This window comes from Salvelinus namaycush, chromosome 24, assembly GCF_016432855.1.
Source record: "Salvelinus namaycush isolate Seneca chromosome 24, SaNama_1.0, whole genome shotgun sequence".
NCBI lineage: Eukaryota > Metazoa > Chordata > Actinopteri > Salmoniformes > Salmonidae > Salvelinus > Salvelinus namaycush.
In genome coordinates this window covers 10845876-10917964 of record NC_052330.1, presented here as the reverse complement: position 1 = coordinate 10917964, position 72089 = coordinate 10845876, and the positions used below count along the sequence as shown (strand labels likewise).

The following is a 72089-nucleotide window of genomic DNA, read 5'->3' as shown; positions in this document are numbered from 1 at the left end:
ATATTCGCAAGTTGACTGCTCCACTGCTCCCGTTCTTTGGATGGCATCTTCCCAGGTCCCGGTAGTGTAAGGTAAACTCTGAGTTGTGTGTATTGTCAGTCTGCCACCAACAGTCTGTGACCTGTGGGTCAGTGTGAAATTCACCCTCCAAGGCTGTGTGACAGCTTTCCCCTACTTATCCCTTTTATCAGAGGATATCGGTCTTCCTTGTCTTGTGCTGACTTAGCCCACCAGCTAATGTGTGTGTGTGTGTGTTGGCCACACACTCCGGTGCTGACCTTGTCAAAATATCAATCAATGAAATGTATTTATAAAGCCCTTTTTACATCAGCAGATGTCACAAAGTGCTATACAGAAACCCAGCCTAAAACTCAAAACAGCAAGCATTGCAGATGTAGAAGCGCGTGGCTAGGAAAAACTCCCTAGAAAGGCAGGAACCTAGGAAGAAACCTAGAGAGGAACCAGGCTCTGAGGGGTGGCCAGTCCTCTTCTGGCTGTGCCGGGTGGAGACTATAAGAGTACATGGCCATTTAAGGCCAGATTGTTCATCAGGATGTCCAAATGTTCATATATGACCAGCAGGGTCAAATAATAATAAGTGACAACGACAACTGGCTCATCTGCACACCTTCTCGCGAGTGTGCGGCCGAGGGCACAGCACTGACACTGAACCACGTCACCACACTGTGTCTTACTGTGAACAACGAAAAAAGCAACACCACGCCAGAAGGTGACCTTTATTGGCATGGCTCTGAACTCCCACACTATGAGGGCATGTATAACACCTCAGCGCGTGGACAGCCTTCTTCTTCTTCTGCAAAAATTCCAGTTGAATGCGTTGAAGGTACGAATGTTCCAACAACTGATGGACATGCTCGCGGCGGCCTCTGCGCTGACACCGTTAGGCCTGCTCTCTTTAAGGCCACTACAAGTGTGGTTCAACAACCTCTGCTTGGACCCCAAGCGGGACAGAAACGCCAAAATACGGGTGACAAGAGAATGCTACTCTACTCTGCGGCCGTGGAGGAAGTGCCTACCTGACTACAGGTGTCCCTCTCGGATCAATTCTGGCAAGGCGAGAAGTAGCGACGACCGACACTTCACTAACAGGCTGGGGAGCAGTGTGGCAACACAGATCTGTAAGGGGAGAGTGGTGCCCCCGCTGGAGGAAAGAGCACATCAATGTGCTCGAACTTCAGACAGTTTACCTAGCCCTGAATCACTTTCTGTCGGTTCTCAAACACAAACATGTCCTGATATGATCAGACAATACATCGACAGTGTTCCACATCAACATCAAGTGGTAACAAGTTCTGTACGGTCCCTAGAAGTGGCCCAACAACTGCTGACATGGGCCCTCGGCCGCACATCTGGCCTCCCTACGAGCCATTCATCTCCCAGGCAAGGTAAACGAGGTGGTGGTCTTCTTATCATGCCAGAAGCCTCTCCTGGGGGAATGGAGACTTCATCCGCAAGTAGTGAAGATGATATAGCAGCAGTTTGGACCAGCACACCTCAGAGCAAACATCCCACTGCTCCCGCTGGTTCTCTCTGTCAGAGTCCAAAAGCCCCCTGGGCATGGACGCCTTAGCCCACACATGGCCAGAGGGCCTACTGTATGCTTTCCATCTGACCCCCCTGATCTTAGCAATGCTGCACAGGGTCTCTCAAGCTCAGCACAGGCTGCTGCTTGTAGCCCCCAGATTTCCAGCGAGACCCTGGTTTCCAACCCTCAGTCTTCCCGAGGAAGAACCTTGGCAGCTCCCTCACAGACAGGACCTGCTCTCACAGTTGGATGTCAGGATATGGCATCCCAGACCAACTACAGCTATGGGTGTGGCTTCTGAAGAGCCCAACCCTCTACAGATTGGCTGCAATCCTGCTATTATCGAGACGTTACAGAACGCCAGAGTCCCATCAACCAGGATGATGTATGCTGGTCGCTGGAAGCTCTTTACCGAATGGTGCTCTAATAGGGCGGAGGAACCGGTGTCCTGCTCTGTACCTGTTATACTGAGCTTCCTTCAGAAACTATTGGTCTCAGGTCGCTCTGCCTCTACCTTGAAGATGTATGCCTCAGCCATATCGGCTAACCATTTATGCATCGATTGAAAATTGGCAGGGGCCCACTACATCATCTGCCAATTCTTACAAGGTGTCCACCGGCTGCATCCTTCCATGGCCGTCCGCGGAGCATCCTGGGATCTGCCACTAGTATTGGAGGATTTGACACAACCTCCCTTTGAGCATACGGAGGAGATGGACATACAATTGTTATCTCTGAAAATGGCTTTCCTCTTAGCTATTTCATCAGCGAAACGTGTGAGTGAGTTCCACACGCTCTCTGTGAGTCCTGTCTGCCTACGATGGAAGGCAGACGACCTAGGCGTGACCTTATGGCCCAATACAGCCTTTTTACCTACGGTTTTATCATCCCTTCACATCAATCAAGCCATCGAACTGGCGGCCTACTGGCGGCCGAACTGGCGGCCTACACATCAATCAAGCCATCGAACTGGCGGCCTTTCCTTTCCAGAATGCGGAGGAGGATCGAGCAAATGTCCTGTGTTGAGTCCCTTCCCTCAAACACTATATGCAAGCCTCGGAGCACTACAGGAAGTCAGACCAGCTGTTTCTGTGGTTCGGTGGGAAGTCAAAAGGCCTTCCATTGTCCAAGTAGAGGCTTTCACACTGGGTTGTGGATATCATCGCTCAGGCCTACAAGGGTGTAGAGCTCCCTGTCCCAGAACGTGTGATATGTCGCCACATCCTGGGCTGCGCTGAGAGGCGTCCCCCTGAATGAGATATGCGCAGCTGCTACCTGATCGTCGCCCCCTGCATGTTTTCAAAACTTTACAAGGTTAACGTCACATCCTGCCACACCATGGGCTCTGCCATTCTTCGAGTGGCACTGGCGCATTAATCAGAGGTTAGTAGGGCTATTCCTCGCAACCTTGATGGTATGAGTCATCCATACTTTCAACCGTACTGGCGGTCTGAAAGGTATGAAGTAGAACGGAAGTTACGAATGTAACTATGGTTCTATGAATACCTGGAAGACCGTCAGTACATTCCTGTCACTCTGAATCTTTTGGCGAAAAGATTCTCTGTACTCTCATACATTTTCTTTTTGAGACCCAAAAGTACTCGTTACATTTTGAATGCTTAGCAGGACAGGGAAATTGTCAAATTCACACCCTTATCAAGAGATCGTTCCTGGTTATCCCTATTGCCTCTGATCTGGTGGACTCACTAAACACAAATCTTTAGTTTGTAAAGATGTCTGAGTGTTGGAGTGTGCCCCTGGCTATCCGTAAAAAAAATAAAACGGTGCCGTCTGGTTTGCTTAATATAAGGAATTTGAAATTATTTATACTTTTGATACTTACGTAAATTTAGAACCAAATACTTTTAGACTTTTACTCAAGTAGTATTTTACTGGGCGACTTTCACTTTTACTTGAGTCATTTTCTATTAAGGTATTTTTACTTTCACTCAAGTTTGACAATTGGGTACTTTTTCCACCACTGTATATAGCCTGCCTAAATATCTGCATGTAGTCAAACTCCCCTCCTGAAAAATGTACATGAAATCGCTAGACTACCTGTTCTCGTGCTTATGTTTTCTTTGATTACTGTTACAACTGAAAAAGTACTAAGTTTGTTTGAACAAGCGGTAGCAGAGTCATGGAGTGAGTAGCAGCTGGAAGGCTGGAAAGTGTAAAGTACTTAAGGGAAATTCTTTAAAGTACTCCTTAAGTAGTTTTTGGGGGTATCTTTACTTATTTATATTTTTGAAAACAAAGAGTCTATGTATTTACTCACAGTAATTTACTGGGTAAACCACCAACGTTTCAGCATCACTGTGCCTTCTCTTTGTTTTATAGCTTACAGTTTATTCACCATTAGTCAGCACATCTACACTAAATCATTTTCTCCAGCTCATGCTTTTTATTAGACTATTTATATTTTTGACAACTTGTACTTTTACTCCGCTACGTTCCTAAAGAAAATATGTACTCGTTACATTTTGAATGCTCAGGCAGGACAACAATGTGGTCCAATTCACGCACCTATCAATATAACACATTTTTATCTCTACTGCTTTTGATCTGGTGGACTCACTAAACACATTAGGGGTTTGTAAATTATGTCTGAGTGTTGGACTGTGCCCACCAGTCATAAGGGGAAAAAAAAAAGTGCAGTCTGGTTTGCTTAATATGACTTTTACTTGAGTCATTTTTCATCTTTACTTTTACTCAAGTATGACAAGTGGGTACTTTTTACACCACTGCTTAGGGTCATGTAAAAAAGTCCTGGGTAGGCCATTATTTTGGGCTATTATTTTGGCTACCATGGCTATGCCCTCATAGCAGTGGCGACCTGTCATTCAGGGTTTTGAGCCCCACACTTTTAGGTGGGGCTTGCCTGTGTTGTTTGTTATTTGGCATTAATACGTGTCACATATCAGTTTGCAAACAATGTAAAAAACAACAACATGTAACTGAGTTAATAAAGCCACATACCAACATGGTCTCTTTTTTGCTTTCTTGATTAAGGCAGCTCCAAAATGCAGGTGTTTCAGCCTACCTCAGTACTTTCTGTGGTGGTGGGGCTAGCCAGCAGAAAATACAGAGCGTTGCGCCTGATTGGCTGTTTTTTGTCATGATTGGCTCAGTTTTCTGTTACTCATGGGACAGTACGTCATCCCCAATTCTAAGGTTAGAGCTCAAAAATGTTAGCCCCTTGGGTTCTGTCAAAGAGTTATATTAGAAGTGCCCATCCAAGAAGGCTCAATGTCATTGGCCACAGATAGAATGATATCAAATCACGTTATATCTACGGTAGCTTTGATTGGACTGATCATGTCAACATCATAGTTTCAAAATCTAGCAAGCTAGCAGTTGTCACAAATTATATAGGATGCCAGCGAGATATGTATACTGTAGCTAAAGTAATACTAAGTGTATGTTGTGTAGTAAGCTGTTAGTAGCCCATGTGCCTCACCCCAATAATTTGGGTCTATTTTCACCAACGTGGTATTGTAAACACATCGTTCGTGGCCAGTGTGTGCTTGTTTGCCTATAACCTGTTTTAAAGAAATGTAATCACTGAATATTGTAAGAACTTTCATTGTCTGTTTATATGTAAGAACGGCCCATGTTCTGAATTCTGTTGCTGTACATTTCAAAAGTGCTGAACAAATAATTATATTGACTACGTCCGTCGTCTCTCGCTCGTTAATGTCTTAATCGAAATTACGGATTGCCTCTTATCCGCTTGTCGTCCCCGTATGTCATAGTTTATACATCTCAATTGTCAGTAGAAACCACACTTGTTTAAGCAAGTCAGCCATATCAGCTATGTTTTTTTTAACACAGTAAATGAGGCTGAATGAACTGTAGCAGTGGTAAGGTGTTGGGACTGCTGTTGGGACTCTGCTTTTGGGACAGCTTTATGTAGGCCCAAACAGTTTGTGGTGTCACACCTGCTCCCGCTCTCCCTCCCTGGCACTCGAGGGCGTCAGGCTGCCCAGTATTACGCACTCCTGCCACCATCATTACGCACACCTGCTTCCCTCATCACGCGCATCAACGATTCATTGCCCTCACCTGGACTCAATCACCTGTGTTATTACCTCTACTACATTGTTACGTTCCCCAGTTTCTGTGTTGTGGTTTTGTTTGTATGTGTGTGTTTCATGATGGCTTCCTGAAATAACCCCAGCAGCTGATTGGTCGGCCCCCATTGATGATTGGAGCTGACCCCGCCCCCTGGTCCGAAACAGCTGTCTTCAATTACAGACTCCTTCTGAAGCAATATAAGCCAGTGTTCGGTTGCTCAGAAAAGAGATGATTGCTGAGAGAATAGAGCTGAGGGTTATATCATATGTTGGTTGTTGCTAAGAGATTTGGTATGTACTATGTTAGTTGTTGCTGAGAGAGCTGATTGTTATGTTCTGTGTTTGTTTGTTGCTCAGAGAGAGAGCTTCTTTAATGTCCTTAGTTTTTTTCTCAGTTTTTGTTGTGAAATAGTTTGTATTCTGTTTCAGTTGTTCCCAGGGGGAAGGGGAAGACACCTAGGGAGTGTTTAGGCAAGAGGCCTGCGGGCATACATAACCCGTAGTATTTACTGTCTATGCACATGTAATGCCCGGGGTGTAGTGGATGAAGGAGTCAAACGCAGGAGACAGAGAGTTCAGAGTAGCGTTCCAATTTAATTCCCCACACGGGTGAAAACACGACGCTACTCTAAAAGTAATGCTCCACCACAATAAAGTGAGAAACACGAAAATCACAAGAACCAACGTACACGAACCGTGACACACAAGAATGTACATAACAGTACACACAACAATCCCGCACACCCAGCAGGCCGGGCTGCTGGGTAATAAAGCCCCACAAATCACCCTAACCACAAACAGGTGTAACCACTAAACAAAAAGGGAGGGGGAGGAAAAGTCAGTAGCAGCTAGTAGGCCGGTGACGACGACCGCCGAGCGCCACCCGAACAGGAAGGGGAGCCACCTTCGGTGGGAGTCGTTACAGTACCCCCCCCCCCCCCCCCCCCCCCTGACGCGCGGCTCCCGCAGCGCACCGACACCGGCCTCGAGGACGACCCGGAGGGCGAGGCGCAGGGCGATCCGGATGGAGGCGATGGAAATCCCTCAACATCGATGGATCCAAAATGTCCCCCACCGGTACCCAGCACCTCTCCTCTGGACCGTACCCCTCCCAGTCCACGAGGTACTGCAGGCCCCTCACCCGGCGTCTTGAGTCCAGAATGGCCCGTATCCTATACGCCGGGGACCCCTCGATGCCTAGACGGGGAGGAGGGACCTCCGGTACCTCATCGTCCTGCAGGGGACCAGCTACCACTGGCCTGAGGAGAGACACATGAAACGAGGGGTTAATACGATAATAGGAAGGGAGTTGTAATCGATAACACACCTCGTTTATTCTCCTCAGGACTTTGAAGGGCCCTACACACTGCGGACCCAGCTTCCGGCAGGGCAAGCGGAGGGGCAGGTTTCGGGTCGAGAGCCAGACCCTGTCCCCCGGTACAAACACGGGGGCCTCACTGCGGTGGCGGTCAGCACTCCTCTACTGCCGTCCACTAGCTTGTTGAAGTGATTCCTGGACGGCCCTCCATGTCTCCTTGGAGCGCTGCACCCATTCCTCCACCGTAGGAGCCTCTGTCTGGCTCGGATGCCATGGTGCCAGGACCGGCTGGTACCCCAATACACACTGAAAGGGGGACATGTTAGTAGAGGAGTGGCGTAGTGAGTTCTGGGCCATTTCGGCCCAGGGGATGTATCTCGCCCACTCCCCTGGCCGGTCCTGGCAATACGACCGCAGAAACCTACCCACCTCCTGGTTCACTCTCTCCACCTGCCCATTACTCTCAGGGTGATAACCGGAGGTAAGGCTGACCGAGACCCCCAAACGCTCCATAAACGCCCTCCATACTTTGAACGTGAACTGGGGGCCCCGATCAGAAACGATGTCCTCCGGCACCCCGTAGTGCCGGAAGACGTGGGTGAATAATGCCTCCGCAGTCTGCAGGGCTGTAGGGATACCGGGCAACGGGAGGAGACGGCAGGACTTAGAGAACCGATCCACAATCACCAGCACCGTAGTATTCCCTTGAGACGGGGGAAGGTCGGTCAGGAAATCTACGGATAGATGTGACCAAGGCCGTTGTGGAACAGGGGGGGGTTGTAACTTCCCTCTAGGAAGGTGCCTAGGAGCCTTACTCTGAGCGCATACCGAACAGGAGGAGACATAAAACCCAACGTCCTTAGCCAAAGTAGGCCACCAATACCTCCCCCGAAGGCTCCCCACTGTCCTCCTCTCCCCATGGTGACGCGAGGAGGGTAGGACGTGAGCCCACCGAATCAATTTGTCCCGAACACCAAGCGGCACGTACTTCCGCCCCGCCGGACACTGAGGAGGAGCGGGTTCCGCCCGTAACGCCCGCTCGATGTCCGAGTCCACATCCCACACCACTGGTGCTATCAGCCTTGAGGCGGGAAGGATGTGGTTCGGTGGGCCGATCCTCCGTGTCGAAACAACGGGACAGTGCATCCGCCTTTATGTTTTGGGAGCCCGGTCTATACGATAGAGTAAACTGGAATCGGGTGAAGAACATGGCCCACCTTGCCTGACGTGGGTTCAGTCTCCTAGCTGCCCGAATATACTCCAGATTCTGGTGGTCGGTCCAGATGAGAAAAGGGTGCTTAGCCCCCTCAAGCCAGTGTCTCCACACCTTCAGAGCACTGACCACCGCTAACAACTCCCGGTCCCCCACATCATAGTTACGCTCCGCTGGGCTGAGCTTCTTAGAGAAAAAAGCGCAGGGGTGGAGTTTTGGTGGCGTACCCGAGCGCTGTGATAGCACGGCACCTACCTCAGCCTCGGACGCGTCCACCTCCACTATGAATGCTAGAGAGGGGTCCGGATGCGCCAACACGGGCGCATCCGTGAACAGAGCCTTCAACCTGTTGAAAGCTCCGTCCGCTTTTGCTGACCACTGCAAACGCACCGGACCCCCCTTCAGCAGTGAGGTAATGGGAGCTGCTACCTGGCCAAAACCCGGATAAACCTCCGGTAGTAGTTGGCAAAACCCCAAAACCGCTGCACCTCTTTTACCGTGGTCGGAGTCGGCCAATTACGCACGGCCTTAATGCGTTCACCCTCCATCACCACCCCCGAGGTGGAAATGCGATAACCCAGAAAGGAGATGGCTCGTTTGGAGAACACACACTTCTCAGCCTTGACATATAGGTCATGCTCCAGCAGTCTACCAAGCACTTTCCGTACCAGAGACACATGCGCGGCGTGAGTGGCTGAGTAGATCAGAATGTCATCGATATAAACAACCACTCCCTGCCCGTGCAGGTCCCTGAGAATATCGTCTACAAAGGATTGGAAAACGGCTGGAGCATTCTTTAACCCATATGGCATGACGCAGTACTCATAATGGCCCGATGTGGTACTAAATGCGGTTTTCCACTCGTCTCCCTTCCGAATACGTACCAGACTGTACGCGCTCCTGAGATCCAGTTTTGTGAAGAACTGCACTCCGTGAAATGATTCCATTGCCGTAGCAATGAGAGGTAGTGGGTAACTAAACCCCACTGTGACGGCATTTAGACCTCTATAATCAATACACGGACGCAAACCTCCCTCCTTTTTCTTCACAAAAATGAAACTCGAGGAGACGGGTGAGATGGAGGACCGAATGTACCCCTGTCCCAGAGACTCAGTGACATATGTCTCCATAGCCACCGTTTCCTCTTGGGACAAAGGGTACACGTGACTCTTGGGAAGCGCAGCGTTTTCCTGGAGATCTATCGCACAATCCCTACCCGGTCGATAAGGTGGTAATTTAGTCACTTTCTTTTTACTAGAAGCGATTGCCAAATCGGCATACTCGGGGGGAATGCGAACCGTGGACACCTGGTCTGGACTCTCCACCGACGTGGCACCGATGGAAACTCCCAGACACCTTCCAGAACACTCCTCTGACCACCCCTGGAGAACCCCCTGTTTCCACGAAATAGTAGGATTGTGACTAGCCAGCCAGGGAATCCCCAGTACCACTGGAAACGCAGGCGAATCGATAATGTAAAAACTTATACGTTCCCTATGATTTCCCTGCGTCACCATGTCCAGTGGAACCGTGGCCTCCCGGACCAAACCTGACCCTAATGGCCGGCTATCTAGGGAGTGCACGGGAAAGGGAGAATCTATCGGCACAAGCGGAACACCTAGCTTGATGGCGAGTCCGCGATCCATAAAGTTCCCAGCTGCACCTGAATCGACTAGTGCCTTATGCTGGGAAGAGGGAAAAAACTTAAGGAAAAAAATCAAGACAAACATGTGACTAACAGGGGGTTCTGGGTGAGTCTGGTGCTTACTCACCTGAGGTGACCGAGAAATGTTCCGCCTGCCATCTCTACCCCCAGATGGACCCCCCCAGCACCGATCGGCCGTGTGTCCTCTCCGACCACAGCTGGTGCAGGGGGAGCCTCCTCCTCCGGTACCCCTCGGCACGGCCCCTCTCAACTCCATGGGAATGGGAGCAGGGGTGCTGGGTGGTGGAACGCACAGGACCCTCTCCGAACGGCCGCGGGAAGCCAGCAGATTGTCCAGCCGGATGGACATATCAATAAGCTCATCCAGGGAGAGAGCTTCGTCCCGGCACGCTAGCTCCCTGCGGACATCCTCCCGGAGACTACATCTGTAGTGATCTATAAGGGCCCTGTCGTTCCACCCAGACCCCGCGGCCAAGGTCCGAAACTCCAACGCGTAATCCTGGGCGCTCCTCTTCTCCTTCCTGAGATGAAACAGTCGCTCTCCCGGGGTAATTCGGGGTAGTGCTCCTGAATCTGGGCCATTCCAGACAGCGTTCGCCCACTCCAGAGCACGACCCGTTAGGCAGGAGATGAGGACACTCACCCTCTCCGCTCCCGAGGGAGTGGGTCTCACGGTTGCCAGGTACAGTTCTAGTTGTAATAAGAAACCCTGACATCCCGCTGCCGCTCCTTCATAATCCCTCGGGAGCGCAAGACGGAGAGTGCTGGAGCCGGAGGATGGTGAGAGAGGAGAGGATGAATCCTGAGCTGGAGAAACTGCAGGTGGAGAGAGGAGACCACTCCTCTCCCATCGGTCCATTCTCTCCATCATTTGGTCCATGGCGGAACCGATGCGATGGAGGACGGTAGTGTGATGTAGAACCCGTTCCTCCATAGATGGGAGTGGGTTTGCCGCTGTTCCTGCTGACTCCATTCTTGAATGCTGGTGCGGGATTCTGTAATGCCCGGGGTGTAGTGGATGAAGGAGTCAAACGCAGGAGACAGAGAGTTCAGAGTAGTGTTCCAATTTAATTCCCCACACGGGTGAAAACACGACGCTACTCTAAAAGTAATGCTCCACCACAATAAAGTGAGAAACACGAAAATCACAAGAACCAACGTACACGAACCGTGACACACAAGAATGTACATAACAGTACACACAACAATCCCGCACACCCAGCAGGCCGGGCTGCTGGGTAATAAAGCCCCACAAATCACCCTAACCACAAACAGGTGTAACCACTAAACAAAAAGGGAGGGGGAGGAAAAGTCAGTAGCAGCTAGTAGGCCGGTGACGACGACCGCCGAGCGCCACCCGAACAGGAAGGGGAGCCACCTTCAGTGGGAGTTGTTACAGCACACTAGGTAAGACCTGGGCGGACCACCCCCTGTATTTTGGCTAGCGCACCAGGTGGTGCTAAGATAGGTGGGTAGGCAGGTAAGGTAGGAGAGGGGGCTTTGACATTTACTTTCTTTGGTTCCGTCCCAAATTACCGTGTGATGGAATAAATTCCCTGTAAATGGTACCAATCTCTGCCTTTGTCATCCTTACTCGCACCTACAGTCCCATACGTCTTTCACTCCACGGGGAGTTGAGTTGTAGCAGGGTGTTGCGTTCCCTCTTCCTAGAGGCGTATGTAACATACATCTGTTCCTGGCTTCTGCATTAAGTGTCGTATGTCATTGTGTTACCCGGTTCTGATGCTGTTCCTGTCCATGCAAAATTAAATGTAGCTGTCTATTTACCACCACCAACTCATGTTGGCACTCGACAAGATCTATAAGGTCGTAAGTAAACGCTCATCCAAAGGTGGCACTCCTAGTGGCCAGGGATTTTAATGCAGGGAAACTTAAATATGTTTATACCTCAATTCTACCAACATGAATGTGCAACCAGAGGGGGAAAAAATCTAGTCCACACACAGAGATGTGTACAAAGCTCTCCCTCCATTTGGTAAATCTGACCATAACTCTTTTCTCTTGATTCCTGCTTACAAGTAAAAACTAAAGCAGGAAGTACCAGTGACTCGCTCAATAAGGAAGTGGTCAGATGGTGCAGATGCTAAGCTACAGGAATATTTTGCTAGCACAGACTGGAATATGTTCCGGGATTCTTCCAATGGCATTGAGGAATACACATCAGTCACTGGATTCATCAATAAGTGCATCTGACGTCGTCCACACAGTGACCGTATGTACATACCCCAACCAGAAGCCATGGATTACAGGCAACATCTGCACTGAGCTAAAGGCTAGAGTTGCCGCTTTCAAGGAGCGGGACTCTAACCCGGACGCTTATAAGAAATCCTGCTATTCCCTCCGACAAATCATTAAACAGGCAAGCATCAATACTAGACTAAAATTGAATCGTGCTACCCTGGCTCCAACACTAGTCGGATGTGGCAGGGCTTGCAAACTATTACGGACGACAAAGGGAAGCACAGCTGCGAGCTGCCCAGTGACACAAACCTACCAGACGAGCTAAATAACTTCTACGCTCGCTTCGAGGCACACAACACTGAAGCATGCATGAGAGCATCAGCTGCTCCGGACAACTGTGTGATCACATTCTCCATAGCCGATGTAAGACCTTTAAACGGGTCAACATTCACAAGGCCGCAGGACCAGACGGATTACCAGGACGTGTACTCTGAACATGCACTGACCAACTGGCAAGTGTCTTCACTGACATATTCACCTGTCCCTGACCGAGTCTGTAGTACCAACATGTTTAAAGCAGACCACCATAGTACCTGTCCCAAGAACACCAAGGTAACCTACCTAAATGACTACCGACCTGACTACAGGAAAAGGAGGACGAGCACGTCCCCATTCTCATCGACGGGGCTGTAATGGAGCAGGTTGAGAGCTTCAAGTTCCTTGGTGTCCACATCACCAACAAACTATCATGGTCCAAACACACCAAGACATTTGTGAAGAGGCCATGATAACCCATATTCCCGCTCAGGAGACTGAAAATATTTGTCATGGGTCCTCAGATCTTCAAAAGGTTCTACAGCTGCACCATCGAGGGCATCCTGACTGGTTGCATCATCACCTAGTATGGCAACTGCTCGGCCTCCAACCGCAAGGCACTACTGAGGGTAGTGCGTATGGCCCAGTACATCACTGGGGCCAAGCTTCCTGCCATCCAGGACCTCTATACCATTGCCAAAGACTCCAGCCACCCTAGTCATAGACTGTTCTCTCTGCTACTGCACGGCAAGCGGTACCGGAGCACCAAGTCTAGGTCCAAGAGGCTTCTTAATAACTTCTACCCCCAAGCCATAAGACTCCTGAATAGCTAATCAAATGGCTCCCTGAACTATTTGCACCCCCCCCCTCCCCCCCCATTTTTACACTGCTGCTACTGTTTATTATCCATGCATAGTCACTGTACCTCTACCTACATGTACATATTACCTCAATTTCCTCAACTAACCTTTACCCCCGCACGTTGACTCTGTACTGGTACCCCCTGTATATAGCCTCGCTACTCTTATTTTATTGTTGCTCCTTAATTATTTGTTTTTATTTTATAAAAAATGTTCTTCTGTTTATTTTAGTAAATACTTTCTTAACACTTTTTTTAAAACTGCATTTTAAGGTCTACACGTTGTATTTGGCGGATGTGACAAATACAATTTGATTTGATTTACCTGTACAATAGGGCTTCACCTTTGAATCCGTGGCTCATGAAAAGTTAATGCTATCTTTATGCACTGAAAGATGCCATTTACCAGATGATCAGACCAGTGGAGGCTGCTGAGGGGAGGACGGCTCATAACAATGGCTGGAACGACACAAATGGAATGGCATCAGCGTTTTATGTATTTGATACCATTCTACCTATTTCGGTCCAGCCATTACCACGAGCCCATTCTCCCCAATGAAGGTGCCACCAACCTCCTGTGGATCACACAGTAAGTTTATTTTATAGCAGAAATATACAATTAAAGGGCCTCCCGAGTGGTGCAGCGGTCTAAGGCACCCGATCCCAGGCTGTGTCGCAGCTGGCTATGACCGGGAGACCCATGAGACAGCACACAATTGGCCCAGCGTCGTCCGGGGTTAAGGGAGGGTTTCGCCAGCTGGGATGACCTTGTCCCATCGCCCTCTAGTGACTCCTTGTTGAGGGCCGGGCGCATGCACGCTGACCATTTTTCGGTGTTTCCTCCAACACATTGGTGCGGCTGGCTTCCAGGTTAATGAGCAGTGTGTCAAGAAGCAGTGCGGCTTGGCAGGGTTGTATTTCGGAGGACGCATGGCTCTCAACCTTTGTCTCTCCCGATTCCGTACGGGAGTTGCAGCATTGGGACAAGACTGTAACTACCAATTGGATACCACAAAATTGGGGAGAAAAAGCGGTAAAAAATCTGTCACCTTTTGCGATATAACATTTTTCTCTGTTATATCATTTGGCAGTTAACATTAAGGCAAACTTAAAGGTAATGATCAGTTCACCATTATATTTCCATTCATACAAATGGCTCTCAGAACGTTAAACAATTTCTATAGAAATTGTTGACGTCTCATCCTTTGATGTTCTGTTGTGTGAATCATAACACTTCTCATCATGTGATTCTGTTGACTCCTACTGGGAATATAATATGAAGTTCCAAGGTGTTCAACCCAGCAACAACAGCCATGATTCAAAGCTACTGTATGACGGCGCTGGTCAGGTTATGAGTCAGCTGCCATTGTCCCCATTCTGTACTCCAATACCGCACTATCCTACCGGGGACTAGAGCCTACAAGCTGTTTAATTGCCTAGACTGGCCTATAGATCATCTATCAGCATTAAGCCTTAAGTGCTTTGTCCATAGCCGTCTATTAACCAGTTCTGCTGCAAATATGGATTTCCTTTAAAGAGGAGCACAATGACAGACTGGGGTCATGAATCTCTGATATGATCATTCACCAACCATAAAACGTAGTTCCTTATAATGAAAGGGCTTTGGAGCGGCTGTGTGATATATTCAGCTCAGACTGAATACCCCATGGGTCAGGCCGGGAGGATGACAGACTTGGAAGCTTGGACTGGTGAAAATCAGCTGCAGGCGCACGAGGCAATTGTGCAGAATTTATGTCTTGTCTCAGCACTGTGTTCAATATCACCCCACTCACCCCTCGTTTGTGCAAAATAAGCACTATGACTGAAACAGGAAAGTGCTCCTTAGTCTTCCTCAAAAGAGTGTGGCTGGCTGTGAGAGGAGTGTGTGATTACTTTGATGGTGTTTGCCGTGGGTGGACCAATTGGAAGCAGAGCCTACATATTTGAGCTCTGTGTAATTCTGCATATTCACATTTGCCAGGCTTATGAGATGCAGCAGAGCTTTTCTAAATCGGCTAAATAGGATCTTCCTAGGTTTTTCTTAATAAGCATATGAATGATGTTTTCTGCATAAGTCAAATGAATGCTCAAAGAGAAACAAACCTTCTTAAATACAACCTGTGTTTGAAAATTTGAAAATCAAACATTGAATGTGGACAGAGACAATGAGATAAGCTTGCCTCAAGCTATCACATTTGTACAGAAATGACACTTGCAAGAGCAGGAAATTGTCTCTCAGTAGTGCACCTTCCAAATCCATATCTTCCAATTCACAGTCAGTACAGATGAAAGACTACCAGCCTGGTCTCATAGACTAGACGTAACATAGTAAATCAAATCCGGGACACTCCAAATTATTTTATTGTTTAACGTTTGGTATGGTTACATAAGACCGATGGTTACTGAAGGCAAAAATGAAAATAGGGTGGTTGGTCGGGCATTTAGCAACTCAAAGGTTGTGAGTTCAAATCTCATTACGGACAACTTCAGCATTTTAGCTAATTAGCAACTTTTGAACTACTTAGCATGTTAGCTAACCCTTCCCCTAACCTTAACTATTCTAGCTAACCCTTCCTCTAACCCTAACCACAACCCTTTAATCTAACTCCTAAATTTAACCTGACCCTTAACCCTAACTCCAAGCCTAGCTAATGTTAGCCACCTAGCTAGAATTCGTAACATATACATTTTTCATATTCGTAACATATTGTAAGTTTTGCATATTTGTAAATTCGCAGCATATAGTATGAATTGTAATTCGTAACATATCATGCAAAATACAACATAAACTCTGCAAAAAAGAAACGTCCTCTCACTGTTAATTGCGTTTATTTTCAGCAAACTTAACATGTGTAAATATTTGTATGAACATCACAAGATTCAACAACTGAGACATGAACTGAACAAGTTCCACAGACATATGACTAACATAAATGGAATAATGTGTCCCTGAACAAAGGGGGTCAAAATCAAAAGTAGTCAGTATCTGGTGTGGCCACCAGCTGCATTAAGTACTGCAGTGCATCTCCTCCTCATGGACTGCACCAGATTTGCCAGTTCTTGCTGTGAGATGTTATCCCACTCTTCCACCAAGGCACCTGCAAATTCCCTGACATTTCTGGGGGAATGGCCCTAGCCCTCACCCTCCGATCCAACAGGTCACAGACGTGCTCAATGGGATTGAGATCCGGGCTTTTCGCTGGCCATGGCAGAACACTGACATTCCTGTCTTGCAAGAAATCACACACAGAACGAGCAGTATGGCTGGTGGCATTGTCATGCTGGAGGGTCATGTCAGCATGAGCCTGCAGGAAGGGTACCACATGAGGGAGGAGGATGTCTTCCCTGTAACGCACAGCGTTGAGATTGCCTGCAATGACAACCAGCTCAGTCCGATGATGCTGTGACACACTGCCCCAGACCATGACGGACCCTCCACCTCCAAATCGATCCCGCTCCAGAGCACAAGCCTCGGTGTATCGCTCATTCCTTCGACGATAAATGTGAATCCAACCATCACCCCTGGTGAGACAAAACCGTGACTCGTCAGTGAAGAGCACTTTTTGCCAGTCCTGTCTGGTCCAGCGACGGTGGGTTTGTGCCTATATGCGACGTTGTTGACGGTGATGTCTGGTGAGGACCTGCCTTACAACAGGCCTACAAGCCCTCAGTACAGCCTCTCTCAGCCTATTGAAAACAGTCTGAGCACTGATGGAGGGATTGTGCATTCCTGGTGTAACTCGGGCAGTTGTTGTTGCCATCCTGTACCTGTAGGTGTGATGTTCGGATGTACCAACCCTGTGCAGGTGTTGTTACACGTGGTCTGCCACTTCGAGGACGATCAGCTGTCCGTCCTGTCTCCCTGTAGCACTGTCTTAGGCGTCTCACAGTATGGACATTGCAATTTATTGCCCTGGCCACATTTGCAGTCCTCATGCCTCCTTGCAGCATGCCTAAGGCACGTTCATGCAATTGAGCAGGGTGTCACGCCCTGGCCTTAGTTACCTTTGTTTTCTGTATTATTTTAGTTAGGTCAGGGTGTGACAGGGGGGATGTTTGTGTATTTGTCTCGTCTTGGGTGGTTGTATTGTATAGGGGGTTTTGTTGAGTGTATGGGGTTGTGTTCAGTATAGATGTTTAGGAAAGTCTATGGTTGCCTGGATTGGTTCTCAATCAGAGACAGCTATTTATTGTTGTCTCTGATTGGGAGCCATATTTAAGGCAGCCATAGGCATTAGGCTATTGTGGGTAATTGTCTATGTGATGTTGCATGTTTGCACTCAGTATTATAGCGGTCACGTTCGTTTTGTTATTTTGTATTATGTGTTAAGTGTTCTTCGTTATTAAAAAGAAGAATATATTTCTCTCACGCTGCGCCTTGGTCTCCTCACTACGACGATCGTGACACAGGGACCCTGGACATCTTTCTTTTGGTGTTTTTCAGAGTTAGTAGAAAGGACTCTTTAGTGTCCTAAGTTTTCATAACTGTGAATCTAATTGCCTACCGTCTGTTAGCTGTTCGTGTCTTAACAACCGTTCCACAGGTGCATGTTCGTTAATTGTTTATGGTTCATTGATCAAGCATGGGAAACAGTGTTTAAACCCTTTACAATGAAGATCTGTGAAGTTATATGTATATATTATACTAAATGGAGTGACCCAGATTTACATACATAATGATACGAAATGCTCTGAGACCAGGTTGACTGCAGATGTGCCGTTATAGGAAAAGAGACCCATCTAGTGTACATCTATGATTCTGTTTTGATGATAGATATGACGTTTTGGTTTCACTTGTAAGCAACAGATTGAGGGCATTGATGTGTACTGTAGGCCTGTATTACATGCATTTATTTATTTTATTTCAACACTGGGCTAGTGCTAATATTTAAAATGTTACATTTTCAAGAATGTCTGAATAATGGGGATAAAATACTAACATCCACTCAGCTCCTCTTTTCTTAATCCTGATTGGTGCATTTTGGGCGACAAAAAGGTGAGAGTAAGGCCACACAGTGTAAACAGTACAACACAGTTAATCATTAATTAGCACCAACCAGACGACATTAATCCTTCCTTTTTTTCAGTTCCTCTTTTCAAAAGCTTTCATCACGAAAGAGTGTGGCTTGCTTGTGTTATACCTCACAATGAACAAACATTATGCTTCAGGTAGTATGTTCCATGTTTTTTAAATTCTGTATAGAATATATTGTAGGCATACATCATTTAGATTTTTTTTTTATCGAGAACAACAATCAAGCATCGCTTTTGTGCACACAATGATGTATGATTTAAAACTTTTCTCTTGAGTCACTGCCCTTCTGATATAATGGATGTAAACCCTTGCTTGAACACACACAGATAATCACACATTCACACCATATTTCAAATTTGTCGCCTTCACAGGGCCGTAAGAAACAAAACTGTATAGCTTGGCCTTTTTTTGCTCTTATCATTTTCATAGTCTTACTCAAAACAGTAACTGCACCTTCTATTCTTTACCAAAGATTACAAGATATTTCATAACCAACATGACTTCTTTAGTCTGTTTCCTCAAGTCCTATCTACTCAGTTCAGTTGAAAATACATGAAGATTCCATGGTAATATGTGGATGAAGACCCCATCCTCAGCTATGGGTCAAGGCATGGACTATTATTACCAAATAGGTTAGGTTTTGCTCCACACAGATGGTCATTTTCCTCATTGAATTACACCTAGTGTGGGTTAATCGTTAATGATGGTGTATTATTAGTAAAAGTATATCTTAATATAATCATATTATAATTTACCAGTAACGAGCCTGCAGATGGAAGCGGGAGTTATCAGTGTGTACGAACATCAAATATCTGGCACTGACATCTGACTGGGTGAGTCACGTGAAAAGACTTCAGTAAAGTGCACATTCTGCACTATAAAGACAAATGTGTTTTTGATGTTAAATATCAAACACCCATTGATTCTCTGAGGTAAATCTTTGTTGACCTTTGTGGTTGCCTTTTGGCGACATCAACCAAATCCTTTTTAATGTAGCTTTTGGGAAGAACAAAAAACAAAAGGTCCATCTGTTCACCTTCTAATCTATCGACTTCTTCAAAGAGATCATGAGAATGTTCACATCCATGTGACAGTCAACTGTTCATAAAAAATATATATCTATGGGGGGGGGCATTTCATGCATGCAAGCAGTCACACACAGTCACACAAACACCAATAATTACACTGAACAAAAATATAAATGCAACATGTAAAGTGCTGGTCCCATGTTTCATGAGCTGAAATAAAAGATCCCAGAAATGTTCCATATGCACAAAAATGTATTTCTCAAAAAGTTTGTGCAGAAATTTGTTTACATCCCTGTTAGTGAGCATTTTGTTCTTTTAGGTGCTGAGGAGTATTTCTGTCTGTAAGAAAGCCCCTTTGTGGGTAAAAACTCATTCTGATTGGCTGGGCCTGGATCCCAAATGGGTGGGCCTATGCCCTACCAGCCCCACCCATGGCTACGCCCCTGCCCAGTCATGTGAAATCCATAGGCTAGAGCTGATTTATTTAAATTGGCTGATTTCCTTATATAAACTGTAATGAACTCAGCAAAAACGTTGAAATTGTTTCATGTTGCGTTCATATTTTGGTTCAGTATAGTTAGAAAAGAAAAAGTAACAAATGGGAAATGATGAAGTGCTTTTAACAGTCAGGTTACGGTGTAAAGTCAATATTGCCTCCATGTGCTAGGAGTATAATCGAAGGCATCTAACCTCACCCTGAGTACAGTTAACCTATTTAATCCCTTCACAATAGTGGAAAAAAACGTTTGTACTTTATAGGCTCTAGAGAAGTTAAAGTTGTACTTATCAACAAATAAGTAATATATGATGCATTATTAAGGTGTCTAGTATGATTCAGAGAACTTTCAAATTATTTCTCAAAATAGTCAGAAGACCACAAGCATAAATCTCCAATGTATAATTTTTTTTGTGATATCCAATTGTTAGTTAGTCTTTTCCCATCGCTGCAATTTCCCTACGGACTCGAGAGAGGTGAAGGTCGAGAGCCATGCGTCCTCCTAAACACGACCCTGCCAGGCCGCACTGCTTCATGACACACTGCTCGCTTAAACCGGAAGCCAGTCACACCAATGTGTCAGAGGAAACACCATCTAGCTGTCAGCAGCTTGCAGGCGTCCAGCCCGCCACTAGTGCGCGATGGGACAAGGAAATCCGGCCGGCCAAACCGTCCCCTAACCCAGACGACGCTTGGCCAAATGTGCACCGCCTCATGGGTCTCCCGGTCACGGCCGGCTGTGACACAGCCTGGGATCGAACCACCCATCAAGGCAAAGGGTGGCTATCTGAAGAATCTCAAATATAAAATATATTTTGATTTGTTTAACACTTTTTTGGTTACTACATGATTCCTTATGTGTTATTTCATAGTGTTGATGTCTTCACTATTATTCTACAGTGTAGAAAATAGTAAAAATAAAGAAAAACCCTTGAATGAGTAGGTGTTCTGAAACCTTTGACCGGTAGTGTATGTTTAAATCAGTGATTTTGTTATTTCAGAAGGAATTGGCCATATATAGACTCATAATACTGAATTAGTGTAGATCTTGTTTATATTAGTGTTGGGACTCGGTCAAAGGTGTAGACCTGGTTTGTAGGAGTACTGGAGCTGAGGTGCAGGGGTAGACCTGGTTTACAGTTTGAGTATTCAGGCTTCAACACATTTAGACCTGGCTTAGTTGACTAATTGAGTTCAAGCATAGGTGCAGACTTTGTAGGTATGTAAATTGGATCTGAAGTACAGGTGTAGACCTGGTTTGTATGAATAGTGGGTCTGAAATGCAGAAGTACACCTATTTCTCTGACAAATGGGGCTGACATGTAGCAGTGGACTTTTTGTTTTTCAATATTGGGTTAGACTTGCAGGTGTACACCTGGTCTGTAAGAATATTGGGTTAGACTTGCAGGTGTACACCTGGTCTGTAAGAATATTGGGTTAGACTTGCAGGTGTACACCTGGTCTGTAAGAATATTGGGTTAGACTTGCAGGTGTACACCTGGTCTGTAAGAATATTGGGGCTGAAGTACAAGTGTCGACCAGGTTTGTATGAATGTTTGGGCACTGGGGTAGACCTGTTTTATATGAGTATACCCATGGATTGATCTGGTTTATATGAGTCATGGGGTGTAGAGATACACAAGGCTCATTCAGGTAATGGGTCTGGATGGACCTCTATTGCCCATTAAAATCCTTACTGGTAACAATTTTGTGGTAGGAAATGATTAGCGTGTACAGGTAGGGGTCATAGGACTAACATATGCAAATAACAGGGTTGGGATGTACAGCGAATAGCTGGATAGGTTACTGTTGGTGACTTGGGGAATACAGGCCTAATGAAACAGGGTAACAGGGTAACAGGGCTGAGATAGGCAAGTAACATGGATGAGGTGTATTGGCAAAGGAACTGGGGTCTATGAGTAACAAATATGGCATTTAGGGCTAGGATATGGGTACTTGATTGTATCAATATTAGGGTATTGGCATGTGGGTGTTAGGGTGTTAGGGTTTGGACAAGGGGGTAACAGGGCTGGTGTGTGTGGGTAAGTAAGGGTGGCAGTAAGATTGGCAGGTTGCCCCTAGCGGTTAGAGCGTTGGGCCAGTAACCGAAAGGTCGATGGTTTGACTCCCCGAGCCGACAAGGTGAAAAATCTGCCGATGTGCTCTTGAGCAAGATACAACTATGGCTGACCCTGTAAAAACAACATTTCACTGCACCTATCTGGTGTACGTGTCAATAACAAAAACACTTTTTAAGTGGGCTAAGAGGTATATAGATATTGGGGCTGAGAAAAATGGCTAATTGTTTGTTTATTTTATTATAGGCAAAGCACATTATGTTCCCATCAGTCACAATTGTGACAAAGAATAAAACAAATATTTTTTTTACATACTTTTCAATAAAAAAACAATAAAAAACAATATGGATTACAAGTTAGGGTTACTAGTGGTATAAGATTTGCATAGTGGCGTGCCTGAGAAAAAATGTGGGAACAAATGGGTTAACAGTGATTGCATGACATCAAAGTGTCAAAATATTTGAGGAAAAAACTAATGCATCCTTCATTTGCATAGACAGGTCAGTCCAACGATTTCCCTGAAAAGCTTTGTCTTCATAGTCAGAGGGAAGTACATATTGTACATAATGTACTCTCCAGGTGGAGGACAGTAAGCTTTAGTGTGTTATAAAACAACATGGTTAGAGACCATTACAGCCACACTCCTTCCTGGTTGTTAATCATCATGAGGTAAAGTGACATTGCATGTGCATTCAATTCAACGTTGTATGAAGTTGTACACAGAAAAAGCTACAGTATCTGGCAATATATCAATCGTAATAAGTAAGTAGAAAAGTATGGATAAAAATGTACAAAGTAACAAACAAAACCTTTCTCAAAAATATGTTAGTTACAATCACAGTGCTAAAGCAGTTACAAAGTGTTTCGGATGAGTTTTAAAAAATTCCTTCATTTGATTTGGCAATTTTTCCACATACGGTAAACATAAACAAATTGCCATTATGAATAGCTATACCATTCTTTAATAGCGTGTCCCCCAAAACCCAGTGTAAATGTCCAATAGGTTACTCTTCCATGTTGATCACTAAGCTCCAGTTGTTCTGTAGTTTAGTCAGATCACTCTCACCCTCACTCTCCTCTGACTGCCTCACCACCACAGAGGGTAAGATCTCCACATGCTCTAACTCCCTGTTCATCTCTCCCTCTACCTCCACCTCTGGAATAGGCTTGGAGAGCAGAGGGATCTGGAGGATCCCTGTTGTAGGGCTCCAGTCAACACAGTTACCGCCAGATCCATCCTCTTCCTCAGACTCCTGTGGAAACAGCGTATGCCTCTGGGTTCTGTACAGGTTGACCTGGGATAGCCGCAGGGGCTGAGTATCCCTCCTGTTAGACTGTGTCTGGTACTCTGAGGGGTAACTTTGGTGTTCCTCAGCCTTGTCTTCCCAAAAATCCACCTCAGGGGTCTCTCTGACTGAGAAGTGCTGCAGTGCGTAGCGACCCACCCGATCAGGCTCTTTGTAACTCATGCTCTCCTCCCCCATCTTTAGACCAGACAGCAGTGGAATTCTAAAGAGCCCGTTCTCCACAGGCCCCTGTGAACATGGCGCAGATCTCTGTGCTATGTACGTATTGACCTGGCTGAGATGCAGTGGCAGGGTTTCCTCACTGTCAGATGCCTCACTTTCCCTCATTTCCGGAATCTTTGGGGACGCTCCAATGAAGCCGTATTCTAGGGCCTCTGGTTGGGCCTCCCTGAATTCATCTTCCCATGATCCCTCCTGAGAATCCTCTCTGCCAGGGGCTTGCTGGGCAGCGTAGGGTAGTGTGGGCTCCCCCTCTGACTGGTGGATGAGGGCAAGGATAGTGTTGGGCTTTATGGCCATCATCTCCATGGGCTTGGCCATGTTGACCAGTACCACGTTCACTGTCACAGCTTGCTCAGGACAGAAGGTCCGCGGTGGGTTCTGAATGTCCGATATTTCCTGAAACAGGAATAAGGTGGTAATTGCATCTTAGTAAACTGCACTTCATAGCCATTGTTGAAGTCTTCTATTAGTCACATATAAGTCACATATAATTCTTACCAGGAAAGGGGGACTTTTCTGTTTATTACCACAGACAAAATGGTAGACAAGGCATCCGACCAGGATCAGCATGAAGAGGCAGATGACTGATGGGACAACGGCACCCAGCAACATCAGTAGCAGCTGGCCATAAAAGGGATCTGTAAAGACAGAGTGGTAAGTTAGAGATAAAATAAGACAGATCTATAAAAGCCCATAGGATAGAGCTGAGAAGACAAACTCACACTCACTCACTAGCACACGCACATACAGACACACACAAACACTCCTTGAAACATCAACATAATTCCTTCTCTAACAGGAAGAGAAAATACACCCTGGGAAAACACCTCAACTTGTCTCATTCCTCAAGTCCTCTTGATTGTTTTGTCGTGCTGTACCAAAACCTGTTGAGTAGTTTTATCCTGACAGATAGAAAAGAACACTGGACACTAGGTCATTGGAGCAAGATTAAATCAAGTCTTATCTTACCCTTTGAGGTTGTTAGGCACTGCCATTCAGATGCATGACAAGCTAAAAGAAGTGATAGGACCTGGGCCTTAGCAGAGAAACAATACTGTGTTTCATAGGCAAGCAGCCTATATTCAAAGGATCTGTTTTCCACAGTGAAGTGTTGCTGAAAGACAAAATGTATACAGAAAGTTAAAATACACAATATAGAACTAACAATCATAATTAATCTGCATTTTAGCTAAATATATAATACAAAAAATATATAATTGTAGATTACAATCTATTAATGCAGCAATTTGCACTGATTAAAGTCCATGCAGACAGTCCTACATATTATGTCATTTAATTCTTTACACAGAGTTACAGTAACCTAAGTAACACCAACCGTTTTGTTGCTTCTGTTGTCATTCACAGACAGGTTATAAGTCATCTGAGGGTAGAATTTCAACAAGGAGTAATCTTTTGTAATGTTCCCAGTCTTCCATCTCATTGGACCCTTCAGCTTAACGGTAACACTATTCTCCTTCACCAGAAGTTTGACAAGTGGAGGTCCAAAGGTTGCTGTTTGAGAAAGGTATAAAAATGTCCTATCATATGTGGCCTGACACATTATCTGATTGACTCTTTCACTTTGGCTCCTCTTTCATAGATAAGGAAAATGATCTTTGAACAGGATCTCAACTTACTGTCAGCTTTGGGTTCGAAACTCTTTTGTGTGAGTGTCCATTTGGAGGATCTGTTTTTGGCCAAAGCCTTGACTCTGGCAAAGTAGCCTTCATCCAGGTCAGTTGTCTCATTGGATAGATCACACCAGGTCTGAGGGATGTCTCTGCACTTCTTCTTCACCCTCCAGCGCACTCGTCTCGCGCCACCATCCATACGGTCACCATAGCTATGAGACAACAAATAAACATATAATGAGATGTGTCCTTAAATCCATGGATCATGGACATTTATTTACAAGTAGTTCATGGAAAGCTCAGTCTCTCGTGACAAAACCGAGTAGCTAATTTGGTTCTGGGTGCCGAGATCATGATCAAGTCTAAAGTGTCCTCACATGGCATATTCCACTGTGTAGTTGGTGTCATTTTGTGCGTCTTTCCCAGGATGCCACTTTACAATGTTCCTCAGGTTCATGGAGTTGAAGTGTACTCCTTCGGGACGCGCTACAGAGGACACGTGTGAGACCACTAGGAAAGGAGAAAGAGCAGAAAGCAGATGATCAAGGTCATTTCAAAATGACTGCTGAAGCATCACTCCTTAAACAGTAAACAGTTCTAAAATAATACAATTATATTATAGAGAAATGAAGAGAGCGATTTAGACCCTTCTTCTTTTGGAGACTGAACATAATTTTTGTATAGAACAGGATGTTGTTGTGATGAAATTTGAACAATAAAAGATTTCATAAACCCTCAAAAAGACACCCTTCTTTCCCTCCGACTGCACGAGACCACATCTTTGTTTCCTGTGTGATTCAGAATACCACACAATCACGTAATTCAAGGACACCTCATGATTAGATAAAAGAAAATGAACCCTGTTCAGTGCATCATAAATGTCATTGAGCGCTGTTTTTCTGTATGCATGCCAACAACCTTTTGAAATAGCTTTGATCAATGCCTTGAGTATCAACTTATCATGAAATGTAACACATTTCTCTACCATTTCAACTCACTATCTACATCTGCTGGGTATGCTGATGGAAAATACAGTTAGAGTGAGGTTCCACATCAGGCACAAGTAAAGTGAGTGAAAACAAAAGTAAACCAAAGTAAATGCCACCCACATAATGTTGAACGTGTTTGGGTGAGTTCCAAAGTGACAAAAAATTATTACATTGGTTAAACATGCTTAAAATGACTTTTTAAGGGAGAAAGTGAGTTCCAAAGTGACAAAAAATTATTACATTGGTTAAACATGCTTAAAATGACTTTAAGGGAGAAAGGGGGAAACAAATTGAACAATGACAGCTGAACAATGACAGCTGAACAATGATAGCTGAACTATTCCTGTTGCGTGACAGTAGCAAATTATACATTGTAGTTGCAAAATATTGAGTATACTGTCTATAGGGCATAAAACCAAGCCAATGGTGTTCTCAAAAACATTGCCAGGTGATATGTGATAAACATGACTGCACAGCAGTAGTAAACATTTTCTTAAATTGATTATGAGCTGCAAATGAAAATTAAGCCTACCTGCGGTCCATAGAGAAATAATGTAGAGATATTTGACCATTCTTTCCCGTAGAATTGTTGGTAAATAGTTTATAACATTGTCATAACAAAAGTTTTGACACCTTTAAAAGGAGAATTGAGCTCATGGACATTTCAACCGATTGGCTAAAGTAAATTATTCAGTTCTAGGATCCCGTTCTTCCACATCGCTTCCATGTTGCTCACGCAGAGTGGTATTCTTATCTGATGTACCTTACACTGACTGGCCAGGTCGCCTAGTCAAGTGATATGGGCGGAGTTATTTACTGTAAGAAATGAGGAATTCGGGACACTAGCACATGTGCACATGGGAAAATAAACTAGGCCTAGACGTTATAAAGTGTTTTTCCATATATTTTTAAACCCAGGTTATGGGATGATAACTTCTGTGATTTGATATGATTCAATGTTTTAACATTTAAAGTATGGATATGAAAAACACTTTTCTGGTAGGGAACATCTGTCAGATTTGTGTAAAATGTTGTAATAACTTGTACATCTGTCAGGTTTGTGTAAAATGTTGTAATAACTTGTACATATTTGTTTGTTTTGGGTCACCATAGCATAGCACTTTTGACAGGCCCACAACATTCTTGAGATGGCAGTGCAGTGATTAATGTACTTGTATAGGCCACATTGCAAATATTTCCATGTTTGAAGACTTGTTTGACTGGTGTGAATAGTTTATTTAATTGTCATAGATCACCACCTTGTGGCATAAATGGCAACTCTCCACTTGAGGTTCTTGATGACGTTGACGTTTTACATTACTTAGTTTAATCTGGTCTAGACATATTAAATGTATCAAAATGTATCAGTATGATTAATAGTTTCATTTTAGATATGCCACAGACCATTGAAACGTAGATCCTATTGTTTTATTAAATGAAATGGCACCACAGACATGGCACAATGTACTGTGCCATATCGGTTTGTTTTTAAGGCTGCACCAACTTCCGATTAACAAACGTTAGCCGTATAGCTGTAGAAACCATCCATACTCATTGAACGGAGCAATGTGTCTATGTTATTTCTGACATTAATTGGTCAATTGTAGTGTTCATCGTTGAAGCATGGCGATTTCAATGGAAACCCAGCTCCAGAGTATATTCGAGGATGTAGTGGTATGTGCATTCTGTATCAGACAGCTAACTTTAGATAGCCAGCTAACGTTAGCCACTTACCTTTTGTTAGCAGCTAACGTTACTAGCTGAGCTAGCTTTTTTGCTAATTCACTTATGGCCGAATAGTTTTTGGTTAGCCACATTTTACAACAATCTCAGCATGCATTCTACTTAGCCTAATATTTTCTGCCTCATGTTGATCAAGCTAATGATATATGTCAATAGCAATGCCCTAACTTTATACAACATTTCTACTTTAGCTATATAACGTTAGCCTATGACAGCAGGGGTGTAATCATTATGTGATTCTGTAGCAAAACGTTTTGCTACAGAAACCGTTTACTCCAACCCGAAAACGCAAACGAGAGGTTATATTTGACAAATTCAGGTAGGTCCCTCCCAATTTACGGTTTCCGTAATGAATACACCCTTAGATCGTGCACGTTTTGTCAGGTCGTTAACCCTAAATGTGCTTGAAAAGCCAACTGCCATTTATTCCTGATTATTATTTGACCATGCTTGTCATTTATGAACATTTTGAACATCTTGGCCATGTTCTGTTATAATCTCCACCCGGCACAGCCAGAAGAGGACTGGCCACCCCTCATAGCCTGGTTCCTCTCTAGGTTTCTTCCTAGGTTTTGGCCTTTCTAGGGAGTTTTTCCTAGCCACCGTGCTTCTACACCTGCATTGCTTGCTGTTTGGGGTTTTAGGCTGGGTTTCTGTACAGCACTTCGAGATATTAGCTGATGTACGAAGGGCTATATAAAATAAACTTGATTGATTGATTGATTGATTGCTAGCTAGATCATTTGTCGAGTGTAACATTCTAACCATTACTCCATTGATTGTCTATTCACTGAATACATCATTTTCTTTTTCAGAAAACAGAAGTTATTGAGGAAGCCTTTGCAGGGTATGACTTCTGAAGCAGACCTGTCTGCATCCCAGTTAGAGATTAAGTGCAGTATAAAAAACACTATTCAGTGTCATACAATTTGTTATAGAGTTGTGGACGAGTTATGTTTTCATAGTTGTCTTTAATGACTTCTCATCTGTCTTCTCAGCATGTTTATGGACACACCTGAGGATGAGAGAACAAAACTTATCAGTTGTCTAGGTGCCTTTCGTCAGTATTGGAACACTCTTCCTCCGGTGAGAGAGATGCCCAAGATTTGAGACATGCAGCATCAAACATCATCCAAACCTTATACATTGCACTTGTTTCTGTAATTCCTCAGTAACAAGACAGTTTGCTGCTTTTTTCAGGATTCCCATGACCAGTGTGTGCAGTGGATTGTCAGATTCATTCATGGCCAGCACAGCCCCAAACGGATCTCTTTTCTCTACGACTGCCTCGCCATGGCAGTGGAAACCAGTCTGTTACCTCCCAGGTAAGGATGTTTTTTTCTCTGTGAGAGAATGACTAGTGTTGTGTACTGTGCTGAGGACAGACAAATTAAATGTCATGTTTTCTCAGGATGGTGTGTCAGGCTCTCATAAGCTCAGATAACCTGGAGTGGGAGCGGACACAGTTATGGGCCCTGACTTTTCGACTCATACGCAAAATCATCGGTGGTGTGGATTACAAGGTAAGAAACAATGCACTTGGGGGCGCTGTTGGAAGCCAAGGATGTAGAACGCGTTTCCCTATCGCTCCTTAGTTAGTGACCAAATTTATATATTTAACCTTGCAAAATTGTACATATTGTAACGACCCTGGGTTTATAAGCGCGGAAATCGACTCTGCCGCACGAGCATGCTTTTGCGGCACAGTCGATAGTGCGCCGGACTTCGGGCTAGAAGGTCAAGGGTTCTAGACCTGCTCCCTGACTTCGGGCTAGAAGGTTGAGGGTTCGAGACCTGCTCCCTGTCTGTTTCATTACATTGGTGTCAGAAGTGATCGGACCTTGCATCAACGACAGTGCGTGTGCTTGGCCGGTGAGCGCGTTCCTGTAAGACGTAGAGTCGCAAGCTAGCGCGAGGACGCGCTCTTTGAAAGAAGGGAGTAGTGTAACGACCCTGGGTTTATAAGCGCGGAAATCGACTGCCGCACGAGCATGCTTTTTCGGCACAGTCGATAGTGCGCCGGACTTCGAGCTAGAACCCTCGACCTGCTCCCTGCCTGTTTCATTACAATATTTTTGTTTGGCCAGGCGTCCTAGAGACCCATAAACAATTCAGATCAAGTTCGAGAAATTTAAGTTTGTAATGTCGTCTACCCGGCCAAAAACGAAGTCTGGAAGAGCAGGCCGCAGCAAGCCCGCGCCTTCTCCTGATTCACCCCCGCCACCGGACGCTGCTAATGCCGGCCCCACGGAAACACTGACTGTGGAGATGCTACAATCCGTGATAGGCACCCTCAAAACCGATATTTTCGGCAAAATTGACTCTCTCTCTACCAATCTCAGGTCAGAGATATCAATGGTCAAAGACGAGCTTAAAAAATCTATTGAGAGTATAACGTTACAGAATAAGCTCGACGCACACGGAGTGGCCTTATCGGATTTGGAACGAGGTGCAACAGACCACAGCACTCGCATTAGCGAGCTAGAGGCTAACGTTGGCTCCCTGACAACTAAGGTGGCATACCTCGACAATAGATGCACTGATATGGAAAGTAGAATGCGGAGGAACAACATTCGTCTACTAGGAATACCGGAGGGAGTGGAGGGCCCAAGACCAACGGAGTTCATGGCCCAGCTGCTTCAGGAGCTGCTCGGTCTGGAGGAGAAGCCACTGCTAGACCGGGCACACCGCACTCTGCGTAGCCGACCCCGGGATGGAGAACCCCCGCGACCATTTGTTATCAGGGTGCATTCCTTTCACGTTCGCAATGACATACTGAGGAGATCGGGAGAAGCATCCCTTGTTGTACCGCATGGTGTGGAAAAAATGGTTGGTTAGCTGGTATTCTTAGCAGGCTAGTTAGCAGGCCGAATGGTTTGCTAGCGAAGCCAATTTTGCTGGGTTCATCGACATTTGAATGTCATTCTCTTTTCTTTACTTTTTTTCCATTTCTAACCCAGGTTGCCGCCTCTAATATCAATATCTGGCTGTTTTCATGGTTCAGTCGTAGTTTTACCATCTGTATTGCTGTTAAACCGCTCTTAACCGAGGTTAGTTTTCCTTAGACTCTGTTGGAGACCAATCTATGTATGTTTGGCTTACTCTAGTTAAATGGTCACATCTCAGGTAGCACAGAGTAAGAGTTATCATGCTTTGCTCTAAACTTTTTCTCTATTTAGGGTTTTGCTTGCATCTCAGTTGGGGAGATGCTTCGGCAAGGGAGGGTGTGAGGGATGGGGTTTTAACCTCTTTATTTGTATATAGTTTCTATTTCTTTTGTGCCTCTTCGTTTGTCTTTGTTTTTTAAATTTGCGCTTTTAGGTTCAACTAAGCTCTTCAGTTTACATTGTACTTTGTCCTTTACACGTCCTTTCTCTCTTAAGACATGACTCAGCCTAGTGTAGACCCATCCTGCTGGAGGGAATGGCTTTAATTTTCTCACTTGGAACTGCAGGGGCATAAATAACCCAGTTAAGCGTAGTAAGGCGCTACACCGCCTTCATCAATTGAAAGCTCACATCTTTCTCCAAGAAACTTATCTGAAGGTATCACAACACTCAAGTCTTAGGTGCAGATGGGTGGGTCAGGTGTTCCATTCCTCATTTCAGAGTAAGGCAAGGGGGGTGGCTATTTTACTTCACAGATCGTTACCGTTTACATGTTCCAATTTGATCGCAGATCCCCATGGTAGATACATAATTGTCAGTGGTAGGCTGCTCAATACATAGGTACTTTTTGTTAATATTTATGCTCCTAATTGTGACAATGGTGAATTTATTTTTTCTCAAATCGGTTTTCTCTACACTCCCAGATATGTCTTCCCATATGTTGATCTTAGGTGGTGACTTTAACTGTTGGTTAGACCCACATTTGGATCGATCCTTCACTAAACCTACCACCTTATCAACTTCCTCTAGAGTTGTCCGAACCTTTGTCTGAATTCGCAGTTTCTGATCCTTGGAGAATGTTTAATCCAGCTGGAAAAGCATACTCTTTTTCTCATCGGTTCACCACACTTTTACGCGCATAGACTACTTCCTTGTAGATGACAGGCTCCTCCATTCCATATCTTCATGTTCATATAATCCAATTATTGTATCTGACCATGACCCTTTTACAATGGAAGTAGCCTTTCAAAATGTCGACAATCTGCGACCGCCTTGGCATTTAAATACTCAACTGCTCAGCAATGAACACTTTGTCAATTTTGTTTTGAGTCAAATCAATTTTTCATGATTACAAATAGAACCCCGAACATCTCTGCATCTACACTCAGGGAAACTTTGAAAGCTTATATCAGAGGTGAAATGATTTCCTACACTGCACATGAGAACAAACTGAAAAGGGATAGGCTATCTATGTTAACACGCTGTATTGCCCAATTAGATGACATTTATGCCGTTTCGCCATCCCCGGATATGTATAAGGAGCGTTTAACTCTGCAAGCAGAATTTAACACATTATGAACAGACCAGGTTACTGAACTGCTTGTCAAGTCTAGGAGCACTTACTATGAACAAGGAGATAAAGCAAGTCAATTATTAGCTCGCAAGTTACATCAACTATCAGAATTTCAGATTCCTAAAATTCGAGCATCGCCTGGGATATCATTAGACCCCAGGGGGATCAATGATGAGTTCAATAGATTTTACCAGTCTCTATATACTTCTGAAAGTAATGCGGATACATTGGAATTGGATGATTTCTTCCACTCACTTGCTGTCTCTTCTGTCAGCCGGGATTTGGTTAAAAAAATTAGAGCAGCCGATCACTGTTAAAGAATTGTCTAATGCTGTCAAATCCCTTCAATCTGGGAGAAGCTCAGAGCCTGACGGCTACTCAGCAGAGTTTTATAAAAAGTTTATCTCCAAAATAGCCCCTATTCTAATTGAAATGTACAATGAAGCATTTGTAAATGGTTCTCTCCCACAGACTTACTCAGGCTACCATTTGTCTTATTCTTAAAAAAAAAAAAAGACTTTCTTGACTGTGCATCATACCGTCCAATTAGCCTGCTAAATGTTGACTATCAAATTCTAACCAAACTTTTGGCAACGCGTCTGGAAACAGTCCTCCCATCAATTATCTCACCGGATCAAACAGGATTTATTAAAAATAGACAGTCATTCTTCAATCTTCGACGATTATCTAATATAATATATTATCATGGCTTGGATAAGACTTCTGTACTCATCCCCTCAAGCCTCTGTCAGGACTAATAACACTCAATCAGACTGCTTCCCTTTGCAATGATCGACACGCCAGGGTTGCCCTTTAAGTCCCTTACTGTTTGCCCTCACCATAGAACCACTTGCAATAACACTTCGCTCCAACCCCCTCATCAAAGGTATAGTCCGATATGGACACGAACACAAACTGTCTTTATATGCAGATTATTTATTATTATACACATCCAACCTTTCTGTCTCTGTTCCTGCATCCTTTGGTCACTTATCAGGGTATAAACTGAATCACAGTAAAAGCAAATTGATGCTGCTGAATATGGCCGCAAAAAATTCCCCTTTACACAACTTGCCATTTTAAAATTGCTCACAGTAGTTTTATTTATCTCGGGCTACATGTCACAATCAGATTTGAAAACCTTTTTTCAAGCCAACTTTGCTCCTCTTTGAACCCGTACTAAGGACGACTTGGAACGCTGGTCTTTGCTACAACTCTCTTTAGTTGAAATAATTAATTCTATTAAAATTAATACTCTCCCTAAATTCTTCTATCAGTGCCTTCCGATTTTTCTTCCCAATACATTTTTCAAAAAGATCGACGGCCTAATACTACCCTTTTATATGGGACAAAAAGCCCCCCAGGATGCGAAAACAGCTTTTGCAGAGGCCCAAACCAGACGTCGGTCTAGCTCTACCGGATTTCAGAATCTATTATTGGGCCGCCAACCTTAGGATCATTCACTACTGGTTGCAGAGAGATATTCTCACCCCCAATTTGGCTAGAGATGGAGGCTGCCTCGTCTATACCGGCATCATTGTCTTCCCTTGCTCACTCCTCCGTTACAGGCCCTTACTCCTCCTTCACCAAAAATATATCAAAACAACATTGAAGATCTGTAATCAATTTAGGCGCCACTTTGGGTTTCAAACAACCTCTTTGGCTCCGGTAGCCTCAAACCCAGCTTCCCACCCCCCCATCTATGGTTGATGGTGCTTTCTCAACATGGTCTATTCTCTGTATTAAAATATTCAGAGATCTGTATATTAACAATACATTTAGTACGTTTGAACAATTATCAGCTAAATTTGGTCTCCCCAGACATAATTTTTTTAGGTTCTTACAAGTCCGGAGTTACATCCGCAGTATAGATCCAGGATTCCCCTCCCTTCCTGGTGAAACACAGTTCGACACATTTATCCCACTTTCTACTCTGAAAGGCACCTTGTCAATAATCTATAGTCAAATTTGCTCACTACAAACCATCTCATTAAACAATATTAAATCCTCATTGGAGGAGGAACTGGGTGAGGAAATATCTGATGAACTATGGGAAGGGGCACTCAAAAGGGTACATAGCTCTTTTATTTGCGCTCGACACGGCCTCATTCAATGCAAACTCATTCATAGGGCCCACTGGACCAAAGCAAGATTATCCAACATTTGCAAGGATGTGAACCCTATTTGTGTATGATGCAATCATGTAATCAGTCTCCTGCTAGTCATGTACACATGTTTTGGTGTTGCCCATCTCTCGTTGGTTTCTGGAAAGGCATCTTTAACACACTCTCAGAATTAAGCGGCACACAGATCGAGCCAGACCCTTTTATTGCACTATTTGTGGTTTCCTTACCCACAATAGAATTGACCAAAATGAATAAGGATGAAATTGCCTTTGTCACTTTGTTAGCGAGACGATTCATTTTACTTAGATGGAAATCCTCTGCAGCCCCTTCTCATGCTCTTTAGATTAAATCTGTTTTGAATTGCATAAAGTTGGAAAAAATTAAACACACACTCAATGGGTCTGTAGACAAATTCTATGCAATGTGGGCTCCCTTCTTTTCTTATGTTAAACGAATACATTTCCCTGCAGTTCCAGAGTGATGTATATTTATATATTGGTGAAGTAAGAGGCCTGGTATGTGCATACACGACATCTCGGATGTTAAGGACGGTATTATCTGTACTAGTTGACCTATAACAACTGTATCAAAATATATATTTTTCCTTATTTATTTAAATTTTTGTAATTCTTTTTTGGGTCTGTCTCTCTCTTTTGCTGTATTGTTGTCTTTGATGTGTTTTATACTACTGCCAAATAACTTACAAGTGCAGTTATTTTCTAAATGCTGGTATTGAAAATTCAATAAACCAAAGTGTGTGTATATATATATATATAAAAAGAAGAAACAATGCACTTGATCTCAATCAACGTGACTAGAGATCGTAGGATAGCATAGAGGAAAGGAAGTCGTATACAACAGTGTAAATAGTATTATTACACAGGATATTATCTACTAAATAACATGAATGATGTGCTTCATTGTGTTCCATCGCAGGGAGTTAGAGATCTACTGAAGGCTCTGCTGGATAAGATTCAGACCATCCCCAACACCGTTAGCTCAGCTGTGGTCCAGCAGCTGCTAGCTGCACGAGAGGTACGCCTCCTTTCCAGCCATGGGCTTTTTCACAAGAGTTTGGGGATTTCCGGTTGAATTAACCTGCTGAAATGTTTGTATATCTTCTCACAGGTGGTGGAGTACATCCTCGACAGGAACGCGTGCCTCCTGCCTGCCTACTTTGCCATTACAGAGATCAGAAAACTCTATCCCGAGGGGATGTTGTCACACTGGGTATGTTTTTAACCAGGCTATATTCATGTCATTTGTGTGGATGATGAATCGATTTGAACTGAGATACATAGCATCTGAGCTGGTCAGTCTTTCACGCTATCCTTCTCTTTTATTCTAGCTTCTGGGCAGTCTCATGTCAGATTTTGTTGACAGTTTTCGGCCCACTGCAAGAATTAACTCCATCTGTGGTAAGGCCACCATTTGTACCTAACCTGCTTGGTATTGAGCAGTTGTGAGATACATATATTTATTTGGGAGTATTGCTCAGAGAACTTTAAGTGACCTATCATATGTTTGACCTGTAGGGAGATGCAGCCTCCTTCCAGTGGTCAACAACTCTGGAGCTATCTGCAACTCCTGGAAGCTGGACCCCACCACATTACGCTTCCCTCTCAGGGGCATGCTGCCCTTCGACAAGGTACTACTCCTAAACCTATCATATCTATCACCTCCATAGAAATCTTTTACCCAGACAGTGTGAAGCCTGTTTGTCAACGCTTTTGTCAAAGGATGTGGGTGTTTCTCCCCCAGGACCTGTTTGAACCACAGACAGGGCTGCTGCGATATGTGCTGGAGCAGCCCTACTCTCGAGACATGGTCTGCAACATGTTAGGGCTCAACAAGCAGGTACTTCTCCTCTCCTGCCCTGTCAGCTCTCCCCTTCCTCCTCTACCTCCCCCCTTGCTCTTGGTAACACAGGTACAGTACACAAGCCAAGGATGCTCCAGATGACCAGCCTATCACGTGAGGTGTCTTGTACTGTATTTAGTGCATCTGATTACCTGTAGAATCCAGATGAAGGCAAACAACGATGGTTTGCATTGCTTTGTTTCTATAAGGCCAGCCTCCAATCTATTCCCTGCCAATTCAGTGCACTATGTTTACCCCCAGCCCTGCTTGGCAGCTCAAATCAACGGTGTTTCAAGTTCTGTCTGACTCTGCCCCTTTGGCCCAGGGACACACAACAACGAGTATTGGTGTAAGGGAATACACCAGTTAATATGCCCCGTCACATTCACTTGATGTGTCTCTTAGGAGTCCAGCGGCTTTACTGACTGACAGGGGAATTTGGAGCTGGCCTCCTAGTCACTGTTTTGTCTTCTCCTTTTTTCTTCCTTTCTTTTTGTTCTGTCCTGTCTTGCCCATCCTCCAATGCTCTAGACCTTGAACATTGCTCAGGTATGTTCACAATCTTCCTGTTGTATTGTGACTAACCAGATACTGGACGCAGCTTCCTAGCCACACTGATCACGTCTAGACAACCAAATAAATGAGAAATAAAGCAAAACATAGGGCTTGAAATTACCTTAGATAGAGACCGATGTCCAAGAGCATGTGAAAGAGCTGATATGACAATGCATCACATTGACAGGATGTGCAAGGGTCTACAGTTCAGCTCCCCTTGTTGGCCACGTAGTGTGGTCCGTAGACTTCGCATCTCATTGGAGTTTTAATGCTGTGGCTGTTGCTGTCTGTCAAGACATCTCTCAAAGCTGTTTTTTAAGAACATACTTTCCCACAGATGCGTTGTGTTCGGTCTTGGGTTTCAGAATTCCATCTCCCGTCCCAAGATCCTGTATACAAGTCCAAAAACACAGCAGCTTGACAATTATTTTGCTTCTCTGTCTTTCATAGATTATTCTACTTGAATTTTCAGTGTCACCTCTATACATAGCTAGACACAATTGAAACACTCTTTCAACTGCCTGTACACTGTGGCAAAATTAGTTAAGCGATTTACTTAGATTCTCATTTTATGGTGGCTAACTCCACTGTCCCTTTAGTCTCCCTGCCTTAGACTATGAATTCATTTTGTTGAATTCGTTTTGCAATTCTAAGAATGTGCAGAACAGCATTGTAAAAGCTCTCGTGAGATCTCAATGGAAAAAACTTTGTATACAAAGTAGTAAAATGTGGACAAATTGTATCAATTTCCACCAATTGATACAATTGCAAATTTGATATTATTAGGATCTACTTTGGTGTGTTATATTATTGAATACACTAGTTCCTTCCCTATTCCAATGTCCTTGAATTTAATAGCCTATATATATTATTTTTGAATGAAACAAAAGCATGTTACAAATCATTAAACATTTACAATTTCAAACATGCAACAACATTACCAAATCAGCAAAGAGGATTGGACATTTTCTGTTTGAAACTAGAGGTGTACGTACCTGAGAATGACATGTTAATTTCAAGCCCTGATCTGCTGCATGCCGGAATGTAGTATAGTCCTGTCCGTTTTCAACTGTGGTTCAGGTGTATCTTGATGTTTGCACTGCAAGAGTTTTCCATTTGAATGTTAACACTAGATAGGCTATGTTGTTGCAAGGTAGTAGATTTAAATGCACTCCGGGGATGTCCGGAATTGACCATGTCTTTGTTCCCATAGGAGCATGATCAAATTTGTCTTTTGCCATTGAGGTTACATTATTGGATTTTGACACATCCACCACAACAGGGATGATTTGGTTCAAAAGCTACTATGAATCATGTGCTGACTGACTAATTACTTTGAGTCTGCCAAAAGTCATGGTGAAAGCAATCTTCTGATTTTGAGTTGTTTTCCTAATGCAGTGGGCTGAGCCTTACTAAAATGATCCTTATTACATTTCAAAAGAATGATTACTTGGACCTATCTTTGGTCCCGGCCCTCTATCGGAACATTGTACTAAAAGGCAGCAAAAAGGCTCAAAAGAACCTACTGTATACATAATGGCTTTAACTCTTTAGATTCCATAAACCAATTCCATTGGTTGGACACTCATCAGACCAGCCTTAATCCAGTAAAGAAACCCCCATTTCAGAAGAGCATGTGTTGTACCACTGTCCCCCCCCCCCCTCACCCTTTGGAGATGATGCTTCCCTCTGCTCACAGCGTGGTGTTGAGATGAATGGCAGTGTGTTCTATACCTGCATGTCACTTTCAGGGGCAGCTGCAGTATATCAGAAAGAGAGAGTACCTTTTGTGGTTTCAGAACAAACAGACTGGGTATATCGACGCTTGTTCTCAGTCTATCACCATTGTTTTTCAGTAAACGTTTTGACCACAAGCCATTATTTATTCAGTGTAAGACTGATTGTAAATGTGCAGAGCACCACCTGTTGAGTAAATATATTGTCTTAACAGGTCATTTACATTGGATAGAATACTGAAATTACTTTATCAATGATGGCAAAAGTGACCAATGTGGTGATATAGTGCAGCTACTCTGGGATCTGGGCTTTCTTTGGCAGTGGTGTAGTCTTCATGTCATGCTCTGTTTTGTGTGTGTGTGTGTTTGAGTCAATGTGTACCCTCTGTGTGCCCGGGACAAGCTCTGTTTGTACCCAACATTTATGAGACTCCCATTTGGGCCAAGTGTCGAGAGTCAAGTTGGTGTGAGACTGTGTTTGGAGTGGAGTAAGAGGGAATGGAACTAAAATGAAGCAGTCAATGAGGCTAGTCAAGTGCCCCATTTTTTTTAAAATTATTTTATATTTTAACTGAACTACATTCTGAATCAACTGTATGCTGATTTCACTTGTTTTGGTGAGGTATGGGCCAGTGCTGAATTCCCTGTATGAGGTACATTTGACTTTTTTTAAATATTTTTTTTATTCACCCCTCTCTGACCTCTGACACCCGTCTCTCTGGGCTCTCCCCCCCCAGCACAAGCAGCGCTGCCCGGTGCTCGAGGACCAGCTTGTGGACCTGGTGGTGTACGCCATGGAGCGCTCAGAGACCGAGGAGCAGTTTGACGACGGCGGCACCAGCCAGCTCCTGTGGCAGCACCTCTCCAGCCAGCTCATTTTCTTTGTGCTCTTCCAGTTCGCCAGCTTCCCGCACATGGTGCTCTCGCTTCACCAGAAGGTGAGGTGGTGTTGATTTGAAACAGACACACACTTTTATAGAAGTGGACACAGTCATTTGTCCTATTATCGTGAATGATCTATTCTTGTTCTTGCTTCGTTTTTACCATTGGCGATTGAATTGGCTCTCTTGTTCCACACTGCTAGTCTGTGAGACAGAGAGACTGTTATATAGACCATGTCTAAAATGTCTGTCTTGTGTCTGTTGCTCCTCAGCTGGCCGGTCGAGGTCTGATCAAAGGCAGAGACCACCTCATGTGGGTCCTCCTCCAGTTCATATCTGGCAGCATTCAGAAGAACGCCCTGGCTGACTTTCTCCCTGTCATGAAGCTGTTCGATCTTCTCTACCCAGAGAAAGAGGTAGCCACTGTGTGTGTGTGTCTGTCGTTTCAGCTCCTCCATCTGTCGGGGAATCGCTGCAGGAACCAGGAGGCTCCACTCTGAGCTGCATCTGGAGCTGCTCTCTCCAAGGGGACGCAATGAAGGCATCTGCAGCCCCATCTCCCCCCAATTGACTTCCAGCCAAGTCTTCCATTAGCATGCAAATACTGGATCTGTTTACTTAAGCTGCGCTAACACACAATCATGGCTTACTTGTCCCGCTTAGCCCAGAGCTAAGTGGATATTTATTAGCTTTCTGACCAATGATGATACAGCCAATTGTGAATGAATGAGTGAAATATTTAGTGACATAATACATTTTACTAGTCAGGTGATAAAACCATTTACTTGGTGTCTACTTAATTTCGAAGATATTGATATGAATTGATGGTTTATTGAAGGTTTTATTGGGATGACTAGAGACATCGTGATGTGTGTGTCTCTACAGTGCATCCCGGTGCCAGACATCAGCAAGCCCCAGTCGACCCACGCCTTCGCCATGACTTGCATCTGGATCCACTTGAACCGCAAGGCTCAGAACGACAACTCCAAGCTTCAGATTCCCATCCCCCACTCCCTCAAGCTGCACCATGAGTAAGAGAATGTCTGAATCAATCAAATGTATTTTATAAAGCCCTTTTTACATCAGCAGTTGTCACAAAGTGCTGTAAAGAAACCCAGCATAAAACCCCAAACAGCAAGCAATGCAGGTGTAGAAGCACGGTGGCTAGGATAAACTTCCTAGAAAGGCAGGAACTTGGGAAGAAACCTAGAGAGGAACCAGGCTCTGAGGGGTGGCCAGTCCTCTTCTGGCTGTGCCGGGTGGAGATTATAAGAGTACATGGCCATTTAAGGCCAGAGTGTTCTTAAAGACCAGCAGGGTAAAATAACAACCACAGTGGTCAACACCTCTGGAGTAAATGTCAGTTGGCTTTTCATAGCCGAGTATTCAGTGGTCCAGGCAGCAGGTCCCACAGGAAAAGAGAGAATGTCAAAACAGCAGCTCTACCTTTAGAGGTCAGTATGTACTTAACACCAGCTCTTGTCTGTCATGTTGTCTACTAGAACGCTCATAAGTAATCACTTAGGCAGCCAGTCTAAAAGTGTTTGTAGTCAGTGGTCACCAACTTGCAATGTAACTCACAGATGCATGATTTGTGATGCCTTAATCGGCAGTTTGAGATAAAAGCAACATCTCAAATCTGGGATTCGATTGCATTTAAACTGCTTGCCTCCCTCCTATCCCCTATAATATTTTTACCTGTCCATGTGTGTTTAGGTTTCTCCAGCAGAGCCTGAGGAACAAGTCCCTGGGGATGACAGACTATAAGATCGCCCTGCTGTGTAATGCCTACTCCACGAACTCGGAGTGCTTCACTCTGCCCATGGGCGTGCTTGTGGAGACTATCTATGGCAACGGCAGCATGCGCATCACCCTGCCTGGCACCAACTGTACCGCATCAGGCTCCGTCACACCACTACCCATGAACCTCCTAGACTCCCTCACCGTCCACGCCAAGATGAGGTGGGCTATACTTACCATAGAGATACTGTATATCTCTATAGTCCCTACAAAGACTACTACTGCTCCTTTCAATGGTGCTGTCAGGATATCACAGCAACATCAACAGTAACACTTAATTTAGTTGGAGCTCTTACTAGGGGTTATTGAATTAAGAATGGAACATCCTCAGTGTGAGAGGCTTACAGGAAAACTTGAGGATGCGTCCTATGATGTTTTTAATTAAGTAAAAAAAAACAGCTTGAAATGCTGTGCTAAAAATAATCTACTTTACAATGCATTATTTTAGACCCCTGACATGTTTTTTTTAAGGACACGCCATTATGCAATTTTATTCACATTTATACTGCCCTATTTAAAATGCAAGAAGGCTTGGATAATTTGTTTTTATTTAAACATATAACATTTAAACTCTAGTCATTTTCCCTCGCTCGGGTTTAGTGTAGCCCAGGGTGTATGAAATGGCTCTGTGCTAAATTACAAAGAACAGATGAGAGCGTTGCAGCGTGATGTCTTCTCCCTCTTCTGTTGATCACTGTTCTATTCTCCCTGCTGTTAGTTGCCATTTACTATCAAAAGAATGGAGAATGGAGATAATGATGAGTTTTTAAACAGCATCCATCCATTTCAACCTAAAAGCAATTTTTTACCGGCGAGTGTTTTTTTTTTTTTTTGACAAGATGTTGTCGCTAATGAAAAATCATCTGCTCTAGCGGCTTTACAGTGGATTCAGTGCTTATTCATTTTACAATAAAGCCATCTGCAATTTCTGAGCCAATAATGCCTTGAACATTCAGCTATTCTCTACAAATACCAACACTTGCATAAGCAGTATTCTGACAGTTTAGTGATCAAAGCATAATATATAAGGTGAAAACTGCATACAGTGGTCAAGTCTCATTCACATTTCCCCTGTACCCTGTACTTCAAGCCTGATCCATAGCATCGCCACTCGGGTGATCAAGTTGGCCCACGCCAAGTCCAGCATCGCCCTGGCCCCAGCCCTGGTGGAGACCTACAGCAGACTGCTGGTCTACATGGAGATAGAATCTCTGGGCATCAAAGGATTCATCAGTAAGTCCTGCAAACTCTGAATCCCCTTACAGAGCTTATCAATCCCTGCCTGCATTTTTTCCCCGAAAGAGACCTGGTTCATGTTCCGAAAGGCACACCATAACAAAAACTTTTCTCCCTGCTGAACACGACCCTGGCCTGAGCGAGCAGCATGGCCAGATTAACTGTATTCCAAATGCATCACAGATGTTCTAACTGCAACAACATGGTGTCTTGTTTTACCAGGCCAGCTCCTGCCCAACGTGTTCAAGTCCCACGCCTGGGGCATCCTTCACACTCTGCTGGAGATGTTCAGCTACCGTATGCACCACATCCAGCCCCACTACCGCGTACAGCTGCTCAGCCACCTGCACTCGCTAGCCGCCGTGCCCCAGACCAACCAGAACCAGCTGCACCTCTGGTCAGTAACTACAAGATCAGGCACAGTCAGACACAATTTTTAGGGTCAGGTCCTGGTTGCATAAAACAACTAAAGTCAATTTTACCTTTATCCTTTCCCTTAAAGTTTCCTTAACTTTAAGTCAGTCGCACAAAACATTTTAAGGTGAATTTCCCCGTTAAATTAAGTGAAAAAGTTAAGCGTGACCATGAGGTCCCTGAACTGCTTCATTCAGTATGGATATCAATGTAAACAGCAATTTTGGAGGTGAAGGTTGCTTTCATCTGCTCTGGTTACAAAAGAAAAACATCAACCAGCTAGCTACTTAGCTAAACAATGGAAGCTGCACAATCCATGGCCTCAAAGCTAGCTACTCTGTAAGCTAGCTTGACGTGCTAGAAAGTAGTAGAGTAATGGTTTATCATCTGAAGCAATTTGGTTATCCTGTTTTACGATCTCACAAAATAAATACGATCTCTTTGACAAGATGTTTAGTCAGTGAATCAGGCCGTCTCCGTGGTAACCAGATACTCTTTCTGCAGTACATGCTTTCAAACCACCATAAAACCCCTTGAAGTGTGCCCTTACGTAAGGGAATATTTTAGGAGCTCTATGCAATACCCTTAACCTATTTCCCTTAGGTAAGGGAACATTATAATTCCTTAAGGGAAACACTTAAGATGTTTTATGCAACCTTAATCTGACCAGGAAACACTCAACACCCTAGGTGTAGTCATATACTATAACTAGAGGCCTCAATATTTCCTGGTTAGGTCATTTGACCAGTAAAAACTCAGCACCACAGGGGTTACAGGTCCTTGAGCTCCTGCGCAGGCAGGGATGGCTCATTACAATCACAGATACATAAGACCAGAAAGGATTTAGTACTAGTCTATACTCTGTGGTCAAGCCAGTGCAAGCCAAGGTGCTATAAGAGGAATGATGTGCTATTGAGCGGACGTTATTCAATCATTGCCAATTCAATTAAAACGTTCCATATAAACATAGAAATGGGTCAGCGTTTTGAGAAGACTTAACTCTGTACATAACCACGACCTTTTACTGTGAAATAAAAGTAACCTTTTTTTGTATTTCTGTTTCTGTGTCCTCAGTGTTGAGAGCACAGCGTTAAGGTTGATCACAGCGTTGGGGAGTTCCGAGGTTCAGCCTCAGTTCACCCGCTTCCTCAGTGACCCCAAAACGGTGCTGTCAGCTGAATCTGAGGAGCTCAACCGTGCCCTCATCCTGACTCTGGCCAGAGCCACCCACGTCACAGGTCTGCCTCTATCTAACTTATAGTACCAGTCAAAAGTTTGGACACACCTACTCATTCAAGGATTTTTCTTTATTTTTACTATTTTTCTACATTGTAGAACAATAGTGAAGACAATAAAACTATGAAATAACACACATAGAATCATGTAGTAACCCAAAAAGTGTTAAACAAATGAAAATATATTTTATATTTGAGCTTCTTCAAAGTAGCCACCCTTTGCCTTCAAATCAAATTGTGTTTGTCACATGCACTGAATACAACAGGTGTAGACATTACCGTGAAATGTTTACTTACAAGCCCTGAACCAACAGTGCAGTTCAAGAAATAGTTAAGAAAATATTTACTAAATAAACAGTAACACAGTTAGAATTACATAACAATAACGAGGCTATATACAGGGGCCACCGGTACCGAGTAAATGTGCTGGGGTACAGGTTAGTCGGGGTTATTTGTACATTTAGGTAGGGGTAAAGTGACTATGCATAGATGATAAACAGCGAGTAGCAGCAGTGTAAAAACCAAGGGGGGAGGGGTCCATGTAAATAATCCGGGTGGCCATCTGATTAATTGTTAAGCAGTCTTATAGCTTGGGGGTAGAAGCTGTTAAGGAGCCTTTTGGACCTAGACTTGGCGCTCCAGTACCGCTTGCCGTGCGATAGCAGAGAGAACAGTCTATGACTTGGCTGACTGGAGTCTTAGACAATTTTCGGGGGGGCCTTCCTCTGACACCGCTTGATATATAGGTCCTGGATGGACTACACTCTGTAGCCCCTTACGGTCAGATACCAAGCAGTTGCCATAACAGGCGTTGATGCAACTGGTCAGGATGCTCTCGATGTTGCAGCTGTAGAACCTTTTGAGGATCTGGGGACCCATGCCAAATCTTTTCAGTCTCCTGAGGGGGAATAGGTGTTGTCGTGCCCGCTTCATGACTGTCTTAGTGTGTTTGGATGATGGTAGTTTGTTGGTGATGTGGACACCAAGGAACTTGAAACTCTCGACCCGCTCCACTACAGCTCCATCGATGTTAATGGGGGCCTGTTCGGCCCTCCTTTTCCTGTAGTCCATGATCGTCTCCTTTGTCTTGCTCACATTTAAGGGAGAGGTTGTTGGCTTGGCACCACACTGACAGGTCCTTGTCCTCCTCCCTATAGGCTGTCTCATCGTTGTCATTGATCAGGCCTATCCCTGTTGTGTCATCAGCAAACTTAATAATGGTGTTGGAGTCATGCTTGGTCACACAGTCGTGGGTGAACAGGGAGTACAGGAGGGGACTAAGCACGCACCCCTGAGGGGAACCGGTGTTGAGGATCAGCGTGGCAGATGTGTTGTTGCCTACCCGTACCACTTGGGAGCGGTCCGTCAGGAATTCCAGGGGGAGGTGTTTAGTCCCAGGGTCCTTAGCTTAGTGATGAGCGTCATCATTGCGTCATCTGTGGATCTGTTGGGACGGTATGCAAATTGGAGTGGGTCTAGGATTTCTGAGATGATGGTGTTGATGTGAGCCATGACCAGCCTATCAAAGCACTTCATTGCTACTGACGAGAGCTATGGGGCAGTAGTCATTTAGGCAGGTTACCTTCGCATTCTTGAGCACAGGGACTATGGTGGTCTGCTTGAAACATGTGGGTATTACAGACTGGGTCAGGAAGCGGTTGAAACTGTCTGTGAAGACACTTGACAGTTGGTCCGCGCATGCTCTTAGTACACGCCCTGGTAATCCGTCTGGCCCCGCGGCCTTGTAAATGTTGACCTGTTTAAAGGTCTTGCTGACATCGGCTACGGAGAGCGTGATCACACAGTCCTCCGGAACAGCTGGTGCGCTCATGAATGCTTCAGCGTTGCTTGCCTCGAAGCGAGCATAAAAGGTATTTAGCTAGTCTGGTAGGCTTGCGTCACTGGGCAGCTAGCGGCGAGGTTTCCCTTTGTAATTCTTTAATAGTTTGCCAGCCCTGCCACATCCGACATTGACAGCTTTGCACATTCTTGCATTCTCTCAACCAGCTTCATGAGGTAGTCACCTGGAATGCATTTCAATTAACAGGTCTGCCTTGTTAAAAGTTAATTAGTGGAATTTATTTCCCTCTTAATGTGTTTGTTGTGACATGGTATGGGTGGTATACAGAAGATAGCCCTATTCGGTAAAAGTCCATATTATGGCAAGAACAGCTCATATTAGCAAAGAGAAACAACAGTCCATCATTACTTTAAGGCAAGGTCAGTCAATCCAGAAAATTTCAACTACTTTTAAAGTTTCTTAACGTGCAGTCGCAAAAACCATCAAGCGCTATGATGAAACTGGCTCTCATGAGGACCGCCAAGGGAAAGGAAGACCCGGAGTTATCTCTGCTACAGAGGATAAATTCATTAGAGTTAACTGTACCTCAGATTGCAGCCCAAATAAATGATTCAATTAACAGGCACATCTCAACATCAACTGTTCAGAGGAGACTGTGTGAATCAGGCCTTCATGGTCGAATTGCTGCAAAGAAACCACTACTTAAGGACAACTATATGAAGACACTTGCTTGGGCCAAGAAACACGAGCAATGGACATTACACTGGTGAAAATCTGTCCATTGGTTTGATGAGTCCAAATGTGAGATTTTTGGTTCCAAACACCGTGTCTTTGTGAGAAGCAGAGTAGGTGAACGGATGATCTCCTCGTGTGGTTCCCACCGTGAAGCATGGAGGAGGAGGTGTGGGGGTGCTTTGCTGATGACGCTCTCTGTGATTTATTTAGAGTTCAAGACCCACTTAACCAGCATGGCTACCACAGCATTCTGCAGCGATACGCCATCCCATCTGGTATGCACTTAGTAGGACTATCATTTGATTTTCAACAGAACAATGGCCCAAAACACACCTCTAGGCTGTGTAAGGGCTATTTCACCAAGTAGAGTGATGGAGTGCTGCATCAGATGAACTGGCCTCCACAATCACCCGACCTCAACCCAATTGAGATGGTTTGGAAGGAAAATCTACCCATGCTAGATTACGGAGACGTAATTTATAAATCAAATTGTATTGGTCACATACACATGGTTAGCAGATGTTAATGCAAGTGTAGCGAAATGCTTGGGTTTCTAATTCCAACGGTGCAGTAATATCTAAAAATTCCCCAACAACTACCTAATACACACGCATCTAAAGGGGTGAATGAGAATATGCACATATAAGTATATGGATGAGCGATGGCCGAGTGGCATAGGCAAGGTGCAGTAGATTGTATAAAATACAGTATATACATGTGATATGAGTAATAAAAGAATTGTAAACATTATTAAAGTGGCATTGTTTAAAGTGACTAGTGATCCATTTATTAAAGTGTCAAGTGATTGGGTCTCAATGTAGGCAGCAGCCTCTCTGAGTTAGTGATTGTTGTTTAGTAGTCTGATGTCCTTGAGATTGAAAAACAGCTTCTATGTCTTGGTCCCAGCTTTGATACACCTGTACTGACCTTCCCTTCTGGGTGATAGCGGGGTGAACAGGCAGTTGATCGGGTTGTTATTGACCTTGATGATCTTTTTGGCCTTCCTGTGACATCGGGTGCTGTAGGTGTCCTGGAGGGCAGGTAGTTTGCCCCCGGTGATGTGTTGTGCAGACCGCACCACCCTCTGGAGAGCCTTGCCGTTGAGGGCGGTGCAGTTGCCATACCAGGCTGTGATACAGCCCGCAGAGGCTCTCGATTGTGCATCTGTAAAAATTTGTCAGGGTTTTGGGTGACAAGACACATTTCTTTAGCCTCCTGAGGTGGGTGGACCATTTCAGTTTGTTTGATGTGTACGCCCAAGAACTTAAAACTTTCCACCTTCTCCACTGCTGTCCCTTCGATGTGGATTGGGGGGGGGTGCTCCCTCTGCTGTTTCCTGAAGTCCACGATCATGTCCTTTGTTTTGTTGTGAGAGGTTGTTTTCCTGACACCACACTCCGAGTGCCCTCACCTCCTCCCTTGTAGGCTGTCTCATTGTTGTTGGTGATCAGGCCCACTACTGTTGTGTTGTCTGCAAACTTGATGATTGAGTTGGAGACATTCATGGCCACGCAGTCGTGGGTTAACAGGGAGTACAGGAGAGGGCTGAGCACACACCCTTGTGGGGCCCCAGTGTTGAGGGTCAGCGAAGTGGAGATGTTTCCTACCTTCACCACCTGGGGGTGGCCCGTCAGAGTCCAGGACCCAGTTGCACAGGGTGGGGTTGAGACCCAGGGCTTCCAGCTTTATGAGCTTGGAGGGTACTATGGTGTTGAATGCTAAGCTGTAGTCAATGAACAGCATTCTTACATAGGTATTCTTTTTGTCCAGATGGGATAGGACAGTGTGATGGTGATTGCAATTTATAGGCCATCAGATTTGCCACCAATGCTCCTTATAGGACACATCACTGCACTCTATACTCCTCTGTAAACTGGTCATCTCTGTATACCTGTCGCAAGACCCACTGGTTGATGCTTATTTATAAAACCCTCTTAGGCCTCACTCCCACCTATCTGAGATATTTACTGCAGCCCTCATCCTCCAAAACTGTTCTGCCAGTCACATTCTGTTAAAGGTCCCCAAAGCTCACACATCCCTGGGTCGCTCGTCTTTTCAGTTCGCTGCAGGTCACGACTGGAACGAGCTACAACACACTCAAACTGGACAGTTTTATCTCAATCTCTTCATTCAAAAACTCAAACATGGACACTCTTACTGACAGTTGTGGCTGCTTTGCGTGATGTGTTGTTGTCTCTACCTTCTTGCCCTTTGTGCTGTTGTCTGTGCCCAATAATGTTTGTACCATGTTTTGTGCTGCTGCCATGTTGTGCTGCTACCATGCTGTGTTGCTGCCATGCTATGTTATCTTAGGTCTCCCTTTATGTAGTGTTGTGTTTTGTCTCGTGATGTGTGTTTTGTCATATATATAAATATATATATATTTATCCCAGCCGCTGTCCTCGCAGGAAGCCTTTGGTAGGCAGTCATTGTGAATTTGTTCTTAACTGACTTGCCTAGTTAAATAAAGGTTAAATACAAAATAAATGTTTTTTTACAAAGCAGCCAACAAGTGCTCAGCATATGTGGGAACTACTTCAAGACTGTTGGAAAAGCATTCCTCATGAAGCTGGTTGAGAGAATGCCAAGAGTATGCAAAGTTGTCATCAAGGCAAAGGGTGGCTACTTTGAAAAATATAAAATATATCTCAAATCTAAAAAATATTACACTTTTGGTTACTACATGATACCATATGTGTTATTTCCTAGTTTTGATGTCTTCACTATTATTCTATAATGTAGAAAATAGTAACGATAAAGAAAAATCCTGGAATTAGTAGATGTGTCCAAACTTTTGACTGGCGCTGTATATGTAATGTCAGTTCAACATTTAACACGTGTCTGATAATGGCTGTGAAACTCATCATAGGTCAGCGTAACGCTGACTAGTAGGTCAGCATTAACAAAACGTTTTCCTAACCCAAGACTAATTTTCCTTCCGCTGCTTTCTCTGGTCCAGATTTCTTCACGGGCTCCGACTCCATCCAGGGTACGTGGTGTAAGGACATCCTGCAGACCATCATGAACTTTACTCCTCACAACTGGGCCTCTCACACCCTGAGCTGCTTCCCTGCTCCTCTTCAGGTACAGAGAGAGAGTCAATTGGGATTTGGGTTTATTTCTACAGGGGGCAGCCATAGAGAATTATTGACTGAGAGAATCCTATTTCAATATATATGTGAATATGTTATATTAATGGTACCTACACACAGACTGAGCCCATTCATATTTTTCAGATGACAGACGGACACAACGTCCCAGTGGAACATATGAGTATTTATCATTTTCACAGAAGGAAAGAAAAAATACATCTCTGTGTGCGTGTTCCCTCAGGCGTTCTTCAAGCAGAACAACGTTCCCCAGGAGAGCCGCTTCAACCTGAAGAAGAACGTGGAGGAGGAATACAGGAAGTGGAAGAGCATGACCAACGAGAACGACATCATCACCCACTTCTCCATGCAGGGATCGCCGCCCCTCTTCCTGTGTCTGCTGTGGAAGATGCTGCTGGAGACTGACCACATCAACCAGATCGGCTTCAGGTACACCACAAAGTATTCACTTCTTTTCTATTCTACGGTTGCACAACACTTAACCATTTTATTTGTGCATTTATGAAATGTATTTGCCAGGGACAGTGCACATTAATCAACGTTTCAGGTTCAACATCAGGCTATCAATTCATATTTAACGGTAGCAGAGCCACGTACTGTGGATTTGTTCTCATTATCCTGCTGATATTTGGTCATTAATAAATATAAGGTAACCTGGGACCATTTTAATGAGGTCAACATTCTGATTGGCTGAGCTCTGTGAATGTTAAGTGAGTGGGGAACAGAGGGCGTGGCTTCCCTGGGGTGCAGCTGCTCCCTCCAGACAGAAGACAGTTGTGTGGATGGAGATGCCTGACCCCACACACACATCCCACTTGTCATTCTGATCACGAGCGCTGAGAGATAATGATCTTTACACGCTCCGACAACACCAATACAGCTCCGCTGCCGCTATCATCTCGTCTTTTTAATTTATTTCTCAGAGTTTTTTTCCCCCCAGACACAGTCTGTACCAGCAAGGCAGTTTTTAAAGTGCTTTCTGAAGCACAAGTTGTGGCGACTACCTGACAACCGGTAGCCAGTGCCAAGCTGCTAAAGTGCTGTTGCTGATTCCATCTTAGTGTGGAAATCAGCACAGCCTCACAACCAATCCCTTGAGCCAGATTGCGGGTTATGTGATGAGTGCTACTGTTCCGTAGAGGCTATCTGCTGTCTGCTCTCTCTGCAGGTCAGGGGTTTGAGGCGATTGAAGAGCAGAGCTCTTCTGCTTATCACCAGGCGGGAGGGGTGAAATGGCTGTGAAGGGCTGCTGTTTGCATAACCCTCCGGAGGGAGTCTGCAAAAGTTCTTAAATACTCAGTTACTCTCTCCCAAGCACCTTCTATACCCCTCTCTCTCTCCCTCCCTGACACTTTCTTTCCAACTCTCCCTCTTTCTCTCTCCGTCTCTCGTCTGTAGGAAAGAATCCGTGGCCTCTCCCTCTGTCCCCAACAGAGTTTGAGTGTGAGGGATGTGAATAGCCTCGTCTACTGTAAACCTGCCTCCGGCTCTTTACGTCACTACCCAGTCGAGTGATAGCTTTCCTCGAGTGGGCAGTCATGCACCGCACGCCACCATTTGTAATATGATTTACCGCCAGTGAAAGGTATTTTGCAACAGGGCTTTTAAGAAGTGACTAAGGACTTTGCTTTTGTGGTAACTGGCTGCTGGTAATGACAGCCTGTTAATGCAACAGAGCCAGTACAGTAAAACTGCTCTCCTTCTGTCCTCTAAATAGATTGGGAGAGATCAGTGGTTGTGGTTGTGGTAGGGCCAGATGGGGTGGTAGGAAGGCTGCCACAGGGGGCACTAGCACTGGGAACGGCTGCTGTGGGCCCTAAGCTTGGCTCTAAGCTTCTGGATGCTGTTGAGGGGAACACACTGAAGCAGATGGTGTCAGAAAGCTGTTTGCTGGTTGTTGTTTGTGTTGATTGCTGTAAGGGTGCTGATGGTGTTTGAGAACAGCTTTGCATTGAATCATGAAGTAATTATGTTATTGACAGATGGCCTTTTGAATTCAGAGGAATGAATACTCACTAGTTATTATGACTCATGGTAAACAAGCAATGGTTCTGTACATTATGTCAATTTGACATGTGTGTGACTGTGCATGTGTCATTATGTCTGTGTGTTGTGACACAAGGCCATCCTCCTGACCAGCCGTGTGTCCTGTCTTGCCCCAGGGTTCTGGAGAGGATTGGGGCGCGGGCGCTGGTGGCCCATGTCAGAACGTTTGCAGACTTCCTGGTCTATGAGTTCTCCACGTCGGCCGGTGGCCAGCAGCTCAACAAGTGTATCGAGATCCTCAACGACATGGTGTGGAAGTACAACATTGTCACGCTGGACAGACTCATCCTGTGTCTGGTAAGGACGAGATGAAACTATGGGCCAGTCATATGGTTCACCTCAAATGAAGCCTTTGAAAGCTTCAATCACATGATGAATAATTACGTTTTCAGATCATGTACATGAATATCTCATTGTTCAATATAAAACTGGTTGTTATATAACAATGTTTAGTTCCCTACTAATCTCGCCCTCGTTCCCATCGCTTCCCTCGTTCTTATCTCCCTCTCCAGGCCATGAGGAGTCACGAGGGTAACGAGGCCCAGGTCTGCTACTTCATCATCCAGCTCCTCCTCCTCAAGCCCAACGACTTCCGCAACCGTGTCTCTGACTTCGTGAAGGAGAACGCCCCCGAGCACTGGCTGCAGAGCGACTGGCACACCAAGCACATGGCCTACCACAAGGTACCGTACTGGCCCCAACCCTGGAGCTCTGACTGACAGCTCCAGCATGGAAAGAGCAGCGCTGCCTGAAAGACAGTCTGAAAAGAACCAGAGAGGGGCTCAAGGCGATACGAATGTAAATGTCAACGGGAGGCCACTATAGCTCAGCCTGCACCGTTGCCTGTTGACATTTGGCCCTTTTTAAATGTGACATTTACATTGGCTGTGCTGGGATCTCATCCGAGCTTTCTGTGGAGTTAGCTGGGTTAAGTCTCCATCTGTTCTGCTGTGGTGATTTGAATGACCTCCACTCACTGTTTCACTGCTCCCAAGCTTGCTCTTTTAATAAAGCTTGCATGTGATACAGTTCCATTTGACTTGGACTCTTGTTTTCTTCCCTATTGTAACAGAAATACCCGGAGAAGCTGTACTTTGAGGGATTGGCCGAGCAGGTGAACCCGCCCATGCAGCAGCAGTCCCACTACCTGCCCATCTACTTTGGTAACGTCTGCCTGCGCTTCCTGCCCGTCTTTGACATTGTCATCCACCGCTTCCTGGAGCTGCTGCCCGTCTCCAAGTCACTGGAGACCTTACTGGACCACCTGGGAGGACTCTATAAGTTCCACGGTGAGGAAAGGGTACAAGACCACGGGGACAAGTCCTGGTCTGTTGCTTTGATTGTCTATACAGCCTGGAGGTATACTAACATCACGAAAGAGCCCTGATAGAAGACCCCCTTTATGAATCAATGTTACGCTTGCACTTGAAACAATGTTATGTGATGAGGTCAGTTCAGATGGAGGGTCTAATTGAACTGAATTGTGTGTTTCTCTGTGTCGTCTCCAGACCGTCCGGTGACCTACCTCTACAACACGCTCCACTACTACGAGCGCCACCTGCGCGACCGCACCAACCTGAAGAGGAAGCTGGTGCACGCCATCATGAGCTCTCTGAAGGACAACCGGGCGCCAGGCTGGTGCCTGAGTGAGACCTACATCAAGTGTGGCATGAACCCCCGTGAAGACAACGTCTGGATCCCCGATGACACCTACTACTGTAAGCTCATCGGACGCCTCGTCGACAATATCCTTTGCTGTTGTTTATTTCCGGAGCACATTTGACCTGTCCAAATCATTATCAGCCAGTTTTCTATGTCTCTGTCCTTCTGTCGGGATGTTCAGACTGATGAAAGTAGTCTTAGGACATCTACGAGGGATTAGTTGATGTGCAAGATTGCTAGAAGGTCTTTCCTAGAATGAAAGTCTATGGTGTGTTCACACACTGTTGTGTAGCTGGTGTTGCTCTCGCAGTGATGAGTATCTTCAGTATCATCCTTGACCTGCTGTCTCACCGATGGCTGGCAAGTCCCCCGGGCCGTTCCCTAACTGTGACTGGAGGTTCAACGAGTTCCCCAACCCGGCCGCCCATGCTCTCCACGTCACCTGCGTGGAGCTGATGGCCCTGGCAGTGCCCGGCAAGGACGTGGGCAACGCCCTGCTCAGCGTCGTCCTCAAGAGGTCAGAATGGGGTCATAGATCAAACGGGGGGGGGGGCACTAAGCAGCCAATTAGAGGGGAGATTGAAAGGTCTCTAGGCTATGTAAACAAGCACAGTCTTGTGTGCTCTCTTGATGCACGTGTAAATGTTCCATTATTATGCGGAAGTTCTTGTGCGAGGAATGGACAATGAGTCATCTCGAAGTGGTGCTGAATCACTGCAGTGTGTTGGCTTTCTGCAGAGCTCAGTTAGACCTGTGTGCCCCTCTACATGACAGCGTCTGTATCTGTATGGTGTTGTGATTGATTGTCCTGATGTCATGTGGCCTCCCTCACAGCCAACCACTGGTGCCTCGGGAGAACATCACCGCCTGGATGAACGCGATCGGCCTGGTGATCACCGCCTTGCCTGTAAGACTCCTCTCTGTTCACACACACTAGCGCAAAGGCTTTGTTACATATCAGCAACTTATTGCGGCAGAAATCTCTAGTTCACGGCACACAGCAAACCTGTTTTTTCCATTCGCGTGGTCAAGTTTCCACTATCCATGAAAAACAAGGTCCATAAATTGTGATTCTTACTGCTCACAGTGGGATTCTGAGCAGCCAGACAGTAGTGACAGCTTTACCCAAATAAACATCTACTTCAGCCGTCCTGCAGACTCCAGAGAACTGTCTGGAACTGTCTGAGGTCTGACAAGTCAGCTAAACAGTATGCGTGCGTGTCTGCCTGTCTCTCTCCTCTCTCTAGGAGCCTTACTGGGTGGTCCTGCAGGACCGTATCGTGAGTGTGCTGGGCAGTCCGTGCTTCACCACAGAGACTGAGTGGGTGGGGTACCCCTTCGCGCTGCTGGACTTCACCGCCTGCCACCAGTCCTACTCTGAGATGTACTGCAGCTACGTGCTGGCCCTGGCCCACGCAGTGTGGCACCACTCCAGCATCGGACAGCTCTCCCTCATCCCCAAGTAAGACCCAACATTAGTCCCCTGATTAGCTGTTCTCCAGCCTTCTAGTTCTGGTCCACCAGCATCTCCCTGATTAGCTGTTCTCCAGCCTTCTAGTTCTGGTCTACCAGCAGTCCCCTGATTAGCTGTTCTCCAGCCTTCTAGTCCTGGTCTACCAGCAGTCCCCTGATTAGCTGTTCTCCAGCCTTCTAGTCCTGGTCTACCAGCAGTCCCCTGATTAGCTGTTCTCCAGCCTTCTAGTCCTGGTCTACCAGCAGTCCCCTGATTAGCTGTTCTCCAGCCTTCTAGTCCTGGTCTACCAGCATCTCCCTGATTAGCTGTTCTCCATCCTTCTAGTCCTGGTCTACCAGCATCTCCCTGATTAGCTGTTCTCCAGCCTTCTAGTCCTGGTCCACCAGCATCTCCCTGTGGTAGAGTGGTCAAGGAAAGTGTTAATTCGTTAGTAGGTGAACGGAAGAGTGTCCTCCCCTCAATAGCCACCTTTCATCGAGGATACTCATGTATATCCTACCGTGGGAATATTTTTGAAATCTGCCACACCCACTTTGAATCAGCTTTTGTTTTGTCAGAGGAGAAAACATGCCCTCTTTTAAAACAATATGTAGCATATCGTTTTTATCTATAAAATATCTGGAACTACTAACCTCATTTGTTTCCATCACTTTCCACATTTATTTTGGGATCCAGCCCTGTAAACGTCATTTTCCTAACGACGCGGAGAAGGACCCATCTCAATTAAAGCAAGCGTATTTTCATCCAGGTTCACTCTCAGCGACTACTCGATTAACTTTGACCTTCAAAGGAAGGGAGAGAGGACGCAGGAGGTGAGCAAATCTAATTGACAAAAGGCCATTTACTTTCAAATGACTGAAGGGAAGTGAACAAGTGTACAATTTGGGAGGAAAGAGCTCCTCTAGCCTGCTCCCTCTTACCTCTCCTCCCTCCATCCCCACCATCTTGTCTCCTCCCTCAGCCCAAGCTGCTCACTCCTGACTTATATCAGATGGGGTTTAGTTAAGATTCTGTCTGCTTCACTCCTACCCCGTGTTTTATCTGGACACAGTGGGATAGTCCTGCTGCCTCCCAGCTCAGGCTTAGCTTAGCAGGCCTTCTCATCTAGCCTGGGAATATCTTCCCCTATAACACTGTGTTCAGGCTTCGCTGGACTTCAAGCCCAAATAGTTATGCTCCCTGATGTGTCAGCAAGTGCCCTTGTGCTCCTGTGTCTCTGCCGGACTGTCATGTGAAATGACAGCAGAGCCCTGGCCTGCTGGGATTACATTACTATGAAGCAGATGGAAATGCCTTGGAATTAGACAGAAGTACGGTACACTATCTACTGGGCTGGCTACAGCTTTCTGACATTATGTGATGCTACTGATGAGTAATGTGCCCTTAAATTGGAATGAGCATGGGGATTCTAATTTCAGGAATTGGTGCATATATGCCTTCATTCTCTTTGGTCCAATAACATTTCTGTGCATGTTCTACCTGCATAGTATCTCAGATTTCACTGATGATGAAATATTGTAACCTTTTACCCCTTGTTCTCCCCAATTTTGTAATATCCAATTGGCAGTTAGTCTTTTCCAATCGCTGCAACCCCCCCTACGGACTCGCGGGAGAAGTGAAAGTTGCGAGCCACGCGTCCTCTGAAACGCGACCCTGCCAAGCCGCACTGCTTCTTGACACACTGCTCGCTTTACCCGGAAGCCAGCCGCACCAATGTGTCGGAGGAAACACCGCCCAGCTGGCGACTGGAGTCGGCTTGCCCAGCCCGCCACAAGGAGTCGCTAGAGCGCAATCGGACAAGGATATCCATGGCCGGCCGAACCCTCCCCTAACCCGGATGACGCTGGGCCAAATGTGCGCCGCCTCATGGGTCTAACGGTCATGGCCAGCTGTAACACAGTCCGGGATCGGTCATGGCCAGCTGTAACACAGTCCGGGTAACGGTCATGGCCAGCTGTAACACAGTCCGGGAGCGCTGCGCCACTCGGGAGGCCCAATATTGTTTGTCTTTGAGATTTAATTTAAAAAGCAACCAGAAATACTACGAAAGCAATTTATATTCAAAAGCCCATCAGTATGAGCAAGATATATATATATATATATATATATATATATATATATATATATATATATATATATATATGATGACCTCTCCTTGCCAGACAGTCATTACCTTTGTGACGGCTCTCAGCCGGTGTTTGTGTTCGTGTGGAAGCTCTATCACATTATTGTGACAGTGACAGGCAGGTTGCTGCTATCCCCGAGCTGTCTTCATCAGTGTGGGCCGTTCTGACAACAGAGCCCGGTGACGAGACGCACCGCCTGAGGCTCGGGCAGCGAGTGTGTATGCATCACGCTGAAGCTTCTGGAACACAGATCACGCATGACAAGATCCCAGTGGGATCCATCTTGTCGTCTACAAACACACTGAGGCTTTGTTCCTGCTGTACCTGGTTTATATTCCACTGTGTGTTCATTCAGAAAAACCCTGTCAATTATCATTCAAATTCGGTGCCTCCACTGTCTTCCCTCCATTTGCATACAGCTCTCACAGAGCCTTAGTCACTTTTGAACATCGGGTGCTTGGCTTTACAAATCACTTTCATTTCTGGGGAGATTTTTCAGTCCTTTCCTCCTCCATCCTAGCATGTCTTTGAAAGAGAGCAGTCCGTCCTCTCCTCTTCAGTCTTTGTCTCTTTACGAGAAGTGTAACATTCTCTCCCCTCCCTCCCCAGGTTCCTGTCTGAGGTGCTGAAGCCCATAGTAAAGACAGAGTTCCAGCTCCTCTATGTGTACCACCTAGTGGGGCCCTTCCTCCAGCGCTTCCAACAGGAGAGGACCCGCTGCATGCTGGAGGTACTGATTACTCCTGTCAATATATACCCCCCTCTCCTCCATCTCCCAGTACAACCCTATTACACCATACAATCCCACACAAAAGGCCTGTCAATTAAATTCCCTTTCACACTCCCTTGACCATTAAAGAGAATAGAACTGTGTGTGTGTGAGAGAGGAAATGGACAATAGCTGGTTAGGTTGAAGGGGGATTAGGTGGCTCACTGAGAAATCCTGTTATTTGTGGAGAGGGAGAGTTAAGGTCCTTGGTCTCCTCTCCCAAGAGGCAGTGGCTCTGTGCTGGGCTGTGCTGTGGCTTCCCATGGACAGCTCTAATGTATCTGCAGTTCTGCTGTTGACCAGCCTGCCACCCCTCTGGAAAGTGCTCTGACAAAAATATCCATTCTTAGAAATAGCCATTCATCCTGTTTTTCAGTCTGGCTTTGTGTTAATCAGATGTGTGATTCACCATTAATCAGTGACTGATTTTGTCTGTGCCTTTCTTAACGATCTACGCATTTATGTGTGTGTCGTGAACTGCAGATTGGAGTGGCGTTCTATGAGATGCTACAGGCTGTGGACCAGCACAGTCAACACCTGTCCTACATGGACCCCATCTGTGACTTCCTCTACCACATCAAATACATGTTCACCGGGGACAGCGTCAAAGACCAGGTTCGAGAAATACTCTGTGGTTAATGTTCTTCGCCACTGTGATGTTCAGATGAAGGGATTGAAACAGTCTGTAATCAGTAGTCAGTCAGCTGTGTGTAGCTTACTTTAGCTGCTGGCAAAGTCATTCAAAGCGTATACTTTATCACTCAGGATGTAACTTTCCACTTCAACAATTTTTACCATGTAATGTTATTTAAACCAAAAATCGGACAACCCCATAGTAGAATAGTTCACCTATTTACCTAGTCGGCTTGTGTGTTCTATGCTAGATAAATATTCCCCTCGAGGTGCATTTAAGTTGCGAGGGCCATAGGAGGGAAACATGTATTCTGATAGCAGTCAAAGCACAACAATTCTTTATGCAATCATGGGGAAACACTTTTGAAAGCGGTTTTGGCAAATATGTTTTGAAACCAGTTTTGTCCTTTGCTAAGAAAGGGTGGTCTCCCAGTTTTCCACTGCTGCCACGTTTATTTCTCTACTCCTTCAATTGAGCGTGTGGCATCGTTTACAAATGCAGTTTTACAACCGGAGTTTTGAGCATGGTTTAGGCGCAGCTGCGCAACAGAGCTTTTAAAGGTGCAGTGTCATCTTAAAAGAACAATTACATACTTTGTAAAATAAACGTATTTTTCGAGTGAATAATGATTTATGTATTTATAATAAAATATGAATTATTAATAATAACAACATCAATCAGGATGTTGTCCTATGGGGTAAATGCAGATGGACATTCTTCAAGTGCCTTCAGAAAGTATCCCTACCCCTTATTCCACATTTTGTTGTGTTACAGCCTGAATTCAAAATGGATTAAATTGATGACAGAGAAAACATGTTTTTGAAATGTTTGCACATTATTTTTGAAATTCTTCAAGCTCTGTCAAGTTGGTTGTTGTTCATATAGACTGCCAAGTCTTGCCATAGATTTTCAAGGTGATTTAAGTCAAAACTGTAACTAGGCCACTCAGGAACATTCAGTGTTAACTTAGAAAGCAACTCCAGTGTATGTTTGGCCGTGTGTTTCCTGCTGAAAGGTGAATTTGTCTCCCAACGTCTGTTGGAAAGCAGACTGAACCAGGTTTTCCTTTAGGATTTTGCCTGTGCTTAGCTCTATTCTGTTTCTTTTATCCTAAAAAGATAAAGCGTTGGATTTGCCACAAACAACGCTTTGTGTTCAGGACATAAAGTACAGTTCTTTGCCACATTTTTTGCTGCTTTACTTTAGTGGCTTTTTGCAAACAGAATGCATGTTTTGGATAATTTTTTTCTTCTTTATCAATAGATGCCCTTGTTTGCGAGGCATTGGAAAACCGCCCTGGTCTTTGTGGTTGAATCTGTGTTTGAAATTCACTGCTCGACTAAGGGGCCTTACAGACAGTGTGTGTGGGGTACAGAGATGAGGTTGTCATGAAAAAAATCATGTTAAACACTATTTTTGCACACGAGTCCATGCAACGTATTATGCAACTTGTTAAGCACATTTTTAGTCCTGAACTTATATAGGCTTGCCATAACAAAGGGGTGGAGTACTTATTGACTCAAGACATTTCAGCTTTTAGTTTTTTTATTAATTTGTCAACATTTCTTAAAACATAATTCCACTTTGACATGATGGGGTATTATGTGTAGGCCAGTGACACAATCTCAATGTAATCTATTTTAAGTTCAGGCTGTACCTCAACAAAAAGTCAAGGGGTGTGAATACTTTCTGAAGGCACTGTACATTTTATAGTTGCTATGCTTCATCAGTTGGGCTACAGGTGATAATGCTTATTGCTAATAGCACATCTGATAATATAGACCATGCTTAGGCTATAAGAATGTTCCAATGTGTTAATATTTTTTACTGAATTATTACAAATATGTTACTGGGCCCATTTCTGGAGGTGGAAATTATATTTAAGTCCTTTTTAAAAGGATCCCGGACCCCATAAGCCATGCGACTGGAATTGGTCAAACTCGCAGTTTAATACATGTACTAAATTATCCTCTTTCCCTAAAAGCATGTTGGTCATGACTTTCTTACATGAAAGGGGAGGTTAACTTGGCCCCAGACAATCGATCTGAGATTGACTTAAGTTTCAGTTGTGGGATTTTTTGTTGTTGCTTTAGCCCCTAAATAATGTGTACTTTATGCCTTTCCTTGACCTCAATGTTTGCTCACTTGGTTTTCTGTCATGTCCTGCATTGGTATTCTGCCTCTCCTCTCCCCTCCTCCTCTAATTTATATCAACACACCCTGAATTTGAAATTCTAATTTGTTTGTCCTCCAAACATTCCCACTTGTATTTTACTTTGAAGTCACTTGCTGCACGTCCCACTTCATTTCAGGGTCTGAGGCTGAAGTTGGCTTCTCTCCTCAGTATTAGTACAGAATAGATTAGTTGAATTCTCCTCCCAGCTTATCCCTTGTCTCTCCAAGTGTTGTGTCTAATGGTGTGTGTGTGTGTGTGTATTCCCAGGTGGAGAAAATCATCCTGACCCTGCGTCCGGCCATGAAGCTCCGTCTGCGTTTCATCACCCACACTAGCAAGATGGAGCCTGCAGCCGCCAGCGTTCCCCAGCCCTCCTCCTCTGTGTCCTCACCCGCCCCACAGAGCAACCCCGGCCCCTCCAACCTCCCCCTGTCTGTGGCCCAGTAAAACACACACACCAAGGAAGGAGGCTGTCAGCTCCATGGCTGTGGTCCCACTGTCACCAGTTGGAGTATTGAGATGGACACACTCCACAAATGTTTAGGTCAGGGTTGAGACGGACAAGATGACCCTGAGAGTCTGGTCTCTTGAGGCTGACCATGCAACGCCCCAGTGCTGTGGTGTGTTCCAAAGCTTTAAACAGCCATTCAGTCCGAAAATCAGCATAGAAGAAAACAGACATGAACTGTTACACAACAGACATTACCTTTTTATAAACTTTAGCTTTATAGTGCTTTTTATTGTTGAGTGTGTTGGAAAAAGACAAGTGTTTCTGCAATCATTGGTCTGCTAGAGTATGTATATAAAAGACGAGTCGGTGGCGGCTCATTATTTTGCTCTCCCTTTGTAATAACATGAGATGGTCCAGTGCCTTGTGACTCCCCACTTAATCATGAGAGGCGATTTATGTTGTGTTTTTCACACAAAGTAAAGAAACAATAAAACGTCTTTAGTATTCTGTGTCGGATTGTCGTCTTGTCTGATCCCCTGCTATTCTGCTCTGTAGAGAGGACCTGTATTCTGTCAGCTCAGGACCTCCGCCAGGTTTCTGGATGTTGTTATGGCCGCACAAACACTACGGTCAGAGCAGGGTCAACAACTCCAACTCTCTTTTAACTCAAACTGGACTGGAGCTGCGTACGGTGCCTAAAACACTATCTCTACATGGTTGGAGTGGACTCGTTCCATAGTGAAGATGTGTGAAAAAATGAGCATGGATTTTTAATGAGGATGGATTGACAGGCTCAGAGCAGCGTTTCCTAAACTTGGTCCTGCCAACCCCCCCCCCGTTCACGTTTAGTTTTTTTGCCCTAGCACTACACAACTGATTCAAATAAGCAAAGCTTGATGAGTTGGTAATTTGAATCAACTGTGTAGTGCAAGGGGAAAAACCAAAGTGTGCACTGGGGGGCAGGACTTAGTTTGGGCTCAGAGGACCCTCTAGAACTCCTCAAGCAGAATAGGAGCCACTGAAGTGGATATGAATTAATTCTTATATTTACCCTCTTGTGGATTCCCTTCTCTTGTCCTTAGTATTCTCCCTTATGAATATAAAACATACTGTATTGTTGCTAGTGTTGCTAGGGGATGACTGCCAGTGTTTGTTTTTTTATTTACCTGTTATGATAAGTGGCTAAATCAGTAGAGTCCTTTAGTTATGTAATTTGTGTTATTATTATGCAAAGCACATGCCTTCATATCTCCCATAAATTCAAGTATAATTTGGCTATAAAGGACTGAGTCAATCATGCCTTCATTATCAATTATTCCCTGCTGCCTTCAGTGCCGGTAGCATTCAACTGTTTTTCAGATATCAACAGTAAATTAGGTGTTGCTGGTAAAGCAGTCTCTTAAGAAATTACCAAGTTGTAGAGTGGTCTCTGGCAAACAGAGCGTGTCAGCACTAGTAATCAGTGTGGGAATGGGTGATTTCATGTCGGCAATGATGCAAGCCTTGTGCTAACTGGCAGTGTTGTAAAGTAAAAAATACTTTAAAGTACTACTTAAGTCGTTTTTTGGGCTATCTGTACTTTACTATTTCTATTTTTGACAACTTTTACTTCACTACATTCCTAAAGAAAATATTGTAGTATTTACTCCATACATTTTCGCTGACAACCAAAAGTACTCGTTACAATTTGAATGTAACGAGCAGGACAGGAAAATCAGAATGCTGATTGGCTGATGACAAAACATTTATTTTTACTGCTCTAATTACGTTGGTAACCAGTTTATAATAGTTATAAGGCACCTCGGGTGTTTGTGGTATATGACCAATATACCATGGCTAAGGGCTGTATCCAGGCACTCCTTGTTGTCGTGCAGAGGAACAGCCCTTTGCTATGGTATATTGGCCATATACCACACCCCCTCGGGCCTTAATGCTATTATAAACTGGTTACCAACGTAATTAGTGCAGTAAAAGTAAGTGTTTTGTCATCAGCCAATCAGCATTCAGGGCTCGAACCACCCAGTTTATAATGTACAGTAATGGTAATTCTGGTGGAGTGTGCAGGCAATGACACACTAATTCAGAAATGTGCTTGATGAAAAACTGGGGCAGTGTATTTGCTGTCATACCTCTAGCAATATTGTTGGTATAAATTTACCTGAACATATACGTAAAAAAAAATGTCTCTCCCATCTATTCATTTTTTTCACTAGAGAATTACATTAGCCTAGACCATGTGGACTTTTCAGACTGGAAGATGGGGCCAGAGAGGTGATTCTATTTGACATTTGGGCTGCTGCTCAGCTCCAGACATTCATCTCCACAGCCTTCATCTGTCATAGATTTAGGAAATGTGGGAAATTGACTCAATAATAACGCTTGAAATGAATCAAGTAGTTGCTGATGCTGAAGCTCAGTAAGATGAATCTGCTGAGTGACATTGATAGGAGGTATTCTCAGTATGATTTAATACAATACAGAAATGCATGGTAAAGGCAACACAGGCCGTAGATCAAATAGAATGAGAATAGATTTTATGTTCGGTTCAGAGTTCAACTTTATGGGTTTATGTAAAGAGTGTCACTTGTCTAATAAAGAATTACACAAAGGCTTCCAGAAGCAGCCCTTACTCTCCTACACAACCAAGTCTCCAGAACAAATCTATTACTTTACAGAGTCATGACTTTGTTACTGTGGAGAGACAGGGCCAAGTCTTCATCTCCCACTACAATTTTTGAGAAACCCACCTCACCTCTACTTCCCGTTAACAGTCCCAAGGACCTGCAATCTGTGGTCCGCTGATGATGCGGTTGCCATGGTCACTGTGACCATCCAGACCTCCCAGACCAGAGATAGAATGTGACTCCAGGGGACCTGGGGGAGTGGGCAGGGGAAAGGCAAAGATAGGGATGGGGTGTGGACTGTCTGGGTAAGGCGCTTTCCTGCTTCCTGTGTCCAGAGGATCAGGCCCTCAGTAGGGTTGCATGGCCGCTACATTAAGCATGATTGCTTTCAGTAATCCCTGGTTCAAGTCCAGACATTCCATTAAAACAAGTGATGCTCCTTGTACAAGGGTTGAACGTATCTGTTCTGTTGAAGGGAACAAGCTGAACATATAGGATCGTTTTTTAAATTTTTGAATCCAAAATGCAACACGAACATTTGCATTTCTGGAAATGCATGCTGTGTCTGACGTTTGATTGTAGGTTGCACTGTAATTGCTGCTATTCCACCCACTTACTCAGTTTCTGTTAACAGCTACATTATTTCCCTTGCAATATGCCACTTTTATTCTCAAGTGGATTTATTTGTTCACTGCTCTGAAAATGCCATGTGTTCTCAGTCAAATATACTTGTCCTTTTCTCCCAGCAGGGTACAACAAGCCCTCTAAATGCCACGCTCACTGGTCTAAGAATGAATTATACAGACCTGTTGGTAATCGGCTCAGATGGTGGTGGGGCATCTGTGACAGACTGACTTGTCTGTCTCTTCCCAGCCCCCCAGAATGTCCACTCCCCTGTCTCTCAGTCCCTCAGCCCTCTCAGCCTCTCTGTTCCTCCAACCCCTCAGCCCCAGCCTCAGCCCCAGCCTCCTCATCCGCTGTGCCTAGCATTCTGCCCCTGGGACTCCTAATGAAGAGTAATCAAGCCAGAGCTGTCATTAAAACTGAAGTCTCTTCAGTCAGTCTGTCACAGATGCCCCACCACCATCTGAGCAGATTACCAACAGGTCTGTATAATTCATTCTTAGACCAGTGAGCGTGGCATTTAGAGAGAGGGCTTGTTGTACCCTGCTGGGAGAACAACAAGGACTGAGAACGCATGGCATTTTCAGAGCAGTGAACAAATAACAGCCCTGCTCCGGATGACAGGGGAGCAGCCATTAACTATGTGACACGGAAAACCTCAGCACCCCACAGTCATGAAAGGCACAAGTCAATGAGCTGCGGATGTGAGACGGACGCCAGGGAAATATGCATGAAATGTTTTCCAGGGTGCGTCAGCAGATCGATGTTTAATGGCTAGGGCTTTTTCCTGCTGTGTTCAATTAATGCAATTTCCATATTCGTCATGATTTTTTCCCGACCATACCAATCTCAATGAATGTAATAGGCGCATGTATTTACCAAGTTGACTTGATATAGATAGTTGATATGCAGTCGCTACTTGGAATAGAGTCTAGACTTTATTAAATGATTAAGCCTCTGCAAGAGAGGCACAGTTGTCACGTTTTAAACTGATGTCTTATAATCTCCCCTGCTGATGACATTACAATAACAGAAAGAGACACATATGATGTGAACAATTGAATTTTTTTGGACAGACTGAGATGAATAGTGTCTGAGTGCGTGATGTCGCAAGATTATGCTCTCTGAGGCTACTGTGTGTCTCAGTGATTCAGAGGTGCCTGCCTAGTCGTTGCACATTAGTGGGTTGTCTCGGATTGCTGTTCCTGTGTTACCTGGCAACGTAAATGTAGACTGCACCCTGAGAAGCCAGATTCAGCCTTTGTCAGAGAATTCATGCCCTCACAATTCAACAGTAACTATTTCCTTTTTAGGATCATGTAAGTTCATGAAAGTTCACACACTGAGTCTTAGTTGTATACATTTTTATGATGGTCTTAAAAGTAGCCTTTACACTGTCGCAACCTCAAGGTTTCATGGTCATCTCTGTCTCAGAAAAAAAGAGAGCTGCGTCGATTTGTATTCTGTCTGAATAGCTTTAGCCATAATGACCGAGCCGTCGACCTGATTCCATCTCCCTGCCTGGCCTTGTGACTGTACTGTATAAACACTTAGGGAGTAGGAACTGCATACCTTTTAAAGCAAACCCACAACTCATTCACTTTTGTCTCTTTTTGATATTGTGAACTGAGGTAACCAATTTCTACTTAACCTGACGGAACATTTGCCTCTCCCGAGGAACAGATTTGCCTTCCCCGCATCCAGTGCCAGAATACAGTAGGTAAACTTTGTTAAAAACACTAGTTAGAACTGGGCGGACCACCCACTGTATTTTTGGTTAGTTAGCTGTTGGTGAAGTATGCTAGTCTAACTTAGGGGTATTTTTGAATACTTATTATTTCTTTCCTTGGGTCCAGCTCAGCCCCTTTTTCCTGCCCCCCTTTACCGTGTGTTTAGAAATAAACCCTGAGTGTTTGACGGTAATTAAGTTGTCTGTGTTATTTCGTTCTCACCGTTACTTTGTCACTGTTATAATTTGCGTGAGTTGTGTTACGGGTCCCATTACCATCCCCCCAGACTGTCGGGCCAAAGGGATTCGTAACATAAGTGGGGGCTCATCCGGGATATTGTCATAACTGACACCCATACCGCTTGTGCAGATTGTTTTAGTGGTATAGTTTGGTGTTGAGCGTCATAGTTGATGTAGCATTAGTGTTTGCTATTTGTTGGCTCTGTGTAGTAGTTCAAAATGGCTACATTTGATTTGAAATCCTTTGTGGATAACCCTTCGTGGGATGTGTTTGATAAATGTCGTAGAGTTGATTTAATGACCTTGGCTGACCATTATTCGTTGCCGAGTTTAGTTAAAGCGGAGGTTAAACAACTAGTGTTGAATGTTTTGTTGGAAGAGCAGGTGCTTGTATTACCGCTGCCTGAGTCTACTACCCCTGTAGGGGATGTTGCTGCTCCTCTAAGCCCAGTGGTGTCTGAGGGCGAGGCTAAAGCTCCAGCTACATTGCCCCGTTTTGATCCACTCTCCCCACTGTCAACCGGTGATGCCAGGAGGGATGTCCGTTCCATACAGTTCCAACTGGAGGCAGAAGAGAGAGCCCAAATTAGGCGAGAGACTCTCCATTTGGAGATGTGTAAAATTGAGGCAAAACAGAAGAGTATTTTGTTTAGATCGTTGACCAAAAATGAAGTACAGGCAGTTCAGAAACGAAACCCAAATGCCCTGCCTCAACCCTGCCTCAGCCCTGCCTCAGGCTGACGCATGAGCTGAGATGGCATCAATTAAGAGGCTAATATCAACCACGCCTACCTTATTTGGTGGTCTATTTAAACTGAGCGGGTCTGCTCACAAATCCTGCTGCCTCTTGCTGCTACTATGCGAGTATGCGAGTTCTTGCTTCACCCTAGCCTCCACCTGTAGGAGCAGAGCCTATAGCGCCAAGACTTGCATTATTCATTGCTTAATTAATGGTTAAACGTACTGTATTTCCCCATGGCGTTTCCTTTCTGAAATTACGGTTAAATCCATTTTAATCCTACTTTGTAACACAACAAAATGTGGAAAAAGTCAACGTGTGTGAATACTTTCTGAAGGCATTGTAAATCCATCCACATATGTCTTTGGCCTCTAGTTAACTCCAGTCATGTGCAGCTGAATAGGAAACTGCATATTTATGCCTACATCCTTAGTGCTCTATTTTCTCACCGCCAGCCATGGTTTCCATGGTAACAGGGTGCATCAGGGGAAGATCGGTGTCTACCTGTTGTTTGTCTGTCTACCATTGCCCCTCCCCCCCGCCCCGCCTAATCTGCCCCTACCTTGTGCCTTGTTAAACTGCCTCATTCGCTTTTCATTACTTCTGTTACAAGCACTCACATCAGCCTCCTGAGAACGAGAAGGAGACAGACGAGACCCCTCTCGCCAACCGCAGGCTTCTTCAGTCCTGCGACAAGAGCCTTCATCTCTCCCAGCCTCCCTCACTCTCTCCCCAAAGAGCAGCCTTGGCCTGGAGATGTGGGCTGCTGTCTAGAGATATTGTGTTTGGGGGAGTGTGTACTTGTCCACGTGTGAGTGCTTGTGTGTGTCTAAGAGAGAAAGATAAGAGAGAGCGAGATAATGCAGTATCTCATGAACAATGACATAGTTCAGTCCACAATGGGGACAGTGTAATGTGGACAAGAGATAGAAACAAAGCCAGAGCAAACTGAGTTCGGCCTTCAGAATGGTCACTCCAAAGTCAGACGGTCACGGTTGACGGGCTAAAGCGGTCAAAGCTACCTGGTCACAAAGCAGTGTTACAGGGATTCAATAGCCATGCCCCACTGGGCACACCACGTCAATTCAACGTGGATAAGTTGGTAATAATTGGTTGAGATGTTGATCAATGACATGAACCTATATTCACCCAACAAAAAGTTTGTGATAGCTGGATTTCCAATGTGTTATCACTATCAGATCACGTCTCTCTGTTCCTACTCCCCGCCTACAAGCAGCAACTCAAGAGGAAGCCACCAACACAATGAGGCCTGGACAAAGGAGACTGACTCAATGCTGCAGGACTTTTGAGAATATTGATTGCATTATGTTCAAAGAATCGTCCACCCAGGACTCCATCAACATTGACAAATATACACTGCTCAAAAAAATAAAGGGAACACTAAAATAACACATCCTAGATCTGAATGAATGAAATATTCTTATTAAATACTTTTTTCTTTACATAGTTGAATGTGCTGACAACAAAATCACACAAAAATGATCAATGTAAATCAAATTTATCAACCCATGGAGGTCTGGATTTGGAGTCACACTCAAAATTAAAGTGGAAAACCACATTACAGGCTGATCCAACTTTGATGTAATGTCCTTAAAACAAGTCAAAATTAGGCTCAGTAGTGTGTGTGGCCTCCACGTGCCTGTATGACTCCCTACAACGCCTGGGCATGCTCCTGATGAGGTGGCGGATGGTCTCCTGAGGGATCTCCTCCCAGACCTGGACTAAAGCATCCGCCAACTCCTGGACAGACACACTCCAGCCACATGAGGTCTAGCATTGTCTTGCATTAGGAGGAACCCAGGGCCAACCGCACCAGCATATGGTCTCACAAGGGGTCTGAGGATCTCATCTCGGTACCTAATGGCAGTCAGGCTACCTCTGGCGAGCACATGGAGGGCTGTGCGGCCCCCCAAAGAAATGCCACCCCACACCATGACTGACCCACCGCCAAACCGGTCATGCTGGAGGATGTTGCAGGCAGCAGAACGTTCTCCACGGCATCTCCAGACTCTGTCACATGTGCTCATGTGCTCAGTGTGAACCTGCTTTCATCTGTGAAGAGCACAGGGCGCCAGTGGCGAATTTGCCAATCTTGGTGTTCTCTGGCAAATGCCAAACGTCCTGCACGGTGTTGGGCTGTAAGCACAACCCCCACCTGTGGACGTCGGGCCCTCATACCACCCTCATGGAGTCTGTTTCTGACCGTTTGAGCAGACACATGCACATTTGTGGCCTGCTGGAGGTCATTTTGCAGGGCTCTGGCAGTGCTCCACCTGCTCCTCCTTGCACAAAGGCGGAGGTAGCGGTCCTGCTGCTGGGTTGTTGCCCTCCTACGGCCTCCTCCACGTCTCCTGATGTACTGGCCTGTCTCCTGGTAGCGCCTCCATGCTCTGGACACTATGCTGACAGACACAGCAAACCTTCTTGCCACAGCTCGCATTGATGTGCCATCCTGGATGAGCTGCACTACCTGAGCCACTTGTGTGGGTTGTAGACTCCGTCTCATGCTACCACTAGAGTGAAAGCACCGCCAGCATTCAAAAGTGACCAAAACATCAGCCAGGAAGCATAGGAACTGAGAAGTGGTCTGTGGTCACCACCTGCAGAACCACTCCTTTATTGGGGGTGTCTTGCTAATTGCCTATATTTTCCACCTTTTGTCTATTCCATTTGCACAACAGCATGTGAAATTTATTGTCAATCAGTGTTGCTTCCTAAGTGGACAGTTTGATTTCACAGAAGTGTGATTGACTTGGAGTTACATTGTGTTGTTTAAGTGTTCCCTTTATTTTTTTTAGCAGTGTATATCGTCGGTCAGGCTTCATTTGGAAATGTGTTGATGTTATACCCACAATAACAATCCGAACAAAGCCCAACCAAAAACCCTGGATGAACAGATATTCATACCATGCTGATAGCCCGTACTGCAGTATTCAATGTCAGCAGAGCGAACCCCGATGACTCGGTGGCACGCAACGCGTACAACAGCTGGCGGGCATCATCAAAGCTGTCAGAGGCAAAGGGTGGCTACTTTGAAGAATCAAAATATATTTTGATTAGTTTAACACTTTTTTGGTTACTAAATGATTCCATATGTGTTATTTCATAGTTTTGATGTCTTCACTATTATTCTACAATGTCAAAAATAGTTTAAAAATTAAGGAAAACCCTCTCTCTCTCTCTCTCTCTCTCTCTCTCTCTCTCTTTCTCTCTTCCCCCCAGATAATTTTTTGCGATTCCAAACGTAATAAGATGGTGGTCCGATAGTCCAGGATTATGAAGAAAAACATTAAGATACACAATATTTATTCCACGGGACAAAACTAGGTCCAGGGTATGACTGTGGCAGTGAGTAGGTACGGAGACATGTTGGACAAAACCCACTGAGTCGATGATGGCTCTGAAAGCCTTTTGGAGTGGGTCTGTGGACTTGTGAATATTAAAGTCACCAAAAATGTGAATATTATCTGCCATGACTCCAAGGTCTGATAGGAACTCAGTGAGGGAACTCAGTGAGGAATGCTGTATACGGCCCAGGAGGCCTGTAAACAGTGGATATAAAAAGTAGGCTGCATAGATTTCATTACTAGAAGATCAAAAGACGAAACGCAGTCATTACATTTTTTTATTTATTTGCTATCGGAAATGTTAGCAAAACCTCTGCATTTGCGGGATGCGCGAGAGATATGATCACTAGTGTAACCAGGAGGAGAGGCCTCATTTAACACAGTAAATTCATCAGGCTTAAGCCATGTTTCAGTCAGGCCAATCACATCAAGATTATGATCAGTGGTTAGTTCATTGACTAGAACTGCCTTGGAAGTGAGGGATTTAACATTAAGTAGCCCTATTTTGAGATGTGAGATATCACAATCTCTTTCAATAATGACAGGAATGGAGGAGGTCTTTATTCCAGTGAGATTGCTAAGGCGAACACCACCATGTTTAGTTTTGCCCAACCTAGATCAAAGCACAGACACGGTCTCAATGGGGATAGCTAAGCTGACTACACTGACCGTGCTAGTGGCAGACTCCACTAAGCTGGCAGGCTGGTTGACAGCCTGCTGCCTGGCCTGCACCCTATCTCATTGTGCAGCTAGAGGAGTTAGAGCCCTGTTTATGTTGATAGATAAAGTGTAGAGCTGCCGCGTTCAAGGAGCGGGACTCTAATCCGGAAGTTTATAAGAAATCCCGCTAAGCCCTCCGACGAACCATCAAACAGGCAAAGCGTCAATACAGGACTAAGATCGAATCGTACTACACCGGCATCCGACGCTCGTCAAAGGGAAGCACAGCCGAGAGCTGCCCAGTGACACGAGCCTATCAGCCTAGCTAAATAACTTCTGTGTTTGCTTTGAGGCAAGTAACACTAAAACATGCATGAGAGCATCAGCTTTTCCGGACGACTGTGTGATCACGCTCTCCGCAGCTGATGTAAGTAAGACCTTTAAACAGGTCAACATTCACAAGGCCGCAGGGCCAGACGGATTACCAGGACGTGTACTCCGAGCATGCGCTGACCAACTGGCAACCTCTCTCTGTCTGAGTCTGTAATACCAACATGTTTCAAGCAGAACACCATAGTCCCTGTGCCCAAGAACACTAAGGTAACCTGCCTAAATGACTACAGACCCATAGCACTCATGTCTGTAGCCATGAAATGCTTTGAAAGTCTGGCATGGTTCACATCAACACCATTATCCCAGAAACCCTAGACCCACTCCAATTCGCATACCGCACGAGTAGTTCCACAGATGATGCAATCTCTATTGCACTGCACACTGCCCTTTCACACCTGGACAAAAGGAACACCTATGTGAGAATGCTATTCATTGACTACAGCTCAGTGTTCAACACCATACTGCCCTAAAAGCTCATCAATAAGCTAAGGACCCTGTGACTAAACACCTCCCTCTGCAACTGGATCCTGGACTTCCTGATGGGCCGCCCCAGGTGGTAAGGGTAGCTAACAACACATCCGCAACGCTGATCCTCAACACGGGGCCCCCTCAGGGGTGCGTGCTCAGTCCCCTCCTGCACTCCCTGTTCACTCATGACTGCACGGCCAAGCAACACCATCATTAAGTTTACTGATGACAC

At 44.9% G+C, this 72089-nt stretch overlaps 2 protein-coding genes across 3 annotated transcripts; one reads left to right on the top strand and one right to left on the bottom strand.

Moving 5' to 3' along the window:
* Positions 1 to 22051: 22051 nt before the first annotated feature.
* Positions 22052 to 26714, bottom strand: LOC120019434 (interleukin-20 receptor subunit alpha-like). Its single transcript, XM_038962722.1, has 7 exons — positions 26514 to 26714; positions 25370 to 25502; positions 24999 to 25204; positions 24698 to 24873; positions 24331 to 24475; positions 23860 to 23999; positions 22052 to 23757 (listed from the first exon to the last, which is right to left on the bottom strand). The coding sequence occupies exons 1-7, from the start codon at positions 26551 to 26553 to the stop codon at positions 22837 to 22839; spliced, it is 1761 nt and encodes a 586-aa protein (XP_038818650.1). The 5' UTR covers positions 26554 to 26714; the 3' UTR covers positions 22052 to 22836.
* A 787-nt stretch (positions 26715 to 27501) lies between these two features.
* Positions 27502 to 61516, top strand: med23 (mediator complex subunit 23). 2 transcript variants are annotated; one of them, XM_038963092.1, is made up of 29 exons: positions 27502 to 27655; positions 28540 to 28571; positions 28723 to 28810; positions 28925 to 29049; positions 29136 to 29247; positions 35248 to 35346; positions 35440 to 35541; positions 35660 to 35729; positions 35847 to 35959; positions 36073 to 36168; positions 39200 to 39400; positions 39616 to 39759; positions 40229 to 40374; positions 41060 to 41305; positions 42234 to 42376; positions 42602 to 42776; positions 43868 to 44031; positions 49524 to 49648; positions 49898 to 50103; positions 51837 to 52017; positions 52233 to 52403; positions 52793 to 53009; positions 53229 to 53465; positions 53734 to 53899; positions 54217 to 54289; positions 54630 to 54844; positions 57592 to 57712; positions 58235 to 58366; positions 60829 to 61516. In XM_038963092.1, exons 1-29 carry the CDS (start codon positions 27605 to 27607, stop codon positions 61006 to 61008), a joined length of 4131 nt encoding a protein of 1376 aa, XP_038819020.1. In that variant the 5' UTR covers positions 27502 to 27604; the 3' UTR covers positions 61009 to 61516. The 2 variants fall into 2 exon arrangements, with proteins under 2 accessions (XP_038819020.1, XP_038819021.1); XM_038963093.1 differs by lacking the exon at positions 28540 to 28571 and having other exon boundaries at positions 27544 to 27655.
* Positions 61517 to 72089: the final 10573 nt, after the last annotated feature.

Bases quoted from the DNA above. Each gene is read 5' to 3' on its own strand.
- med23 (XM_038963092.1), top strand. From the start codon at position 27,605: ATGGCGATTTCAATGGAAACCCAGCTCCAGAGTATATTCGAGGATGTA. The intron at 52,404-52,792 runs GTACCGTACTGG...CTATTGTAACAG, and splicing joins AGCACATGGCCTACCACAAG to AAATACCCGGAGAAGCTGTA. The intron at 58,367-60,828 runs GTTCGAGAAATA...GTGTATTCCCAG, and splicing joins GGGACAGCGTCAAAGACCAG to GTGGAGAAAATCATCCTGAC.
- LOC120019434 (XM_038962722.1), bottom strand. From the start codon at position 26,553: ATGGTCAAATATCTCTACATTATTTCTCTATGGACCGCAG. The intron at 25,205-25,369 runs GTGAGGACACTT...GTTGTCTCATAG, and splicing joins TACACAGTGGAATATGCCAT to CTATGGTGACCGTATGGATG. The intron at 23,758-23,859 runs GTAAGAATTATA...TTCCTGTTTCAG, and splicing joins AGAAAAGTCCCCCTTTCCTG to GAAATATCGGACATTCAGAA.